This window comes from Asparagus officinalis, chromosome 1, assembly GCF_001876935.1.
Source record: "Asparagus officinalis chromosome 1, Aspof.V1, whole genome shotgun sequence".
Taxonomy (NCBI): domain Eukaryota; kingdom Viridiplantae; phylum Streptophyta; class Magnoliopsida; order Asparagales; family Asparagaceae; genus Asparagus; species Asparagus officinalis.
This window is the reverse complement of record NC_033794.1, coordinates 81,892,149-81,964,237: the sequence shown is the minus strand read 5'-3', so window position 1 is coordinate 81,964,237 and position 72,089 is coordinate 81,892,149. Positions and strand designations below refer to the sequence as shown.

General features: G+C 39.0%; 2 protein-coding genes and 1 long non-coding RNA gene across 4 annotated transcripts; all 3 read left to right on the top strand.

Moving 5' to 3' along the window:
• On the top strand, window positions 9,522–11,306 carry LOC109826700 (UDP-glycosyltransferase 73C6-like). The gene has a single exon (XM_020393721.1). It carries the CDS (start codon window positions 9,650–9,652, stop codon window positions 11,141–11,143), a length of 1,494 nt encoding a protein of 497 aa, XP_020249310.1. The 5' UTR covers window positions 9,522–9,649; the 3' UTR covers window positions 11,144–11,306.
• On the top strand, window positions 42,161–53,711 carry LOC109843006. 2 transcript variants are annotated; one of them, XM_020411930.1, is made up of 6 exons: window positions 42,161–42,338; window positions 49,424–49,575; window positions 51,070–51,179; window positions 51,262–51,347; window positions 52,951–53,058; window positions 53,300–53,711. In XM_020411930.1, exons 1-6 carry the CDS (start codon window positions 42,229–42,231, stop codon window positions 53,421–53,423), a joined length of 690 nt encoding a protein of 229 aa, XP_020267519.1. In that variant the 5' UTR covers window positions 42,161–42,228; the 3' UTR covers window positions 53,424–53,711. The 2 variants fall into 2 exon arrangements, with proteins under 2 accessions (XP_020267519.1, XP_020267529.1); XM_020411940.1 differs by lacking the exon at window positions 52,951–53,058.
• Window positions 65,675–66,313, top strand: LOC109843000. The gene is made up of 2 exons (XR_002247480.1): window positions 65,675–65,868; window positions 66,019–66,313. It is a non-coding gene; the product is annotated as an uncharacterized LOC109843000 (long non-coding RNA).

Genomic DNA, 72,089 nt, shown 5'->3' with positions numbered 1-72,089 from the left:
TGTGCACATATTATATGAAATATGGTCATATTTCTACTCATTGTAGGATTAAAAATGACATTGATCATTATGAGTTAATGTGGGTATCCAATGGTACCAAAAATACTAACACTCAAGGACCCAAAGCTTGGGTATCTAAAGGTTCTACAACTTGTTTGCATGTAGGGAACGTCTTACACAAGACGTAAGGAGTTGTAGTACCTTGATAGTGGTTACTTTCATCACATGACGGGCAATAAAAAATTATTTGCAACCCTATCAAGGATTGAAGGAGGCAATGTCTCCTTTTGTGGTGGTGAGAAAGATAAAATTATAGGTATTGGCAATATTGGTAATGTACCTTCTCCCATAATTGAGGATGTTTATTTTGTTAAAGGACTAAATCACAATCTCCTTAGCATTAGTCAATTAAGTGACAAAGGATTTTACATTTCTTTTAAACTGGATAAATGTATTGTTAGTATGAATAATAAAATTATTTTTGTTGCTTTTAGAAGATCTAATGTTTATATTTTTGAGATGAATGAGCTAATAGATCAAGATGTTAAGTGCCTTGTCGCGGTGGATGGAGATTCTTGAATTTGGCATAAGAGACTTGGATATGCTAACATGAAGCTTATATCTAAGTTATCCAAGAAGAATTTAGTAAGAGGGTTATCAAATCTATCTTATATAAATGATTCTACTTGTGAGGAATGCGCCAAGGGTAAATAAACAAAAACTTCCTTCAAATCCATAAATGAGGGATGATGATGGGATTGACGAAGTAATGGAGCTCTTCCAACTAAATGATAAATCCTCAATGAACGCACAAATTTATGGGAAGAACATAAATGAACAAACTCAAGAAGAACTCCCCAAGGCTTGGAAGTTTGCACCGGATCGCCCTAACGATATGACAGCACTCCTACGTAAGAATGAAAGAATGATGGAAAAGGAGAGCACATCTAATGGTAGTGAGAGTGTACTAGCTTTTGAAGGTTCTAATCGAGGGAGGAGTACGGGGAATTGTGACAGTTATCGAGGAAGGTCAAAATCTCGGGCCTGAGACGACAACGAAAAGGAGTGCTATTATTATGGAGAGAAGGGTCACATTCAGTTCAGATATTCCCAGATGCGTGATAATTTGAAGAGTATTAGACAGATGAAGCTTCAAGAAAATGGGAAGAAGATGGACTCCTCAGTGGTTGTGTGTGATGAAGATGTGGTTTTATTCATACAGAGTGCAAGTACTGATGCGAGTAACATTTGGGTGTTAGATTTGCAGCTTCTATGTACGTTTGCAATAACAAAAATTATTTTAACACATTGAAGTCAGATGAAGAATTTGACGACGTGATTGTTGGAAACAACGAGAAGATGAAGGTTGAAGGTGTTGGAAGTGTTCGCCTCAAGCTTCACAATGGGAATGTTAGAATTCTTCATCATGTGAGATATGTGCTGGTATGTGGTGCTAATTTAATTTCGTTGGGTGAGATGGCATCACGTGGGTACAAGTATGTGGGTGAAGAAGAGTGGTGCAATGTGTATAGAGATGGCGATTTGATTTTGCGAGGGAGGAAGAAAGCAATCATATTTGCTATTTAAATGGGTGATCCGTTAATGGTGCAGATTACTCTTCTCAGACTCTTGTCCATAAGGGAGATGTGAAGAACAAGAAAAAGAGAGTGAGTTTTTCTGAAGTCGTTGAGACACTTGGAGATTTTTCGTCGAGGGAGGATATGTTGGGTATCTACTCAAAATCCAAGTTAGGATAGAGTTTTTAATTCTTTGTATAACTTCATGAGAATTAGATAAGGTTAGGGATCTATCATAATTAAGAGTTAGGGTTCTATCATGGTTAGAAGTTTAAATCTTATTCTAATTAGGAAGTTAGGCTAGAGATTGGGTTTTGGTTTCTCTATATATATCCTCCAATTGTTAGAGGAAAAAGAAGTAGGAGAAGAAGAAGTATAGAGAGAAAGAGTGAGAGAGGGTTTGGCAGTCTTTGTCTGTGCAAAAAATTATAATTTGAAGGTGATAGTGGATTGATTTTGATCACGTGGGTTTTACTTGTTGAGGGTTTTCTACGTTAAATCTTGTGTGATTTTATTTGCTGCGTTTGGTGGTTTTTTGGGGTTTTTGCGAGATCTAAAAATCCCTACATCCATCTCATACTAATTGCTTCGGGGACCAATGCATTCACCACCGTTGCCATTCTTTTTGAACCTGCCATCACGACTGATCCACGATGCAAGTTGCTATGATAAATTCAACCTTTTTGGAGCCCACACATCCAGTGCAACCTGCCCAACGCTGAAGATTACAGGACAATAACGTATCCTTCTAAGCTTTGATAATGGCCACAGGTCATACATTAGCAAGACTCCAAACAACGTGGACACTTGCTAAGAACTACCGAGCAAGGAAAGCCTCCAACTTCGAGGGCAAACCTTTAATAAGCAAAACAAATGGCAGCTAATAGTCTTGGTAGTTTTATCAATGTCCTTGTCCTCTTGGATTTTTATTGTTGTCCTAATTGTCCCATCGATTTGATTCCGTTTGGCTTAGATCTGAAAGCAATTTGTCTGAGTGAACCTCATTTAATTGGTTGTAATTTTAGAGCAATTTGTCCTAAAAAGGGGTATAAAACAAAAATCATGTGCTATTGACCATATATTATTCGTGGATCAAGTGGTTCACAAATTAATGATTTTCCGACCTTCATAAGACTAAATAGGCATCCTGATCGATTAGTTAAGTTCCGGAAAAAGATCTACCCTGTTCATCCTGATTTACATACATATCTTAACAAATATATATTTCTGGACTCGTAATCATCTTTAGACTTTTAGTTATATTGTCGAGAAATCGTATGTTATACAACCACTTGATGGTTAAGTAAGTAATTAGAGCGATTACGAGTCTGACTTGAAAAGATCTTTAGATTCAAAACTGAGCTAGAACAGGACGGCTATTCTCTAAGCCCTCCGAAATAAAAGCAGACGTACACGCTTCGTTCCCATGGAAGTCGCTTCTGATAGATTTCAGTATGCGCAAACTCCAAAGCACAAGAGATCATCCTGCTTATTCCGAGAGCGACTACGAGTCGTTAGCAAAACTAACAACATGGCAATGGGCAAATTTGCTTGGAGAACAAATGGCAGTTCTCATCCTGCAGATCTTATCAATTTCCTCATCCTTATCTGTCACTGTCGTATCCACTGTCTCATCGATGTGACTCCGTGGCAACGGAGATATTAAAGCGTTTTATGGGTCAATAAATCTATCTTCACCCTAGTATGTTCGATGTCGATAGGAACCATTGAGGAAACATTCGGACCCTACGCCTAAACGATTGTGACTAAGAGTTGCTTGAATAAGACGCAAAGATTTTTCTGAGTTACTAATCAACACGGGCCCAGATTCCCTACGATCTTGATTGAAGAGAATTCTCACAATTAACTGTGTTAGAGAGTAAGCTGGAAAAGTTTAAATCTCAGGGAGTTCTCTCAAAATGAGCCAATCCAAGAGGGTTACCTGGATTTTACCACAAAATAAAGCTCAATATCACATATGCTTCTATACAAATAAATGAAATAATTAGTAGAAATTGTCAAAATCACGTCCTTCTATGAATACAGACCTATCTTCCATGTTTTTATAATATATATTACGATTTTTGAGAAACTGGTCAGATATTGAAAACCAATTTTTGGGCATGGGCGACTTTCATATACATGGTTTCCACCCTCATCGATGGATACCGATTTATCCATGAGCAGCCGTCTTTGCTGAACATACATGGCCTCATACAATGTAAATGATGTAAGAGCATGCATCATCCTTCAACTAACAAATGATATATATATAGAGCAACTTAAGTTGACATAAATGAATGGCTAGGAAGTTTGGTGGACATCAACTTAAGTTGATAGGAGTCTTTCTCTCTCTCTCTCTCGATATATATATATATATATATATATATATATATCAGCTTGTGTGTGTTGTGTCTTGATAGCACTTATATTCCTTCAATAGCCCTTCTTATTGGAAAAGGAACATTACTCATTTTATCATTTCTACCGGAACTAGTTCGCAGTCCAACAAAGTCTTAATGAGAAGGCAAAGACGTCATCTTTTAAGTTTTTAGTTAAACCTAGAACTTTTCTTAACCTATACCAACACTTGTACAAGTGATCCAGACTTCAATGGCCTACGAGTCTCTAAATTGTTATGAATAGTTTTGTTCGTAAATCAGGATGTGCTACCTTAATTTGTTACTAAACTGCGTGTCCAACAACCCAGCTTTGAAAACTGATTCGTTAGGATATTGTTTATACTTTGTAGCAAATGAATGTAGTACACTGTCAATACTTTGAGAAATAAACCTTCAAATTTATATTAGCTGCTCTAAGTGATGGGCCCTCTATCTTTGCTGTTGATAATAGTGTATTGTAGTGGGTTTTAGTCCCACATTGCTTGGGAGAACAAACCTCACACTCCTCTACTTGTATAAATATATGTGCACACTCAATATTCAATTCAAGGGAAATTTACCCAAGATTCTCTCTCTCTCTCTTACTTTAACATGGTATCAGAGCTAGGGCTATTTCCCTTTCAATAAAATTTTTAACGCTTTTGCGTTCTTTTGCCAAATCTTGGCCTTATTGCTTTGCAGCCGTTTAATGTTTTATTTTTTTTATTTTTATTTTTAATTATTTGGCGTTCATCTGCCAGATATTTTGGCCTTGTCGTTTTGCGGCCTCTTAACGCGTTTCGCGTTCTCGTTTAACCTTCGGGTTCTATTTTAAACCTTCGGGTTTCATTCTAACCTTCGGGTTCTATTTTAAACCTTCGGGTTTCATTCTAACCTTCGGGTTCTATTTTAAACCTTCGGGTTTCATTCTAACCTTCGGGTTCTATTTTAACGGCATTGTCGTTTCAAGACCGTCTCTCGGTCTCAAATTAACGGCATCGTCGTTTCAAGCCGTCTCTCGGCCTCAAACGAACGACATTAGTAACAGCATCTCGACATCTTAACGTCTCAAGATTGCTGTTATGGCTCCTTCAGAGAAGATTCCCAAACCACCTTTGCCCCTCAATGATCAAAGTGACTGGGCAGGGTGGTCCACCATTGTCACCAATGCCTTGCGTGGCGCTGGTTTGCTTGATCATCTCACCAGTACGGGACCAGTTCCACCGTCCATCAGCACTGTTGCTTCATCCAGTACTATTGCCTCTGGCAGTGGTGATGTCGATCTTCAGACTGCTCGTGCTCTCTATGTCAAGGAGAGTTCAGAGTGGCAATTGCAGGAATTTCGTGTTATGGATTATCTCACTCGCTGTGTTGGCTCTGGTCTCACTGTCGAGATTGGCTCGCTTCCCTCTGCTCAGGCCATGTGGACTCGTCTCACTGAGCGTTTCACTGAGTGCTCGGGTGCACGGGAGGCATATCTTCTGCAACGCATTTCTCTACAACGCAAAGGTAGTTCATCTCTGCAGTCCCATTTTGGACAAATGCAAGCTTTTTGGACAGAGTTACGCTCCATGCTTCCTGGACGTAATTCCACATATGAAGACTGGCTAGCCTGGTACGAACGGCATGAGGTGCATCAATTGTTTCAGTCCCTTCCTGAATATTCAACTATGGCTGATCAACTACTTCACCAGCCTCAATTTCCGACTTTGGCCTCAGTTATGGGAGCTCTCACTGCTTATGAGACCCGGCAGCAGACAGCACGACTCAATTTGTCAACAGACACTCCTACCTCTTCACTCGAGACTGTTTTGTCTGTACCTGTCACTGCTCCTGTTATGAATTATACTTCTCCACAGGCTCCCTCTCCACAGGCTCGATCTAAGCTCTCTTGCAAATATTGTAAGAAGGAAGGACACCGCATTGAGACATGCTTCAAGCTTCATCCTGAGTTACGTTCCTCAGGTACTGGACGTGGTCGGCGACCCCCTCAGTCTCAACCCTCTCGTACACCAGGATTGTTGGCCAATGCTATACCTTCTACTACTTCAGACTCTACTATTCAAGCTATTGAAAGTCTTCGCCGTCAACTTGATGCTTTTCAACATATCACCTCTACATCCGCCGCACAACTCTCTGGTATGCATTTTGCTGGTTCTTCAGCTAATCCTTCAGTCTCTGGTATGAATGATCTCTGGATTTTTGACTCTGGTTGTTCCTTTCATATGACTTGTAATGCCTCACTTTTATCCTCTGTCTTTACTTCATCCTCTCTTCCTCCTATCTACACAGCTGCTGGACAACCATTGTCCATTACTCAGTATGGCTCTATTACCCCACAAAATGATCCATCTGGTCGTCTAACACTTGGTCCCGTCTATGTGGCTCCACAATTGTGCTTGAATTTAATTTCTATTAGCTCTTTATGCATGGCGGGCCTGTTTGTCTCATTTTCTTCTGATACTTGTATTGTGCAGGATCCACAGACGGGCAAGACGGTTGGGGCGGGTCGTAGGAGGCACAAACTGTATTTTCTGGAATATCTTCACCTTCCAGAGTCCATACGTCCACGTTCTCTTGTTGCTTCTCTTTGTTCGTCAAAACCCTCTACCTCGCTTCCTGCCAATTTATGGCATAGACGACTTGGTCATGTGTGTAATAAAAGGCTGGAGAGTCTTATTCAGTCTGGAGTACTTGGTCCTGTATCATCTAGTTCTAGTATTGAGTCATGTGCTGGTTGCAAATTGGCTAAATTCACTGCTTTACCATTTAAAATGAGTACATCTGTATCCACTTCCTTATTTGATTTAGTACATTCTGATATTTGGGGGCCAGCTCCTTTGCCTTCTTCATCTGGCTACTTATATTATGTTAGTTTTATCGACGATTTCTCTCGTTTTACATGGGTTTACCTACTTAAGAATCGCTCTGACGTACTTACTGCTTATCAAGCCTTCACTGCTATGATTTTCACTCAATGGCAATCTCGTATTAAAGTTTTTCGTTCTGATTGTGCCAAAGAGTACCTATCCTCTGCCATGCGCTCTATCATGTCCTCTCATGGGACTATCTTTCAACAGTCATGTCCCTACACTCATGAGCAAAATGGTGTTGCTGAACGCAAACATCGTCATATCCTCGATACTGCCCGATCAATGCTCATTTCTTACTCTGTTCCTCGTCGTTTCTGGGCTGAGGCTATTCTCACCGCGACTCATGCCATTAATATCACTCCATCTAGCTCTCTTTCCGGTGCTACTCCTTATAGTCGTGTTTATACTCATCCTCCCCGTTATGATCTAGTTCGCGTTTTTGGTTGTCGATGTTTTGTTTTTCTGCCATCTCACGAACGTGATAAATTGTCTCCCAGAGCAGTTTCTTGTGTTTATTTAGGAATTAGTTCAGAACATCGAGGTTATCGTTGTTATGATCCCGCAACTCGTCGAGTTCATATATCTCGTCATGTTCAGTTCGAAGAGGATTCTCCATATTATTCTACTTCTGATGACTTTAATTTCCTCCACTCTACCGATCATGCTTCCCCGTCCACTGCATCACCCACTTCTTCACCTCAATTTTCCTTTCGAGATCTCCCTGACATCTCTCCCTCTCCTTCTGTTGACTCTTCCTCACCTGAGTCTTCTCTTACACCATCTAATCCATATCCTGTGGACACAACTCTCACTCCAGAAAATACTGTTGATCTTCATGCACCTGCGCCAGCATCTCCCCCGCCTGAGGTTCCTCTTGCTCTTCGTCGAGGCAAACGCCCACATGTCATGCCTGCCCGGTATGCTTCTGTTACTTCTTATTCACCTATCTTTCATAACTTTCTTGCTGCCATTCATACTATTGTTGAGCCAAAGTCCTTCCAAGAGGCAGTTCAAATTCCAGAGTGGCGACAAGCTATGGCTGAGGAATTTCAAGCATTTCAGCAAACTCATACCTGGGATATTGTTCCCTGTCCTCCTGGGATCTCTCTTGTTGGCAGTAAATGGGTTTATAAGGTCAAGTTTCGTCCTGATGGCACCATTGAACGTCGAAAAGCTCGTTTAGTGGCTAGAGGTTTTACTCAGCAACAAGGTATTGATTATGAGGAGACCTTTGCTCCTGTTGCTCAGATGCCCACTGTGCGTACTCTCCTTGCGGTCGCTGCTGCTCATCGTTGGCCCTTATACCAGATGGATGTCAAAAATGCTTTTCTTCATGGCTCTTTATCAGAGACCGTATATATGCAACCGCCTCCAGGGTCAAATATTCCTCCGGGACATGTATGTCTCCTTCGTCGTGCTGTTTATGGTCTCAAACAGGCACCCCGCGCTTGGTTTGAGTGTTTTCGCGATGTTGTGCTCAAAGCGGGCTTTATAGAAAGTCATCAAGATGCTTCTCTGTTTGTTCGCACTACATCGCGTGGCAGGGTTTTATTACTCATCTATGTAGATGATATGATCATTACAGGTGATGATATGACAGGTATACAATACGCAAAATCTCAGTTGCAACAACAGTTCCACATGAAGGATCTTGGATCTCTTCGGTATTTCCTTGGTCTAGAAATTTCTCAAGGCCCGCGGGGTGTATTACTGTCTCAACAGAAGTATCTCTCAGATATTCTAAATCAAGCTGAGTTAACTGATAATACAACTGTCGATACTCCACTCCAGCAGAATGTCAAACTTTGCTCTACTGACGGTGAGCCTCTATCTGATCCTACCCGATATCGACATCTTGTTGGTCAGTTGGTCTATTTGTGCATCTCTCGACCAGATATCTCTCATGCTGTTGGTATTGTCAGTCAATTTGTTAGTGCCCCACGTTCTGTACACTATGCTGTCTTATTACGGATTCTTCGGTACCTCCGGGGTACTAGCACTCGCTCACTTTTGTTTCCTGCTACATCTAAGTTAGAGCTTTGTGCATATTCTGATGCTGATTGGGCTGGTGATCCAACTACCAGAAAGTCTACCACAGGTTATTGTATATTTCTTGGTGATTCCCTTATTTCCTGGCGAAGTAAGAAACAAGATGTTATTGCTCTTTCCAGTACTGAGGCAGAGTATCGTGCAATGTCCACAACAGCTAAAGAGATTATTCATCTTCGTCGCCTTCTCAGTGATTTCGGTATTTCTGTTACGACTCCTACTCCTCTCTACTGTGATAATAAGAGTGCCATCCAGATTGCTAATAATCCAGTATTTCATGAAAGGACCAAACATATTGAGATCGACGCTCATTTTGTCCGTCACCAAGTTATCAAGGACAAGACAATTCTACTTCCTCATGTTTCATCCGCTGACGAGCTTGCAGATTTCTTCACAAAGGCCTTACCTGTTCATCGGTTCCAGTTTCTTGTACGCAAACTCACTTTGTTTGATCCAACATGAGTTTGAAGGGGGCTGTTGATAATAGTGTATTGTAGTGGGTTTTAGTCCCACATTGCTTGGGAGAACAAACCTCACACTCCTCTACTTGTATAAATATATGTGCACACTCAATATTCAATTCAAGGGAAATTTACCCAAGATTCTCTCTCTCTCTCTTACTTTAACAGTTAATTTACACTACAAACTCAATCCTTGATCTAAACATGACCAACAACTCATCCTCCAATGATTCCGACGACCCAAAGCCTATATATATACAACTCCTCAATTGTTGATTTACACTGCACACTCAATCCTTGATCTCAACATGACCAACAACTCATCCTCCAATGATTCCGACGACCAAAAGCCTCACTTTGTATTAGTCCCCCTCCCAGCCCCAGGGCACATAATTCCCATGGTCGACATGGCTCACCTCCTCGCCGACCATGGCGCCCTCGTCACCCTCATCACTACTCCCGTTAATGCGTCTCGCCTTCAGACCGTCATCGATCGCATTGCTGAATTAAGAATCTCGATTCGATTCCTTTCCCTTCCGTTCCCATCCACCGAGGTCGGCCTCCCCGAAGGGTGCGAGAATCTTGATGACGTTCCCTCGAACAAACTTCTCAGCAACTTCCTGCAGGCCTGCGCATTGTTACGCGAGCCCCTGCTGCATCATTTTCAACGTCACGAAGATCCTCATCCAGACTGCATCGTGTCGGATGCAGGACATATATGGACGCACAAGCTAGCACGAGAGCTTGGCATTCCCAGATTCACATTCAATGGCTTTGGCTGCTTCGCGCTCGTCTGTCGACATATCTTTCATTTTGACAGGATCATTGAAAACATGAAGGATGATGTTGATACTTTCGTTCTGCCAGGATTGCCTCATAGACTCGAGATGACAAGGTCTCATTCACCTGTGAATTTTACTGGTCCGGGTTTTGAAGAATTCAGGAAGGAGTTGATGGACATTGAGTTGGCAGCCGAGGGCGTGTTGGTTAACAGTTTCGACAATTTAGAGGATCCATACGTCCAGTGCCTCCAAAAAGCGAGAGGGACCAAAGTTTGGACGGTTGGGCCAATGTCATTGTACAATAAGAATGTCTCCGATATGGTTTTCAGAGGCAACAAGGGTTCTACCGATGAGAACCGGTGTCTATCCTGGCTTGATTCGATGAAACCACATTCTGTCATCTATGTGAGCTTTGGCAGTCTCGCTCGTACTTCTCCATCGCAACTCATTGAGATTGGTTTAGGGTTAGAGGCTTCGAACTGTCCGTTCATTTGGGTGATAAAAGCTGGTAGCAAATCTTCCGAGATTGAAGAATGGCTATCTCAAGGCTTTGAAGAGCGGACGAGCATGAGGGCGCTCATAATTCGTGGATGGGCACCACAGCTGATGATATTATCACATCCTGCAATTGGAGGATTCATGACGCATTGTGGATGGAATTCGACGTTAGAGTCTGCATGTGCAGGCGTGCCAATGATTACTTGGCCGCACTTTGCAGAGCAGTTTCTTAATGAGAAACTGATTGTGGAAATACTGAGAATTGGAATAACCATTGGAGTGAAGGCTCCCGTTAAGTGGGGGACAGAGCAGGATGAAGATCTGGTGGGGAGAGATCATGTAAAGGAGACGGTGAGCAGGTTGATGGTTGAAGGGGAAGAACGAAGAATTATGAGAGAGATGGTGAAAGAGCTCGGGAAGAAGGCGAAGAAGAGCATGGAAGAAGGAGGATCATCTTATGGGAACATGGATCTCTTGGTTCAACAAATACGAAGTAAAATGATGATGAAGAAAGAACAGTAGTATAAAAGGAAATAAGCACTAAAACTTTTGACTTTGATCACACACATCTTTATATCTTTCTTCTGTTTGAAAATGATTCTATGCACTGTTTTCTAAAGAGAACTTTGTTGTATATCAGTATATGCAAAGGAAAGTATTTATATTTGTACATGAATTTGTCGAAGAGCAGAAGAAAGAATCTCAACAATATTCATTATTGATGTTTACAGAGAAGGAACAAAATCTACGTATGCTCTCCATGAAGTTACTCTTTCTACAGTCAGTGATGTTCACAGAAGACTAAAATGTGCAGGGTAAAATCTCTTTTGAAATTCTACTCCGAATCAAGCAATATAACTAAAGAGAACTGGGAAACAGAAATTTCTTCACAGGTATTAGACTACTAGATTGAGTATACCTGCTTTAGTAAAGAGAAAGGTGTTAAGAATTTTATGGAGATTAATTTGCGGAATTAAATACTAAATAAATAGTTGCACCAATAAAAATACCATACGCAAGCAAACAACAAGATTTAATATGGTTCGGTAAATCGTGTCTACGTCCACGGGGCAACCAAAGACAAATATTTCACTATGAATCAAAAGTACAATCCTTCCAAGTTACACCTTAACTTGAGGATTAAATCACAAGAGAAAGATACAGTGTTACCTCTAGGGCATTAAAATCCTAAAACCTGTCTCATCAAAAATCTCCAATACCCACGGAGAAACCAACACCGTACTCTTGACGGCGTTGTCGTTCTGAAAACAACGACTCTTGAATCACTGCAATCGGACAACCGAGCTATCTAGAATCTGAACTTTCTCTCTCTCCCCTCTTTTTCTCTCTCGGGTTCCTGTAGCACCAAAAATTGATTATAGGGTTCTCATTAATAGAATTCCTTTATAAAGGAATTTTATTTTCAAGTCCTCCAAATCTATTCCTATTACAAATAGATACTCCAAATCCTCATCTAGATAGAATTTAATTCATGTGGACCTCATGTGGGCCTTATCTTGGGATGGACCCGCAACAATCTCCCCCTCCAGTTCAATGAGGGGGTATACCAATCTATAACTCCTTAACGGGAGTTCATGCCGGCCAATCGCCGACACTGTTAGACCCTAGAGGGGGGTGATTAGGGTCTTATGCTAATCTAATCCGATTAAATACCAATTAAAAATTAATTAATAAGTTATCCTAGCAAGTATGAAATAAAACAACTATATATAAGCTAGGATAAGCAATATGAACAACAAAGAGATATATCCTATGATATATGCAAGGATATAAAACTAACACAAGGGGTAAACAATTTAACTACAAATGTGATAGGGCAAAATGATCAATAAGCAATACACAATGACGATGTAAGATATGAACATGAAAACAAGTGCGCCAATGCAATCACAAACAAAGGATATGTTTACGAGGTTCGGTCCCCACGACCTACGTCCCCGCTCCTCACCTCGAGGAGATCTCCACTATCACAACCGGGTTTTCTACGTTCACCCGAACAACGTTTACACATCACAATACAATCACTATGCAATCACACCTCACACACTAAGTGTTGGTCCTAGCCCGTGTCCTCTTCCTCAAGTGCTCGGTTACAACCTCTCCCTAGGCACGTCAACCGACGCCACTCCTCTTGGATTCGACCCCATCTCTCACCACACACTTCTCTCGGTGTACAAGTGTATTACAAGTGAATCCTCACAATTAAGCACAATATAAATCAATTTGATTGTTCTCTAAACAAGGTGAGAACTCAATTAAGCACAACTCTTAGTCACAAACCCACAACCCCAAATTATACTATGAATGTAAATACAATAAGCTCAATAGGTTGTGTGTGAACAAAGAGATAAAACAATATAAACTCAATATGAAATCTAGCTTATGAAATTAAGAACAAACTTATAAAATGCTAGAATTGAGTTTAAGGAAACTTCTCTATAGATGACAAGAGAGAGGGAGAAGAATGAATGCTCAAACACCAAGGATGATCTCCACTTGCTCTTGTGAAATTTGCTCCACAAACCAAACTCTTCGGGTGGAAATTTCGGTCGACCGATGGTAAATTTCGGTCGACCGGCGGAAATTTCGGTCGACCGACGGTACTGAAGCAGGTATATCCGATTTTATAAAATCGGTTAAAAATAGTAAAACAGCTCCCAAAATTATTCAATTTTGAGGAAAGGTTCTAGACATGTATAAAAACATATTAGAGAAAGAATTTCGGAAAAATAATTTTCCAGTTGAGAGAAATAAATGTTTTAACACAGAAATACAGTTTCTGAAAATCTGCTGTGATACACGATTTTGTAAAATCAATTAGGCATAGTAAATCAACTCCAAAAATAGTAAAACTTTGTGGGAAGTTTCTAAATATGTAGATAAACATGTCAGAGAAAGTATTTTTCAGATATCACTTCTCATTTGTGAAAACTCATCAGTTTTGTAAAACATGCACGAACATGTGCACGAACGAAAACGTGAATTTGTAAATTCCTTTAAACATAACAAATCAATTCCAAACTTGATGAAACTTTGAGAAATGTTTGCAAATGATATTTTGAACATGTTACAAAAAGAATTTTCCAATTTGCATTTCCCAATTGTGAAATCTCATTATTTTGCAAAAGTATTCAAAACATGAAAAACCCAAAACCATGCATGTATATATATAACTATATATATACATAGAAACCAAATACGTGTGTGTATATGATATTGAACCTAAAACTAATTTACCCAAGCTTGATTGGTCTTCAATAAGCTTGACTTGGTAATCTCGCGGATGAAGCTTGAACTTGGATCTTGAACTTTGAATAGCAAGGCTTCACCGACATTCCGCCAACCTCCTTTTGATATGATCGTGTAGGCTTAATCCATCAAACCCTCCAACAACGTTGTTTGTCTATAATAAATACGAAAACACAAATACTAGACAAACAACATTAGTGGTAAATTGTTTGTTAAACATCATCAAAACAAGAAGGCCAACAATCTCCCCCTTTTTGATGATGACAAACAATTTACAAAAAGTATATATGCATGAAAGGAAATGAACATACGATGTATAATATATCATGCATATAAACAAGAAAGAATATACTCACAATATTTCTCCCCCTTTGACAACATCAAAAAGGGGACAAAAGAATAAGAGAGCGAAAGCTCCCCCTATCAATAAGCACGGGTGAGTATCAAACATAAAAAGATATAGGGATTGCTCCCCCTATCAAAATGCCATATAGAATATGTGAAATGAAGATCATGGCAAACATATGTGAGCAAGCATAGATGAAAAATATGCTAAACACCACTCACATACAAAAGGACAATGAGAACACATATAAATATGTTAATATGAAAGAAGTGTCTCATTAGCACAAAAAAAATATAAAAACCATATAAAAGAATAGATTTATGAAATCAAAAGAAGAGGAACATGAGAATCATGCAAAAAGTTTTCAAATGAAAACAAATCAACCAATTGAAATCATAAATCAAAGTTTAAATCATGAAACCAAATCATCATTGATTTTCAAAAATCAAGAGAGGCAACTCTATCTAGCTCTTGAGCTAGTATTAACCCATATGAATATTTTAGCATCCGGTAAACATGATTTGGGAATAAAGGTTAGAGTCCTGTTGTTAAGGTTAGTGCTCTGTTGTCAAGCTTATGTATTGGTTGTTAAGGTTAGATTTCTGTTGTTAAACTTATGGAATGGTAGCTAACATTAGCTCCTTGTTGTAATGCTTAGCTCTCTGTTGTTAGGCTTATGGATTAAGAAGATCACGGGGTCGTATTGTTGATGTTATGGTTTTGTTATGAAAGATCATGGACTGGCTGTCAAGGTTATGTGCTGGTTGTCATGCTTATGGATTGGTTGCTAAGGTTAGCGCCCTATTGTTAAGGTTATGGGTTGGTTGCTAAGGTTAGAGTCCTGTTGTTAAGGTTAGTGCTCTGTTGTCAAGCTTATGTATTGGTTGTTAAGGTTAGATTTCTGTTGTTAAACTTATGGAATGGTAGCTAACATTAGCTCCTTGTTGTAATGCTTAGCTCTCTGTTGTTAGGCTTATGGATTAAGAAGATCACGGGGTCGTATTGTTGATGTTATGGTTTTGTTATGAAAGATCATGGACTGGCTGTCAAGGTTATGTGCTGGTTGTCATGCTTATGGATTGGTTGCTAAGGTTAGCGCCCTATTGTTAAGGTTATGGGTTGGTTGCTAAGGTTAGAGTCCTGTTGTTAAGGTTAGTGCTCTGTTGTCAAGCTTATGTATTGGTTGTTAAGGTTAGATTTCTGTTGTTAAACTTATGGAATGGTAGCTAACATTAGCTCCTTGTTGTAATGCTTAGCTCTCTGTTGTTAGGCTTATGGATTAAGAAGATCACGGGGTCGTATTGTTGATGTTATGGTTTTGTTATGAAAGATCATGGACTGGCTGTCAAGGTTATGTGCTGGTTGTCATGCTTATGGATTGGTTGCTAAGGTTAGCGCCCTATTGTTAAGGTTATGGGTTGGTTGCTAAGGTTAGAGTCCTGTTGTTAAGGTTAGTGCTCTGTTGTCAAGCTTATGTATTGGTTGTTAAGGTTAGATTTCTGTTGTTAAACTTATGGAATGGTAGCTAACATTAGCTCCTTGTTGTAATGCTTAGCTCTCTGTTGTTAGGCTTATGGATTAAGAAGATCACGGGGTCGTATTGTTGATGTTATGGTTTTGTTATGAAAGATCATGGACTGGCTGTCAAGGTTATGTGCTGGTTGTCATGCTTATGGATTGGTTGCTAAGGTTAGCGCCCTATTGTTAAGGTTATGGGTTGGTTGCTAAGGTTAGAGTCCTGTTGTTAAGGTTAGTGCTCTGTTGTCAAGCTTATGTATTGGTTGTTAAGGTTAGATTTCTGTTGTTAAACTTATGGAATGGTAGCTAACATTAGCTCCTTGTTGTAATGCTTAGCTCTCTGTTGTTAGGCTTATGGATTAAGAAGATCACGGGGTCGTATTGTTGATGTTATGGTTTTGTTATGAAAGATCATGGACTGGCTGTCAAGGTTATGTGCTGGTTGTCATGCTTATGGATTGGTTGCTAAGGTTAGCGCCCTATTGTTAAGGTTATGGGTTGGTTGCTAAGGTTAGAGTCCTGTTGTTAAGGTTAGTGCTCTGTTGTCAAGCTTATGTATTGGTTGTTAAGGTTAGATTTCTGTTGTTAAACTTATGGAATGGTAGCTAACATTAGCTCCTTGTTGTAATGCTTAGCTCTCTGTTGTTAGGCTTATGGATTAAGAAGATCACGGGGTCGTATTGTTGATGTTATGGTTTTGTTATGAAAGATCATGGACTGGCTGTCAAGGTTATGTGCTGGTTGTCATGCTTATGGATTGGTTGCTAAGGTTAGCGCCCTATTGTTAAGGTTATGGGTTGGTTGCTAAGGTTAGAGTCCTGTTGTTAAGGTTAGTGCTCTGTTGTCAAGCTTATGTATTGGTTGTTAAGGTTAGATTTCTGTTGTTAAACTTATGGAATGGTAGCTAACATTAGCTCCTTGTTGTAATGCTTAGCTCTCTGTTGTTAGGCTTATGGATTAAGAAGATCACGGGGTCGTATTGTTGATGTTATGGTTTTGTTATGAAAGATCATGGACTGGCTGTCAAGGTTATGTGCTGGTTGTCATGCTTATGGATTGGTTGCTAAGGTTAGCGCCCTATTGTTAAGGTTATGGGTTGGTTGCTAAGGTTAGAGTCCTGTTGTTAAGGTTAGTGCTCTGTTGTCAAGCTTATGTATTGGTTGTTAAGGTTAGATTTCTGTTGTTAAACTTATGGAATGGTAGCTAACATTAGCTCCTTGTTGTAATGCTTAGCTCTCTGTTGTTAGGCTTATGGATTAAGAAGATCACGGGGTCGTATTGTTGATGTTATGGTTTTGTTATGAAAGATCATGGACTGGCTGTCAAGGTTATGTGCTGGTTGTCATGCTTATGGATTGGTTGCTAAGGTTAGCGCCCTATTGTTAAGGTTATGGGTTGGTTGCTAAGGTTAGAGTCCTGTTGTTAAGGTTAGTGCTCTGTTGTCAAGCTTATGTATTGGTTGTTAAGGTTAGATTTCTGTTGTTAAACTTATGGAATGGTAGCTAACATTAGCTCCTTGTTGTAATGCTTAGCTCTCTGTTGTTAGGCTTATGGATTAAGAAGATCACGGGGTCGTATTGTTGATGTTATGGTTTTGTTATGAAAGATCATGGACTGGCTGTCAAGGTTATGTGCTGGTTGTCATGCTTATGGATTGGTTGCTAAGGTTAGCGCCCTATTGTTAAGGTTATGGGTTGGTTGCTAAGGTTAGAGTCCTGTTGTTAAGGTTAGTGCTCTGTTGTCAAGCTTATGTATTGGTTGTTAAGGTTAGATTTCTGTTGTTAAACTTATGGAATGGTAGCTAACATTAGCTCCTTGTTGTAATGCTTAGCTCTCTGTTGTTAGGCTTATGGATTAAGAAGATCACGGGGTCGTATTGTTGATGTTATGGTTTTGTTATGAAAGATCATGGACTGGCTGTCAAGGTTATGTGCTGGTTGTCATGCTTATGGATTGGTTGCTAAGGTTAGCGCCCTATTGTTAAGGTTATGGGTTGGTTGCTAAGGTTAGAGTCCTGTTGTTAAGGTTAGTGCTCTGTTGTCAAGCTTATGTATTGGTTGTTAAGGTTAGATTTCTGTTGTTAAACTTATGGAATGGTAGCTAACATTAGCTCCTTGTTGTAATGCTTAGCTCTCTGTTGTTAGGCTTATGGATTAAGAAGATCACGGGGTCGTATTGTTGATGTTATGGTTTTGTTATGAAAGATCATGGACTGGCTGTCAAGGTTATGTGCTGGTTGTCATGCTTATGGATTGGTTGCTAAGGTTAGCGCCCTATTGTTAAGGTTATGGGTTGGTTGCTAAGGTTAGAGTCCTGTTGTTAAGGTTAGTGCTCTGTTGTCAAGCTTATGTATTGGTTGTTAAGGTTAGATTTCTGTTGTTAAACTTATGGAATGGTAGCTAACATTAGCTCCTTGTTGTAATGCTTAGCTCTCTGTTGTTAGGCTTATGGATTAAGAAGATCACGGGGTCGTATTGTTGATGTTATGGTTTTGTTATGAAAGATCATGGACTGGCTGTCAAGGTTATGTGCTGGTTGTCATGCTTATGGATTGGTTGCTAAGGTTAGCGCCCTATTGTTAAGGTTATGGGTTGGTTGCTAAGGTTAGAGTCCTGTTGTTAAGGTTAGTGCTCTGTTGTCAAGCTTATGTATTGGTTGTTAAGGTTAGATTTCTGTTGTTAAACTTATGGAATGGTAGCTAACATTAGCTCCTTGTTGTAATGCTTAGCTCTCTGTTGTTAGGCTTATGGATTAAGAAGATCACGGGGTCGTATTGTTGATGTTATGGTTTTGTTATGAAAGATCATGGACTGGCTGTCAAGGTTATGTGCTGGTTGTCATGCTTATGGATTGGTTGCTAAGGTTAGCGCCCTATTGTTAAGGTTATGGGTTGGTTGCTAAGGTTAGAGTCCTGTTGTTAAGGTTAGTGCTCTGTTGTCAAGCTTATGTATTGGTTGTTAAGGTTAGATTTCTGTTGTTAAACTTATGGAATGGTAGCTAACATTAGCTCCTTGTTGTAATGCTTAGCTCTCTGTTGTTAGGCTTATGGATTAAGAAGATCACGGGGTCGTATTGTTGATGTTATGGTTTTGTTATGAAAGATCATGGACTGGCTGTCAAGGTTATGTGCTGGTTGTCATGCTTATGGATTGGTTGCTAAGGTTAGCGCCCTATTGTTAAGGTTATGGGTTGGTTGCTAAGGTTAGAGTCCTGTTGTTAAGGTTAGTGCTCTGTTGTCAAGCTTATGTATTGGTTGTTAAGGTTAGATTTCTGTTGTTAAACTTATGGAATGGTAGCTAACATTAGCTCCTTGTTGTAATGCTTAGCTCTCTGTTGTTAGGCTTATGGATTAAGAAGATCACGGGGTCGTATTGTTGATGTTATGGTTTTGTTATGAAAGATCATGGACTGGCTGTCAAGGTTATGTGCTGGTTGTCATGCTTATGGATTGGTTGCTAAGGTTAGCGCCCTATTGTTAAGGTTATGGGTTGGTTGCTAAGGTTAGAGTCCTGTTGTTAAGGTTAGTGCTCTGTTGTCAAGCTTATGTATTGGTTGTTAAGGTTAGATTTCTGTTGTTAAACTTATGGAATGGTAGCTAACATTAGCTCCTTGTTGTAATGCTTAGCTCTCTGTTGTTAGGCTTATGGATTAAGAAGATCACGGGGTCGTATTGTTGATGTTATGGTTTTGTTATGAAAGATCATGGACTGGCTGTCAAGGTTATGTGCTGGTTGTCATGCTTATGGATTGGTTGCTAAGGTTAGCGCCCTATTGTTAAGGTTATGGGTTGGTTGCTAAGGTTAGAGTCCTGTTGTTAAGGTTAGTGCTCTGTTGTCAAGCTTATGTATTGGTTGTTAAGGTTAGATTTCTGTTGTTAAACTTATGGAATGGTAGCTAACATTAGCTCCTTGTTGTAATGCTTAGCTCTCTGTTGTTAGGCTTATGGATTAAGAAGATCACGGGGTCGTATTGTTGATGTTATGGTTTTGTTATGAAAGATCATGGACTGGCTGTCAAGGTTATGTGCTGGTTGTCATGCTTATGGATTGGTTGCTAAGGTTAGCGCCCTATTGTTAAGGTTATGGGTTGGTTGCTAAGGTTAGAGTCCTGTTGTTAAGGTTAGTGCTCTGTTGTCAAGCTTATGTATTGGTTGTTAAGGTTAGATTTCTGTTGTTAAACTTATGGAATGGTAGCTAACATTAGCTCCTTGTTGTAATGCTTAGCTCTCTGTTGTTAGGCTTATGGATTAAGAAGATCACGGGGTCGTATTGTTGATGTTATGGTTTTGTTATGAAAGATCATGGACTGGCTGTCAAGGTTATGTGCTGGTTGTCATGCTTATGGATTGGTTGCTAAGGTTAGCGCCCTATTGTTAAGGTTATGGGTTGGTTGCTAAGGTTAGAGTCCTGTTGTTAAGGTTAGTGCTCTGTTGTCAAGCTTATGTATTGGTTGTTAAGGTTAGATTTCTGTTGTTAAACTTATGGAATGGTAGCTAACATTAGCTCCTTGTTGTAATGCTTAGCTCTCTGTTGTTAGGCTTATGGATTAAGAAGATCACGGGGTCGTATTGTTGATGTTATGGTTTTGTTATGAAAGATCATGGACTGGCTGTCAAGGTTATGTGCTGGTTGTCATGCTTATGGATTGGTTGCTAAGGTTAGCGCCCTATTGTTAAGGTTATGGGTTGGTTGCTAAGGTTAGAGTCCTGTTGTTAAGGTTAGTGCTCTGTTGTCAAGCTTATGTATTGGTTGTTAAGGTTAGATTTCTGTTGTTAAACTTATGGAATGGTAGCTAACATTAGCTCCTTGTTGTAATGCTTAGCTCTCTGTTGTTAGGCTTATGGATTAAGAAGATCACGGGGTCGTATTGTTGATGTTATGGTTTTGTTATGAAAGATCATGGACTGGCTGTCAAGGTTATGTGCTGGTTGTCATGCTTATGGATTGGTTGCTAAGGTTAGCGCCCTATTGTTAAGGTTATGGGTTGGTTGCTAAGGTTAGAGTCCTGTTGTTAAGGTTAGTGCTCTGTTGTCAAGCTTATGTATTGGTTGTTAAGGTTAGATTTCTGTTGTTAAACTTATGGAATGGTAGCTAACATTAGCTCCTTGTTGTAATGCTTAGCTCTCTGTTGTTAGGCTTATGGATTAAGAAGATCACGGGGTCGTATTGTTGATGTTATGGTTTTGTTATGAAAGATCATGGACTGGCTGTCAAGGTTATGTGCTGGTTGTCATGCTTATGGATTGGTTGCTAAGGTTAGCGCCCTATTGTTAAGGTTATGGGTTGGTTGCTAAGGTTAGAGTCCTGTTGTTAAGGTTAGTGCTCTGTTGTCAAGCTTATGTATTGGTTGTTAAGGTTAGATTTCTGTTGTTAAACTTATGGAATGGTAGCTAACATTAGCTCCTTGTTGTAATGCTTAGCTCTCTGTTGTTAGGCTTATGGATTAAGAAGATCACGGGGTCGTATTGTTGATGTTATGGTTTTGTTATGAAAGATCATGGACTGGCTGTCAAGGTTATGTGCTGGTTGTCATGCTTATGGATTGGTTGCTAAGGTTAGCGCCCTATTGTTAAGGTTATGGGTTGGTTGCTAAGGTTAGAGTCCTGTTGTTAAGGTTAGTGCTCTGTTGTCAAGCTTATGTATTGGTTGTTAAGGTTAGATTTCTGTTGTTAAACTTATGGAATGGTAGCTAACATTAGCTCCTTGTTGTAATGCTTAGCTCTCTGTTGTTAGGCTTATGGATTAAGAAGATCACGGGGTCGTATTGTTGATGTTATGGTTTTGTTATGAAAGATCATGGACTGGCTGTCAAGGTTATGTGCTGGTTGTCATGCTTATGGATTGGTTGCTAAGGTTAGCGCCCTATTGTTAAGGTTATGGGTTGGTTGCTAAGGTTAGAGTCCTGTTGTTAAGGTTAGTGCTCTGTTGTCAAGCTTATGTATTGGTTGTTAAGGTTAGATTTCTGTTGTTAAACTTATGGAATGGTAGCTAACATTAGCTCCTTGTTGTAATGCTTAGCTCTCTGTTGTTAGGCTTATGGATTAAGAAGATCACGGGGTCGTATTGTTGATGTTATGGTTTTGTTATGAAAGATCATGGACTGGCTGTCAAGGTTATGTGCTGGTTGTCATGCTTATGGATTGGTTGCTAAGGTTAGCGCCCTATTGTTAAGGTTATGGGTTGGTTGCTAAGGTTAGAGTCCTGTTGTTAAGGTTAGTGCTCTGTTGTCAAGCTTATGTATTGGTTGTTAAGGTTAGATTTCTGTTGTTAAACTTATGGAATGGTAGCTAACATTAGCTCCTTGTTGTAATGCTTAGCTCTCTGTTGTTAGGCTTATGGATTAAGAAGATCACGGGGTCGTATTGTTGATGTTATGGTTTTGTTATGAAAGATCATGGACTGGCTGTCAAGGTTATGTGCTGGTTGTCATGCTTATGGATTGGTTGCTAAGGTTAGCGCCCTATTGTTAAGGTTATGGGTTGGTTGCTAAGGTTAGAGTCCTGTTGTTAAGGTTAGTGCTCTGTTGTCAAGCTTATGTATTGGTTGTTAAGGTTAGATTTCTGTTGTTAAACTTATGGAATGGTAGCTAACATTAGCTCCTTGTTGTAATGCTTAGCTCTCTGTTGTTAGGCTTATGGATTAAGAAGATCACGGGGTCGTCGTATTGTTGATGTTATGGTTTTGTTATTAAAGATCATGGACTGGCTGTCAAGGTTATGTGCTGGTTGTCATGCTTATGGATTGGTTGCTAAGGTTAGCGCCCTATTGTTAAGGTTATGGGTTGGTTGCTAAGGTTAGAGTCCTGTTGTTAAGGTTAGTGCTCTGTTGTCAAGCTTATGTATTGGTTGTTAAGGTTAGATTTCTGTTGTTAAACTTATGGAATGGTAGCTAACATTAGCTCCTTGTTGTAACGCTTAGCTCTCTGGTGATGTTATGGTTTTGTTATTAAAGATCATGGACTGGCTGTCAAGGTTATGTGCTGGTTGTCATGCTTATGGATTGGTTGCTAAGGTTAGCGCCCTATTGTTAAGGTTATGGGTTGGTTGCTAAGGTTAGAGTCCTGTTGTTAAGGTTAGTGCTCTGTTGTCAAGCTTATGTATTGGTTGTTAAGGTTAGATTTCTGTTGTTAAACTTATGGAATGGTAGCTAACATTAGCTCCTTGTTGTAATGCTTAGCTCTCTGTTGTTAGGCTTATGGATTAAGAAGATCACGGGGTCGTATTGTTGATGTTATGGTTTTGTTATGAAAGATCATGGACTGGCTGTCAAGGTTATGTGCTGGTTGTCATGCTTATGGATTGGTTGCTAAGGTTAGCGCCCTATTGTTAAGGTTATGGGTTGGTTGCTAAGGTTGATCTCTAAAGCAGTTAGTGGGTTTCTAGCTGTATTAAATGCTTCCATAGTAGATTATGTTTCCAAGACAGCCAGTATTATCATCTGTCTCCTCGTTATTCCCAGCCACCACGCTTTAATTAACCCTCATCCCTTCCCCTGTATCCATGACAAGACCTTTCGACGAAGCCATCAATCTTCACATCACCGCCATTTTCTCCCCATCCCAGCCCCATTAACAACTACACGACCTTCGTTTCGAAACCAGAAGGATCATGTCTCACGATGATAGCGCGTGTATACATTGCCATGGCTCGGGGCATATCTCCCGGGATTGTCCTCATGGTCTTGTAGCAAACAGGGACCCACGATTTCTCCCCGTTCCAGATAACGTCGCCCGCAACATTCAGGAGCTTAGCTCATTCGCTCTCCTCACTATTGAGGTGGGTCTGCCATCTTTGGACGAGCTCAGAGAGATGCTAGGGTATCGCTTCGACGTCTGGGATTGGACCTATGAGATCAAGCTGGTATCTATAAATAGGTTCATGGTTAAATTCCCCTCTGATGAGCTACTAGATCAAGCCGTCCAGCTCAGTCCTGTAAATCTTGGGTCCTTCGTGGGCAGATTCAGGCTTTGGCGGGAGGACCTCAGGCTAAGAGCATTGCCGTACCCCATGTTTAGGTGGATCCGCCTCTTCAATCTCCCCTACCACCTCTGGGAGTTGGAGTTCCTCCAATCACTGTTCGAGGGCATCGGCCAATGCGTGTACTGCTCCGCTGACGTCACCACGAAGACAAACTTCAGAGACTGCAGGGTGCTGCTAGAGATTAGGGAATATTCGGATATCCCTAAGAGGATTAGGTTTCGTTACACCTCTCCCATGGACCGTCGTCTGATGGAAGGTTTCGTCGTCACTCAGCTTGTGGGTGGAGACCGTGAGCAGCAGGCAAACAATGAGCAAGGTCCCAACGACATGTCCGTTGACCAACCTCAAAGCCAGCAACCGCAGCCTTCCCGCGCCGACCCGGAATTGATTGAAGTGTCTTGGGACGGCAGGCAAATGACGGTGGAGAAAGAGCTCTGGCAACGATTTCTCCGGGCCCAAGGTGTTGGGCCGTCTACCCTTCCTCGCGATAGGGGTTCCTACCACGATCGCGCTTCGAGCAAGGGGAGCGGGGGAGGAGCAGTCGGCCCCTAGGTTGTCTTTTATTGTAAATTACCAAATGTTTTGCTGAACTTGATGATGATACGCTCTATTAACTACCTATTAATATGTTTCTGCTAATATAGTGTGTTGTTAAGCTTTTGTGTTTGTTGATGAGTTTACGGTTTTGTTATTGAACTCATGGATTTGTTGTTAATGTTATCCCTTGGGGATCTAGCATATCGTAAACTATTGGCGGACAAATGCAGAAATCTTTTCGAATTTAGTTTGGTTGCATTTGAAGCACAAGTTAGCAGAATCTTGCGATGTTGTTAAGCTTTGCTGTTTGTTGTTGAGGTTACGGTTTTGTTGTTGAACTCATGGGTTTGCTGTTAATGTTATCCCTTGATATCAACCTTATAATAGTTACTTGTACATTGCTATTAACAACAAAGAATTGTAATATATCATTCACAGATCAACCTTATATTGTTTATATTTACCTTTTAATATTTACATGTATATTGTTAGTAACACCAAAGAAATGTAATATATCATTTACAAAAAATCTACATCTCAACGTCATCATCGTCAAGTTTTCCCACCTCTTTTTTCCTCTTCCTGCCTTCAATCAGTAAGTACGCTGCTAGCTTCGCACGAACCACCCATGTGTTATGCTCTTCGGGCGTGACGTGCAGGACATCTCTACCTTCGGTAATCGCTTGTACGAACTGGTAGACATAGATCCCACAGTCATACCTGCACACAACCACAAGGAAGCATTGAGACCATTGTTGCTTTCAATCAAAACATAACAACAAATTCGTAACCTTAACAACCAGTTTCCAACAATGAATACCAACAAGGGTTCCGGCAAACTTACGATCCCTTTTGCTCCTCGCATGGAACTTTGATTGGGTCGAATACGCTGCGCAATTGGTTCTCATTGAAGCCAGCTTTAATGTAGTTGAAGGCTTTGACGATATTGAGCACAGGGTCCCAATGTCCAGATCTCTCCTTCAAGGAGTCGTAATGCCTGGCAATATCATTTTCGACATCAAACTCCAGAAGATGCCAATGATCGCCCTGGACAATGGGAACTAAGAGGTTAGTACACCCTTCATCGACCAAGCGTTTGATGTAGATATCATGCAGCTCTTGGTAATCTGGTTTCAGCACATGTATCTGGTGCTGCAATAAAGAATTAACCCGATCAGGTTCCTTTTAACATAGATTATGTGCTGATAGTTAGGAGTACGCCACGCCAGACATAAACTTACACTAAACCAAACAGGGACTACGCCGAATTTTATACTGGACGATGCTCTCTGATTTTCACGAACTAAATCAAGCAGCGTATCAACAAGCTATCATAAGTTGGCAACAAGTAATTAATAATAGTATTGTTAAATATGCTAATGAATAAATACCAATCGAAAATCTTACTGAATCATCCAGTCGCCCACCGCGTAATATATTGAGGATCTCAAGCCGGGTAATAGACCCTGCTGATCCCTCGTACACTTTAATAAAACTGCAAACAGGGAAAAAAACAAAAATAATAGTTAGCAACTAACAATTAGCAGCAAGAACAAATCAAAAACTATAACGAAAAACCCTTAACCTAAACAACAAATCAATAACCATAACAAAAAACCCGTAACCATAACAACAAACACGTAACCTTAACATCAAATACGTATCCTTAACAACTACCACATAACCTGCACAACAAATCAATAACTATAACAAAAAAACCCTTAACCTAAACAACAAATCAATAACCATAACAAAAAAACCCGTAACCATAACAACAAACCCGCAAACTAAACAACAAACGTAAATACTTGAGATGTGAGGTAAATACTTACTTGTTACATCTACAAATGCAAAAATGGTTAAGAGCTTTTTGCTCCTCTTCCGTCAGTAGCGCGGCAACGTCTGCTGACACCTTATAGTTATGTACAAATGTGTCCTTGTCGCCCAAAAACTTGATGATGAAGCCATCTGGAAAGGGAATCCCCTCGTTCAGCTTATCTCTGTACATTTCTTCTTCTGAACTCATAGGGGAACTCATGTGTTTTTCCCAGATAGAGTGGGGGTCACTTTGTAGCCGAGCAGGAGCCAACTCTGCATTGTTTTCCTGCACCTGCGCTTCCTCCTCCCCACCCACTTCTATTATAGCCTTGTCCCCTATGTTGTCTTTTTCTTTCTTCTTCTTCCCTTCAGTGTAAGGGGTGACTACCCACTTGGAAGGCTTCACCGATCTTTTGCATCTCTTCCGTTTAGGGGGTGCAGCAGCGGCCATCTTCCCGCGTGCCCCCGTTGCACCCCTCTTTCTCTTATTCAAAACCTTTGAAAACACAATAGGAGCATCTTCGTCATCAGTTGATGTCTCTTCTGCTGGTGGAGGGGCATTCTCTGATTGCTTTATTTCCATCCTAGTGTCCTCCCGCAGAGTGTCTGATTCCAAACAACCCATTCGAAGTATAAATATTAAGAAAACATAGCCCCTTCTATCTAAACTTAACAATTTCATAGTAAACCTAACAACTGATGCCTAAACACATGGTGAAAAAGTTGCTAACCTATACAAGTTTGCGTCTCCCCATCACCTGCAGAAGGGACTTCAACCGCCGGCGTTATTTCCCTTCCAGTGCCCTCGCGTTGAGTGCCTGTTTCTGATAATATTCAGAGTATAAACAATAAAAAGCTTAACAACCAATACGTAGACATAACAACCAATCTCTAACATATAGTACAAAAGCAAGCTAACCTGTACAAGTTAGTAGCTCCTTCGCTGGCGGGGACACCTTCTCTCCCTCGTTTATTTCTGCCTCAAGGGCCTTGTCAACAGCAGATGCCTCTGGTGGAGGTAATTCTCCTGGCGGAGCATCTTCACTCTCCTTGTGGATATCAGAAAACAATGGTTGTGGAGAGGCCCTCCCTGTTGGAGGGGCCTCGCTCTCCTTATTAGCTTCATCAAATAATAATGATTTATTGACATCCCCATCGTACTGTACATCAATGCCACCCACGGTGCCTGGAGTGTCTGATTCAAAAAATAAACACAAATGAGCTTAGGTACTTCATTGTCAAAAAAAACATAGCATCAGTTACATAACCTTAAAACTAACCAAGATACTTAACAATCAATCTCCAACCTTGGCAATAAATCCCTGACCTTAACATTAGATACGTAAAGTTAACAATACATTCTTAACCTTAACAATAAATCCCTAACCTTAACATTAGATCAGTAAAGTTAACAATACATTCTTAACCTTAACAATAAATCCATATACTTATCAATCAATTTTTAACTATAACACGCAAACGTAATTGCAAGCCACATCTAACCTGTACAAGTTTGCGGCTCCATCAATGGGCTGGACACCAATCCTGTAGGGCTCTTATCCTTGTATACAGAGAGGGTTCCGGATCGTGCTTCGCTTAGTTCCTCTCTCAGTCTTCTATTTTGAGCAGACAGCTTAGCCACCTTCACAGAAAGAGCACTTATCTTTACACGGTCTGCAGCAATCATACCCTTGAATTTATTCTCGTTCTCGCGGCGTAATGATTCGTTCATTGCCGCGATGCTCTTCCAGTAGATAACTTGCTGAGGCCAATCCATTTGCTCAACTGCATCATTTGGCTGCTCGGCGTCTTCATCAATATCCTGTGGCATCACATATGCAACGGACAGGTAGAGTACTATTAAAAGGATTAATTAATTCAAAAACAAATAAAATCCACGATTGCTAAGTTCTTACAAGTGCATCAATTGGGATGTCGTCATCTTCTTCTCTCCTCTTCTTCTTGTGAAGAAGGTCTATTGGGCCACGAGCCCTGCCGGCGTCTACTGCAGCCGGACCCTTAATCCTCCTCTTCTCTCTCTCTCTCCTCTTCTCTTTCTCTATCCCCTGCTCCTTCCCCCAAAAACCTCCCTCGATTCTTTGAAGTTGTCCATGTTGCTGTGGAAGCTTTATCGTAGCTTTGCTTGCTTTCGCAACAACAGTGGCCAATCTCAAAGAACCAGCAACGTGCCCAAGTCTCACCCAATTTGTCAGGGGAGGCCTCACCGTACAACCAAGTGCTGGCTTCTTGATGCCGGTGAGTTCATAATACCACAACTGCACATTAGAGATATAAAAACTTAACAAACACCTTCATCCGTAACAATTAATAAAGTAACCCTAACAATAAAAACGTAACCTTAACAACCAAACCGTAATATTAACAACCAAACCGTAACCTTGACAACGAAACTGTAACATTAACAACTAAACCCTAACCTTCACAATCAGTAAAAAACATGATTACTTACACAAACTAGAGGGGTACACCCTTGCAGATATAATGTCGTCTTCCCTGGCTCAGGACCCTTCAGTGCCCTCTCTATCGCGTCAGATGTCTCACTGAATATATAGGTCCCCCAAGCAGTGTTGTTGACCTGTTCGATGCTGTCGACGTACTTGAATAAATGCCTAGGAACGCCGGAAACACTGCTTGGACACCAAATCATGCTCAGCTGATAGAGGATCTGTAGCAGGACAAAGTCCTTCACATCTCGGCGATCAGAAGATAGTACCAGCTTCAAGAGCAGGTCCTCCACATTGCGTCTGGTGGGGCCTCCTTTGGGGGGAGCTATACTGCTGGAACCCCCCGTCTCGGGTTTGTCAAAGAACCTGGACCAAATCCTATTTTTCCTGTCCCGATTGTGGTCAACATGAAGCCCCTCATTGGAGAACCATGTATGCTCCATTACCCACTCAAGGTTGAATGAGCATGGGATCTCTTCTCCATCATTCCTATCGGTGAAGACGAATTTTTTGCTCTTCTTGTCCCACTGACTCAAAATGTGCTCAAAGGTGGGAAGATCGACGCCAGGTGGGCCAAATTGGACGTAGTGTCTGAATACACTATCTTCGTAGGCCGCAAAATGCCTTGGCCCCATACGCGTCACCAAATTCTGCATGAAGTCGTGATAGGCACCGAAGCTGGCGGTGGGCCGCAACGTAATAGCTGGCTTTGCCCTTTTTCTACAAAACAAAAACACAAGACGAGAGCATTTTTGAGTATAATCAGTAAACATAACAGCTATGCTGTAAACTTTGCGGGTAAACCAACAACCTTAACAGCAACCACATAACCTTAACAACAAAAACCTAACCTTAACAACCAAAGCCTAACCTCAACAACTAAACAACAACCTTAACAATAAAGGCAGTAACCAACAACCTTAACAACAACCCCACAACCTTATCAACCAAAACCTAACCTTAACAACCAAAGCCTAACCTCTACAAATAAACAACAACCTCAGCAATAAAAGCATAGACCTTGCATGTTAACAGTAACCTCAACAGCTAACAGACACCGTAATTTTGGACCTTCCCACCAGACTAAGAGCATTATCAATCAAACCGTAACCTTAACAACATAAAACTTGCGGTAAAAATTACCTTTTGGGTGCTGCCACGTGCTTCTCTTCTTCTCCTCTCTGTAGACCAAGGAGCGCTCTAGTGGCATCGTTGGACGCGCCGGTGGTGCCGGTGCTGCCCTCTAGACCTTCGCGTGGGCCTACACTTAAATTTTGAGGCGGGCTTCTGGGATGAGAATGGCTGGTTGCGATGTCCTCTAGAACATCACCAATCGCAGCCCGAGCTTCAGATTCAGCCCGCACTGCAGTTGTCTGGGCTCTTTCTGAGATTTCGAACCGCTGGGCGTAATCGCTTTCGCTGTGGTCGGCATTGAGGTTGGCTTTGGGGGTTGAATCGCCGGCCATTTTGATCCCTTTGCTTTGATTCGGTTTGAGTTGGGGTCGGTTGATTTAGGGCTAGGGTTTTGAATTGGGTTTCTGGAGTCGGTTTGCTTGCAGAAGAGAGAGATGACAGGGTACGGACGAGGAGGTAACTCATAACGGGGAATTTTAAACGTAAGGGTATTTTGGGCATTTCGAGCGGGGTTTAAACGGCGTTACGCCTGGGGATTGGTTTTGGGGGCTGGAAGAAAATCGGGGGCGGTTTTGGGGGTAAAAGGAACGTTGAAAAGGTCTTGGGGGGGCAGAGCATGTTTTGGGTTGTTTTGGGGGCTGGAAACAATTTTCCCTAATTATTATCTCTCTATAATTATGATTATATGTTATGCATATTTTATTCTTTTCTATTTTGATTTTAAGATAAACAACAACTGCCTATAAAATGTTAGGTAATTGACATTAACCATTTTCTCTATTTATAGAGATTCTTGTGAGCTGAGCTGCTGAGGGGTTCAACAAGACAATATTCGTAATGTTCGGGCCAACTCAATTCAGCGCATGCACGCGCCAGACCCCATACTTGACCCGCACACACGGACCACTCACATTCACTAACACACAAACAAACATGTGCACACCCTTATCTAACATCTTTGTTAATATAACCGTTATGTTATTTAAACCGATTGAAATATATTTAATTAGTCAATATGGGACTAACATTTACATACTGGTAATTAGTACAAATTTTGATCTATAGAATCCAACTATATAAACAATATATATGTCCGGAGAACATTTACAACTAAATCCTTTATTTCCTCGTTTATATCAACAAAAAATGATCAGGATCCATCATCGAAAAAGATTAAAAAGAATAACAGATATTTATTATATAGTACATTTTGAGTACCACAGAAATGCAATCTACAGAATGGAATGCAATTATTGGAAGATATATGTCATATATCTATTATATCTATTTAGGCTTCGTTTGGATGTCATGACGTTTTCCTTATGTTTTGTAAAAAAACATCATGGTGTTATGTTTTTCCCTTACAATGTTTTCAAAACACCATGTTAAGTATTTTTGGTCAATAGTACTAGTTTGACCCATTACAACTTTAATATTAAACATATTATTAATATGTTATATATTAATTATAATAAAATGTGCTGTAGCCCCTTAAAATGTGTCCAGACCCCAAAAGCAGAAATTTCATGTGCTGCAGCCCCTTTAACTTTCCCCCATTTGGTTCAACCCCTTAAAATGTGATATTTTGTGTTGCAGCCCATTTTTAGCAATTATTACTTGCCAACTAAGCTAAAATTCCCATAATAACCTTATTCCCTCTCCTCAATCCCTCAAACCCAGCTCTCTCTCCTTTTTAGCAATTCATGGTTCTTGGGCTCTTGTGTTAGTTCTAACTCACCGTGTGTTGGTTCTAACTCACCGCGTGTTAGTTCTAATTCTAATTCATGACTCTTGGGTCCTTGTGTTAGTTCTAACTCACCGCATGTTAATTCTAGTTCTAAATCATGGTTCTTGGGCCCTTGTGTTAGTTCTAACTCAATGCGTGTTAGTTTTAACTCACAATGTGTCAGTTCTAGTTCTAATTCATGGCTCTTGGACCATTGTGTTAGTTCTAACTCACCGCGTGTTAGTTCTAACCAACTGTATGTTAGTTCTAGTTCTAATTCATAGCTCTTGGACCCTTGTGTTAGTTATAACTCACCGCGTGTTAGATCTAACTCACCATGTGTTAGTTTTAACTCACCGCGTGTTAGTTCTAGTTCTAATTCATGACTCTTGGTCCCTTGTGTTAGTTCTAACTCATCATGTGTTAGTTCTAACTCACAACGTGTTAGTTCTAACTCACCGCGTATTAGTTCTAGTTCTAATTCGTGGCACTTGAGCCATTGTGTTAGTTCTAACTCATCACATGTTAGTTCTAACTCACCGCGTGTTAGTTCTAGTTCTAATTCATGACTCTTGGGCCCTTGTGTTAGTTCTAACTCACCGCGTGTTAGTTAGAACTAACACGAGGGCTCAAGAGCCATGATTTAGAACTAGAACTAACACACGGTGAGTTAGAACTAACACGCTGTGAGTTAGAACTAACACAAGGGCCCAATAGCCATGAATTAGAACTAGAACTAACACGCAGTAAGTTAGAACTAACACAAGGGCCCAAGATCCATGAATTAGAGCTAGAACTAATATGCGGTAAATTAGAACTAACATAAGAGCCCAAGAGTCATGAATTAGAATTAGAAATAACACGCAGTGAGTTAGAACTAACACGCAGTGGGAGTTAAGATAAAATGCCAAATATTCAGAGGGTCATCTGCAACAACAAAACTAGAGAGGAAGGTCTAACAACCATACACAAGAGTCTATCCGCAGTTACAAGAAACAAAAAAAATGAGAGTAAAGATATGTAAGATAAATATAACTGATAGTAACAATTACATCAAGCTAGAAAGAATATGTCAATATGCTATTAAGCTATACAAGCATCGTTACATCCAAAACAAAAACAAAAAAAGAAATGCAAAGTAAGAAACCAAAGGAATAAAAAGCATCCCCTGGATAGCTTTGCTAACACGACAAAATGGACATGTTAGGACACTAACACAACTTCACCAATCACAAGGGAATGCCATATCAAGATCAAAAAAGAAAGAACCGGTTCTTATGTGTGGTAAATGATATCTTCAGCTAGATTCAAAAGCAGCAGCAGTCAGGGTCAGTCCAACAAGCAAAAGGAAGATTGCAGCTCATTGTAGGCATCGAAAATTGCCTATAGGTCTCCACGAATAGCTCAGTGTTAAGGAACGACAATGAACGTCACTATCTGGTTCACAGGAGTTCGATTGACGTCGGTGAATGCTTGAAGTGAATCGACGAACTACGTGAGCTGACAGAATTTCGGAATAACGAAGGCACAGGCTAATCGAGAGCCCCGCGATGTTTACAAAAAGAACAACGCCTTTCGTGTCTCGTTCGTTCTACAGATAATCCAACCATCGGGGCTGATAGAACTCTTCGTCAGAATTCCAACGCAATTCGAATCACTAAAATCCGAGTTCGGACGAAGAATTTACAGCGGGGTGTCCTAGATTTTTGGGGACGCCCCAGGGGTGTGTCCTAGATTTTTGGGGATGCCCCAGGAATGTCCTAGATTTTTGGGGACACCCCAGGGATGTCCTAGATTTTTGGGGACGCCCCAGGGGTGTCCTAGATTTTTGGGGACGCCCCAGGGGTGTCCTAGATTTTTGGGGACACTCCAGGGGTGTCCTAGATTTTTGGGGACACCCTAGGGGTGTCGCCTATAAATAGAAGTCTTAGGCCTCACTTTTGGGCATCTGGATTTTTTTGGAGAATTGGCGAAGCCCTGCTGGAGTGAAGAGTGATCGAGCACTTCAACACAAGAGAGTTCTTCATCAGATCTACATCACCTGCATCCGTTCCTTAGCATTACCCCTCGTCGGTAATCCTAAGAAGAGCAAATATCTCGCTTTATCCGAGATAGGCGCTCCAAGTTTCTAGATCTCCTCGCGGATCGACGAAGCTCTGCCCGATTTTTCTGGATCAGATCTGATTGCCAGGTAGTCCACGGATATCGACGTCCCCGTCACAGGCTAAAGACCCACGCAAGCAAGAGACGATAAACGGATCTTGTGTTTATTTTCAAGAAAGTTGTAATTTTTATTTTCGTTATTTGAATTCATTTGTAACGTTTGAAGTTTTAATGAAATCAATGATGAAGGCAACTTTTGACGAAAACACTCATGTGCATTTAAAGCCATGGTAAACCGATAAGATTATGACGAGGATTAGAGCGACGAGGATGCCAACAACAACCATTTTTATCTTCATGTTCTGAAACCACATCTTTCTCCTCATCTTGTTCCATGCTGCCTGAAGTCTCGTGCCTGCAAACCTTCATTTGAGGAACCTCACCAGCAAAGTTTGAGCTTAGCACCGTCTTAAATTGACCAAATTTTGAAATATAGAGATCCATACCTAGGAGTGGAGGTTCTCAGTTTTGTCAACAAGGAGCTCAATTTTCTCACCACGATCAAGAACCTGGAGAAGGCAAGAGCCATTATTAGAACTAGAACTAACACACGGTGAGTTAGAACTAACACGCGTTGAGTTAGAATTAACACAAGAGGTCAAGAGTCATGAATTAGAACTAGAACTAACACGCGGTGAGTTAGAACTAACAACCTTTTATAGGATGGGATCTAATGTATATTTGATGAGTCCTAAAAAGAAACCGGTAATTTAAGTCCCAATGAAAAAGCCTATGAACTTCATAATAGGAATTCCAAAAATGCTTATGTATAAAGGACTTATGGAAAGCTACGACAATATGAAAAAAAACTCAAACCGGATCAGTAGTATAAAAGTCAGCATAATCTATAAAATAAACACAAGGAGATAATTTCCAGAAAGAAAGACCAACACTAGTCAAAATCGGAATGCAGCTTTAGATGAAGGCAAGTTTCCAAAATGCAAATAACTATGAGTCTATGACCCAATGTCAATTTGTTTATTAAACAATAATAATGAAACACAAAAAAGTTTACCTGCATCGACAAAATGCAACAGTGTCCTTGAACAAGAGGCTGACATTGAGGGAGCATCATGTATGTAAAATTTCCATAAAGGACGTCACTCTGTAATTATGAGGGTGAGGCGGAGAGTGACAGCAACGAACTCCTACAAATTAATATTTTTTAATTACTTTAGAGGGTTATATAAGGAGGGGGAGGAGAGCTTAGGAACGTAGAGTAAGGGAAAGAAAGAGAAGGAGAGAGAAAGAAGAGAGAGAGAGGAGAGAGGGAGAGAGAGAGAAATAGAGGGAGAAAATAGAGAGAGAGAGAGAGAGAGAGAGAGAGAGAGAGAGAGAGAGAGAGAGATAGGGATGGGTTTGAGGGATTGAGGAGAGGGGATAAAGTTATTTTGGGGATTTTAGCTTAGTTGGCATGTAATAATTGCTAAAAAGAGGTTGTAGCACAAAACATGATATTTTAAGGGGCTCAACCACATGGGAGAAAGTTGAAGGGACTGCATCATATGAAGTTTCTGCTTTTAGGGCTTGGACACATTTTTCCCTAAATAAAATGTTATAATATTTAGTTTATATTATTATAGTATTATAAGTATTAAATATAATGTAACGTAATATTGTATTTTGTATTACAGTATTATGTTGTACTTTAATGAGTTATATTATATTATAATTATTGTTGTATATTATTTTCAACTAATTATGTATTTAATTATTTTGGCATATCAATTTGTTATTATCATATATTATATAATATTTTCATAATAATACTATTATTAATATAATACTATACTATTATTAATATAATATGATATTATTAATAATGTTAATATTATATTATTACTAGTATGTTATTAATAAATTAATATATTATAAATATTTTAATATTATATAATATATTATAGTTTTTAATATGTTAGAGTTTATTAATAATACTTTAATAATATATTAATAATTTATAATATAAATAAATATTATTATATTATGAATATATTATATTTACATTAACATTTGTTAGCAATAAATTATTTTATTATTAAAATTTATTCTACTTTATAATAAATTATATTATTTAATGTATAATATATTAATATTTTATATATTATATTACATTTACTAATGTGATAAATTATTATAATAATGTTATTATATTTATATTTTATTATTAAATATGTTACTATTATATAATATTTTATAATTATTAACTTATTACAATTTATTTATTAAAAATTATAGCAATTATATTATTATATAGTATATTATTATGTCATTATTATATTATTACTTATTATCAATAAATTATTATTTTTATTTTTATTTTTATTAATTAATTTATATTTTATTATTATTTATTATTATATAATACGTTATTAGCATATTACATACTAGCATTTAATATGTTATTATATTATTATATAAGATATTTTATTTATTATATTTTAATAAATATTACTATTATATTAGATTAACTATAATATAGTGTAGTATAGTATAATAAGCATGTTGATAATAACTATATATTATAGGCGTAAAAAAATGCTGAAAGATATCCAAATACAGCTTAAGAGGAGATCGTCCAAAGATCAAAAGAACACAAGAAATAAGTGTTGGTTGTCTCGCACATCCAGACAATGTTTGCTGTCTAGGACGCCCAGACAGTGTTTGTTGTCTGCACAAGAAATAAGTGTTGGTTGTCTCGCACATCCAGACAATGTTTGCTGTCTGGGACGCCCAGACAGTGTTTGCTGTCTTGCACGCCCAGACAGTGTTTGCTGTCTCGCACGCCCAGACAGTGTTTGCTGTCTGGGACGCCCAGACAGTGTTTGCTGTCTTGCACATTCAGACAGTGTTTGTTGTCTCGCACGTCCAGACAGTGTTTGCTATCTGGGACGCCCAGACAGTGTTTGCTGTCTGGGACGCCCAGACAGTGTTTGCTGTCTCGCACGCCCAGACAATGTTTGCTATCTGGGACGTCCAGATAGTGTTTGCTGTCTCGCACGCCCAGATAGTGTTTGCTGTCTCGCACGCCCAGACAGTGTTTGTTGTCTCGCACGCGAGACAGTCCTGAGGAGTTCAGAAACCGCCAAGACACGTGGCCATTCACTGTTAAAGAACGTGGGAGACAGTTACAAACTGAAAAGAGGCCCACTAACCTCATAGAAAATATGGTATTTAAGTGGTGGGATGGCAGTTACAAAAGGGGGGAGCATTTTTAGAGAAATTCCAAGGACAGAGAGCAGAGAGACTTTGGGAGAATTTCAAGGGTTCATCTCCTTCCAACAATTAGGAGGTTCCTTAAGATCGAAGCTTTGACTTGATCTTGAGAAGAGTGTTCATCTTACTTCGATAAGATATTCACTAAAACTATTCTTGCTTCTAAACAAATGAAGAATCCCCAAAGCCTTCACGATTCAATCAGAATTCGTGATTCGGTGGTCCACGGGCTAACGCACCCCCGGCATAGGCAAAGATCCTGCGCAAGCAGTGATCCAAACAACGATCATGCGTTTGTTTCTAAGGAGCTTGTAATTTGATTTTTGTTGTAAAGAATAGTTTTACAAAGTACGAAGCTCACTCATTTGTATTCATCATTGTAATCGATAAATAGTTATAATGAATCTACAAAAAAACATGTTCCTGACGCAAACATATATTAACTATATTTAATATATTATGTTAAATATTATATAAACACCTTCTCAAACTTAAAACCAAAACACCAACTTAAAACACCTAAAATGTGTGTTTGAAATAAGTATTGTGTTTTTGGTTTGAGGATGATTTAGCTCAAAAAGCATCATGGTTTTCAAATCCATGGTGTTTTGTTTTTGTCAAAAATACCATGGAAACAAGTAAAACATAATGGTATCCAAACAGAGCCTCAGATATCTGTGATTAATTTACATTTTAGTGCAACCTTCGCTACCAGGGGTGGGACCTCCTATTTAAGATATGGGGTTCCCTATTGGCTTCTCATTTGATTTTTTTTCTCTCTAGAAGACACTAGTAGAAAACTGCGCATTCTAGACGGATTATCCTAGACGAAATTTTTCTGTCTAAAATGCAAGCATTCTAGACGGAATGTATCCGTCTAGGATGTTCCGTTTAGAATATTGTTATCCTAGACGGAATTTCCGTCTTGGATAGTATTCTAGACGGATTATTATAGTTATTTTTGTGTTTAAATTTGTTTGTGTTTATAGGATTTGGAGCAGAGGGCATTGATAGGTTCCAAAGAGATAAAGCAAGCACTCTTTAGGAATGCAGACTATGGGGGAGATGCTTGTGAAGAGAATTTCTAAATTGGGGGTGGATTAGTTGTACTGTTAAGAGGGGAAAAAAATAACTTTTAGAGTGAATAATAACTTCAATGTTGTAATTGTTTGTTTTAATAACATATTTTCTATTTTTTATACAATTATTCTTATCTTTGAATGAATATTTTTGTGTTCATATTATGCTTTCTTAATAAATTTATGTGATACATATGAATGTGATTGAATTTGGAAGTAAAAACTTAAATGGTATATGGAATAGATTTTAATATATTAAAAAAATAAAATAAAAACATCACAGACGGAGATGCTAGATGGAATTTCCGTCTGGATCCTAGACGGAATTTCCGTCTAGGATCGATGCCCAAAACATCCTAGACGGAATTTCCGTCTAGGATGCCCGAAACATCCTAGATGGTTATTTTATGCTATGAGCGCCCACTGCATGGTTGATACACTTCATAAGGATCATACTTTAAGTTAAGCATGAACATTAGATCAGTCACTACATGTGTAATTCCTGGCATTCAACATGTTTAAAACTTAATTTTGGTAGAACATATTTAACCATGTATTATGATATAAAATAAACCAATTTAATATGTGTACTACGTGCAATATTATAAGCTTTGTATATACCTTGCGAAAAATACGTTACCCCCTCAATATTAATCAGTGGTAACTGGTAAGGATATATATCCATTATAAGATGAGTAGATGAAGTGATAAACTGCTAAAGTTTTTTCTTTTTTCTTTTTTTGGCCCCTCGCGTAAGTATCATACTATAATAATCATATTAAAACTATTTTATACTCTTAGGAAAAAAATTAAAAAATTTAATCAAACTCTAATTGAACGCCTACTTTTTCTAGAACTAATTATAAGAAGGTACCTCCTCAAATGATGTAAGCCTCATAAACTACTACTCTCAAATGTAGTTAACCTTTGCAAGCACAAAAAAGTACACTTTCTAATTTTCTATTTTATAAATATAATAAAGCATTGCTATGCGCTAACTGTCAAAGCTACAACTTCCTAATTAATTTGACACTTTCTGAATTAGATGCTAAAAGAGAGTGTGAGCTGGGATCGCGCCAATCAAGGGACTCAGAGTTGATTGTCTGTTCCCGATTGCTTTTGTCAGCTCTTCGAGCATAAAATAATTACCCAAATGTCTCAGCTAAATAAACTAACACAAAACAATGACTTAAAATGGGTAAAAAGGAAGCGTTGGCCTTGCTCGAGAGAGATTCTACAGCTCTGCCTTAGTTGTTTTGGGGGCTTTTGCCGTCCAAAAATGTACCTGCAGGGGCTGCATGCTTCCTACTTTTATCTCACTAGCCTGATTCATTCAATTGCATGCGCATTCATAGACAATTGAGTAGTTTAATTTTTTTTAATATTCATGCAGCTGGCTCATTAACTTTGAACTGTAATACGACCTTCTACGTACTGCTCCAAAAATCCAAAGTTATGATAATAATTTCAGAGCTCTGGTTTTATACTCTGATATGTACCTTATCCCAATTGAGCGTGCCGTTTACAAGCAAATTAAAGGTTGAACTACTTTAAGCAGCACAGTGTTATTTTTTATTTAAAAAAAAGAACAAACGATCTAGGCTATTTTATAACGCATTTCTAAAATTCATTTAGTTACGATATCAATGCGGAGTGCCCTTTTTATGCATAGTAAAAAGAGGACAGCATTTTAAGCAACAATATATAAATTTGTAATTTCTTTTTTGAGTGCACGTATAGAGTGCTATTTTCATGGACGTAAATCCCGGCAGTGTATATACTTTAATCAGTTTAAATGGGTGTGGGGTAGAATTTGAACATAGATTTCTCTAATTAATGCACGTATCATTTTTAGTGTCATTCGGGAAAAAACACCGAATGAAGACCGTGGGTTTGCAATCTCATGTACGATAATGAAAACGTAGAATACGACAATTGGAAGGTAGAAGATCACATCCATCCATTAATCCTTCGATCTCCGACATCCATCGAGAATCTACGGATCTCCCCGGGCCACCCGGCTGTCCTGCGGCACGACACACATATACCAACTTGATAACGTATACAATATTATACTAGAGCCGAAGTACAAATACGACAAATAAATATTCCCTCAAATCTTGTCCTGGACACACTATACGTACGAGAAATAGCGATACGAAACAAAGATTCATTGAACCCGTGTGCTTTTTTTAGCACGTGCGATGCCCGTACTTGCTCACGGACAGAAGCCTCGGAGAGTAGGTGCGAACAAAACCCACATGCTTCGCCCACTGACCAGCCTTGGTTTAAAATTATTAAGATTATCGGTGATGTGTTTGAGGCATCTTGTTCTAACTTTGTGTTTGTGACACTTGGAGAGGAGATGAAATTAAATAAAATGGATATATATAGTGTATTTTTATGTGATGATTCTTTTGGTGCCCCCCTCCCCTCCTATATAATTGGTTGCTTTTGGATAGCTGCCACCTCAGCAGTCTGTAGACCGTGATGCCATGACACCCGCACGGTTGACGAGGGCAATCACGGGGGTTAGAGCAAAGGGGGAGTAAGTGCTGGGGAAATGATTGGTGGAGAATATATATAATTAGCATTTGCATGTATATAGCTGTAAAAGGATTTAAGATTAGTACAAGTATAATTAATCTTCATCATGGTATGGATATATTTGTATATTTAGTTGTCTTTGACAAAGTTTAGTTCGTTTCTTTTTCTAATTTTGGCCGAGTCCATGCATTATTATTTCACTTTACGTGCGATAGCCAGTACATGGAGCATAGTTGCTGAGTACTTTGTATACAGACAGAAGACTAACGCTCCTGTTTAAGAGACCAATTTCAGATATCGATGACATATCATATTTGATAAGGCCAATTTTAATACTCTAGGCTGTATTTATGTATATTACTACCCGGGTATACTCTTTTTGATAATTTCATGATAAGTCTTAAACTTGCATAAAAATGTATGTTAACTGAATTAAGTTTTACTTTAATTAATTAATAAATAGTCATACAAAAAAAAAGCTGAAGAATCATTTATATTTAATTAAGAAAATTTATAAAAATCAATTTATATTCATTTCAACCCGTAAAAAAATAGTTACATCTTTTCCAAGTTATACGTTATAATATCCTTTTTGTGTGAAGCTTGTTTCGTTTACTTTGTACAAATATTTTTAGTTTTTTTCCCGAAATTTTTATTATGATTCTAAGTACAACAGATATAAATTTGGGTATATTGTACGCATCAACGCATGGACACACATATTGAATTGCGAGAATTGACACACATATTGAATTGCCAGAAGTCCGAGTGTGCTTGACAAATCTTACAAAATTAGAGCAACGGTCAATCATGACCTAGTTTTATTTTAAACTAGATCAATTGTAAGCCAAGGAGGGGTTGGTTCACAAAAGAACTAGTTTAAGGTTAAACCTAGTCTCTCATTTTGAGGAACAATCTGTTTTGGCAGTCTCATAGAATGTTTGATGAGAAACTTGTTTAGGAAAAAAACTGGGTCAAATCTGTCCCTTCCCCCCAAGCTAGAAAAAGAGTCTAAAATTGACTCTTTTCTTATTCACCCCTCCACTGAATCAAATTAGAATCAATTTATCTCAAAACTGGAACATTATCAGTCCCGCCGAGTTTCGAGGAGTTTGTCAAACAAGCGTTTAGATGCTAAGGGGCTGTTTGGATGCCTTTAGGAAACTAGAGTATTTATGACACAAAATAGAAAGTGGTTATCCACCTCACCACTTTCTATTCAAGTGTTTACATTGTTTGTTGAGGAATCTTTGTGAATCCTAAAATAATAATATTATATTGTTTGGATAGTATAATGTAAACTAGAGTATTTATGACACAAAATGGAAAGTGGTTATCCACCTCACCACTTTCTACAAGGTTTTGATTTTTTTTATTATGTTTTTGGAGACATTTATGACATTGTGTCAGATTTCTAACAAAATCACTCCTAATTTTGGTGATTTTGCTTTCAGTGACATCTCATCAAAATGTGTAAGCTTTTCATGTAAAAGAGAATTTAAACAAACAATGTAAAGTGATAAAAGCTGACATTGGGACCTACTTTTTTACATTTTCCATCCTTTTACATGGTAAAAACATACAACCAAACAGCCCCTAAGCACGGTCTCAAGGTGAAAGAAAGGAAGCCTATAGTTCTTGTTCATATTGGGCCATAAAAGCCAATTGTACTGTGCTGTAGGGTTACATAATGCACCCATTTAAGGCCCATAGTGAGAGGCCCCAGGCCCCCAGCATTGGGCGTAGGACCGAAAATTAAAATTAAAACCCTAGCGTCTCACTTTCCTCCTCCCCGCGCAGGAAGCGATTCTCAATGGAAGGGCTGAGGGTCGTCGACGCGAATCTAACGGTATACATTCACCCATCAAAAGCCAGAAATTCTCGTCATGCCATCCTCCGTCAACTCAGTTCTCTTCTCTTCACGTTAGTTAATTTGTACATTTTAAATTTTTATGAATATTTATCTGTAGCGATGCTCGATTTCTTATTATTTCACTTAACATATGTTATTTAAATTTTGGTGACTGCTTTAGGGATTTCGTATATAGGCGTACAATTTATTGTGATTAAAGAAGCCCTAAATGCGTCCATTGAAGCCAATTTTGATGAGGAGTTTCTAAGCCAACCCACCACTTGAGCTAAATTTCATCATTAATTAAGATTTTGAGATCCGCTATGGTGGATTAGGGTTTGGATACTTTTGTTGAATCTACTACGAGGCTGACTACTAAAAAATTTCAAGTGTTGGTCAAACAATGCATATGCTAAAAGCTCGGAGTCACTGTCAGGTGCTGCAGCTCAAGAGCATTGAATCGGCTAAGTGCAGGTTCAGTTTGAAGCACATGGACTGATATGCAACTGATACACAAATAGTTGGACTTGAATGCAAAAGGAAGAGAACATAAAGATCACACACTGTAATAAATAGTTACAATCAACTGTATGTAACTAAATGTCCATATTCTGTTACATTCTGTTACAGTTAGTTCAGCACTGCTGCTGTGCACGTGCACAGACTGAAATATCAATTACAGGATGTATAAATACAGTGTCGTACAAGGAATACGATATGAAATGAATAATCAGTTCTCTTCCTCTCTTGATACATCTTATCTCTGTCTCATATCTCTATCTTTCTCTTCTTCTTTCAATTTCTCTTCTAATTCTTCTTCTTGAGATCTGCCATGGCCAGAAATAACAGCATCAGAGGCAGTAGAAGTACTCGTGCCTCACAATTGGTATCAGAGCATTTAGGAGAAGGAATTGCTGATGAAGGATTCCTGGGCAATGATGAGGAAACAAGGGCTGAAGAAATGACTGCAAATGAGAGAATTCTCAGAGTAGAAGATGCAATTCAACAACAAAAGGCAATTCTTCAACAACAAGGCTCTATCAACCAGCAAACATCTACAAGATTGGAGGAGAATTCAGCAAAATTGGATGGCTTAGCTTCTCAGATGGAAATCTTAATCCAAGAACTCAAGAACTCAAAGGGGAATAACCAAGGAATCTTGGGATCAGGACCTAGGGAGGATCGCAGAACTCAAGGTTCAGGATCACAAGATGACAGGGAGATTTCCAGGCAAAGAGAGGGAACTAACCAAGGAATCTTAGGATCAGGACCTAGGGAAGATCGCAGAATTCAAGGTTCAGGATCACAGGATGACAGAGATATTTTCAGGCAAAGGGTTTAAGAATCCAGCAAGAAAAGCTTTGATCAAGGATACAACCTCCAGGATCAAAGAGAATCTATTTTCCAAGAGGATTTTCAGCTAACTCACAGTTTTGGTAATCTCTCAACTCAGAAGAATTCGTTCTTTAACAATCAAAAACTAGTTCAACCAAAGTCTTTGCGCTTGGATTTCCCTTCCTTTTCTGGAATTGAAGATGTAATATCATGGCTAGATCAGACTGAACAAATATTTGATTATTATGATATTCAAACTCATGAATGGGTCAAAGTCTGTTCGTTCTATTTGAGGAGTGAAGCTCTACAATGGTACAGGTGGTTTGCTAGGAACATTGAGAATTTTAACCATTGGGATGTGTTTAAAGAAGAATTAATTACTAGGTTTGGTCCAAATGAACTCTCACGACCATATGATGCTTTCTCTTCTTTAAGGTAAACCGCTACAGTTAGAGATTATCTGGGCAAATTTGAACAAGCTTTAAGCCTATTGAATGATCAACCTTCTAGGAGACACATTTTTGAAAAATTTATTGGTGGTCTTAAAGAAGAATTGAGGTATGAAGTGGCGGCTGCAAGACCTAGTTCTTTGAGGGAAGCTGTCTCTTTGGCAAAATTATTTGAAGAAAAGCAAAAAAATGATAGGAAGTCTAAAGGTAATTGGAATGTGTACAATCACGGAGGACACACAGCCAACACACATCACCCTGTACCTGTTAAAGAAAATCTTCATCCAACTACTCAGTTCAAGAAAATGTCTCCTGAGGAAATACAACGAAAGAGAAGTCAAAATTTGTGTTTCACCTGTGATGAAAAGTGGCATAGGGGGCGTAATTGTAAAGGAAAGCAACTTTATATATTAGATGGGGTCATAGATGAACAGTTGGAAGAAAATGAAGAGGACTGTGGTGCAGTAGGGGAAGGAATTATGGCCGAGGAAAGGGATGGAAACTGGATGCAAGGAGCTCCTTCTATATCAATTCAAACATTAAATGGGATCAATGCTGCTCATACCATAAGAGTGATGGGTCATTATAAGAATCAAGCTGTCAGTATCCTTATAGATTCTGGGTCTACTCATAATTTTATCAATGATAAGTTAGTGAAGAGGCTGGGGTTGAATGTAGTAGAATCTAAGGAGTTCAATGTTCTGGTGGCCAATGGTGAGTTGATTAGAGGAGCTGGAATCTGTCAGAGAGTCATGTTGGATTGCCAAGGAGTGCAAATACTGACTAATTTACTGGTTATGCCAATGGGAGGAAGCCAAATTGTATTAGGGGCAGACTGGATGAGAACCTTGGAGGATATTACCTTGAACTTTAAGAAACTACAGGTCACCTTTATCAGTGAAGGAGTAAAAAGAACTTTACAGGGAATAATTCCTGATAAGCTACAGTTAGTTAATGAAAAGACTATTGACAAGTCTTTTAGAGAGCAAGAGGAAGGATTTCTGATTCAATTATGCAGTGTGACTCTACAGGAGCCTGGGAAACTGGATGTTACTGGAGATTTACCTAGTGATATGCAGCAGTTAATACAAGAGTTTCAAGGTGTATTTCAAGAATTACCTCAACTACCACCTCAGAGAGACATAGACCACAGAATTCCTTTGGAAGAGGGAACTAAACCAGTTTGCATTCGACCATACAGACATGCTCATTTTTTGAAAGATGAAATTGAGAAACAAGTGGAGGAAATGCTGGACAAAGGAATCATAAGAACCAGCAACAGTCCATTCTCTTCTCCAGTGGTGATGGTTAAGAAAAATGATTGGAGTTGGAGGATGTGCATTGACTACAGAACTCTCAACAAATCTACAATTAAGAACAAGTTTCCTATTCCTATGATTGATGAGTTGTTAGATGAGTTGAATGGTGCAAATTTTTTCACTAAACTGGATTTGAAATCAGGTTATCATCAAATTAGAATGTATGAAGGGGACATACCAAAGACTGCATTCAGAACACACAGTGGACACTTTGGGTTTATGGTTATGCCTTTTGGTCTCACAAATGCCCCTTCAACCTTTCAAGCACTCATGAACACTGTATTTAAGGAGTTATTGAGGAAATCTGTCTTAGTCTTCTTTGATGATATTCTGGTGTATAGTAAAGAATGGAAGGAGCATTTGGTGCACTTGAGACAAGTATTCCAGATTCTGAAGACTCATCAGTTAGTGGCTAAGCTCTCTAAATGCAGCTTTGGACAGCAACAAGTAGAATATCTAGGGCACATTGTATCACAGGAAGGGGTCAATGTGGATCCTAACAAAATTAAGTCTATTATTGAATGGCCTGTGCCAAAACCCCTGAAGGGACTGAGAGGTTTTCTTGGATTGGCAGGGTACTACAGGAAATTTATTATAGGGTTTGGTATGATGGCCAGACCATTGACACAACTCTTGAAGAAAGGAGCCTTTGTGTGGAATACTAGTGCTGAGGAAGCCTTCAGTGAATTGAAAAAAGCACTCACAACACCACCAGTCCTAGCTCTACCAGATTTTAGTCAAACATTTGTAATTGAATGTGATGCCTCTGGCTATGGAATTGGGGCAGTATTAATGCAACAGGACAGACCCATTTCTTATTTCAGTTTGGCCTTGAAAGGAAGCAACACTGCATTGTCCACATATGAGAGAGAACTTTTGGCCATTATCCTTTCTACCAAGAAATGACAGCAATATCTTTTGGACAGGTCTTTTGTAATCAGGACTGACCACCATAGCCTCAAATACCTGCTGGAGCAAAGGATTCATACTGGGATACAAAATAAATGGCTTGCCAAGTTGCATGGGTTTGATTATAGAGTTGAATACAAGCCTGGGAAATTAAATAGAGCAGCAGATGGATTATCCAGAATTACTGAAAATGAAGAGGAAAGGCCAGACTGTTCTGTACATGTTTCAGCTGTGACAACACTTAGTAATGATTGGTTGAAGGATATTCAACTCATGTATTCTACAGACCAATTCTTCCAAGACTTGGATGCAAAGATGTCTCAGGGAAAGCTGGATACTGACAAGTACTGTAAGAAACAGGGAATGTATTTTTACAAAGGCAGACTTTTAATAAGTCCCACTACTCATAACATCAAAAACTCTTTATTAAGTGAGCACCATGACAGTCCCATGGCAGGACATTCTGGGATCACTAGGACCTTGCATAGACTAAGAAGAGCTTTCTATTGGAAGGGGATTAAAAAAGATGTACAGCATTATATACAATCTTGTGACACATGCCAGAGAGCAAAAGGTGAGAATGTAGCCTCTCCAGGGCTGTTACAACCTTTACCTGTGCCTAATTATGTGTGGGAGGACATATCCATGGATTTCATCACACACTTGCCAACAAGTGAGAATAAAACTGCTATCTATGTTGTGGTTGACAGATTGTCTAAGTATGCACACTTCTTTGCCCTTTCATGTCCATTCACAGCACAATCAGTGGCACAGGTGTTTTTTGAAGGGGTTTTTAAGTTGCATGGCATACCAAAATCAATAGTCAGTGACAGGGATTCTCTATTCACTAGTCTTTTTTGGAGAGAGTTGTTTAAACTGCAGGGCAGTAAACTCAAATTCAGTTCAGCTTACCATCCACAAACTGATGGCCAAACTGAAATTACCAACAAGAGTTTGGAGACCTATCTCAGATGTTTTTGCTGTCATAAACCACAAGAGTGGACTAAATGGTTAGCTCTCGCTGAGTTTTGGTATAACACAGGTTGGAAGAGCTCAACTTTGGCCACTCCTTTTGAAGTGGTATATGGGAGACAACCTCCTTCTTTACTATCTTATATCCCTAAAAGTTGTAAAGTGGAGGCTGTTGATGAAGCTCTGTTTTCCAGAGATATTACCTTGCAACTCCTTAGAGACAGTTTGAAGAAAGCAGCTGAGCAAATGAAGAAATATGCTGACAACCATCGCAGTTACAGAAGTTTTGTTGTGGGAGACTGGGTTTTTCTCAAATTACAACCTTACAGGCAACTGAGTGTATCCTCTTGCAAAACCCACAAACTTTCTCCTAGATACTATGGCCATTACCAGATTTTGGATAAAATTGGTGAAGTTGCATATAAATTGGCATTGCCTCCTCAGTCTAAAATCCATCCTGTTTTTCATGTATCTCAGCTGAAGAAAAGGATTGGAAATGAGGTGCTACTTCAAGATGATCCTCCTTCTTACATGACTGAAATAATTGATGAACCTGAACAGATTATTGACAGGAGGACAGTGATTAAAGGAAGACACTTGATTCCCCAGATTCTAGTCAAATGGAAACAACATCCAGTTGAGGATTCTACTTGGGAGTCTTACTGGGAATTAGTCAAGAGATTTTCAACTTTTGACCTTGAGACAAGGTTAAATTTAAGGGGTGGGAAGTTGTCAGGTGCTGCAGCTCAAGAGCATTGAATCGGCTAAGTGCATGTTCAGTTTGAAGCACATGGACTGATATGCAACTGATACACAAATAGTTGGACTTGAATGCAAAAGGAAGAGAACATAAAGATCACACACTGTAATAAATAGTTACAATCAACTGTATGTAACTAAATGTCCATATTCTGTTACATTCTGTTCAGCACTGCTGCTGTGCACGTGCACAGACTGAAATATCAATTACAGGATGTATAAATACAGTGTCGTACAAGGAATACGATATGAAATGAATAATCAGTTCTCTTCCTCTCTTGATACATCTTATCTCTGTCTCATATCTCTATCTTTCTCATCTTCTTTCAATTTCTCTTCTAATTCTTCTTCTTGAGATCTGCCATGGCCAGAAATAACAGCATCAGAGGCAGTAGAAGTACTCGTGCCTCACAGTCACATTGAGATTAATACGCGAGATATTATCTTTCGGCCAGACTAACATCCGTGTTCCCTAGGCGAGAGCATTATCAGCTATGCTTTCTCAGCTCAGTTATTTGTAATCGATCTACTCCACATGCTTTCGATATTACTACAAAGTATGCCGAGATTGAAACATCTAAAAGTTTATCATGAAAATAAGACATCTCATTCATGTATGTGTGGTAATAGATTCTCCTTTATGTAGCTAGTGTTGTCGTTCTCGCCCAAACCAACAAACATGTATGCATGCACAACCCTCAGTGCAACCTCTCCCTTGTTTTCGCCGTAGCTCTTAATGAAACAACCAAATATAATACTTTAAAGAGTCAATCCTAAGTGCCTTAAAAATAAGCTTTAGCGTGATAACAAATTTACATCCATAACATGACAATGCAACTACCAAAAGTGACCAAATTACTTGTTCTAACACTCATGATGTCATCACAATCCTTCTTCATCAGTGGCATCAACCATATTCAAGATCGATATCATAACATAGTTGGCATATGGTTTCCCACAAGGAAGAAGCTATACAAGCATTAAGCATAAGTCTAGACCCCAAAATACAACTCTGATAATTGCATCAATAACGTAAGAGGCTTACTAAAATGTAGGGAAGAAGGAGAAAAGTTATCTTGTGCAAGTAGCCTTCTCCTTGTCATGACACAGATGTAAATGGTGCCACTGATCCATGACGTCCTGTACCATGTTGCCTATCATTGCAGGGGGCTTTTTGCTCCTCTCAAGTTATGATCCAATCTAGAGTCTGCTGGATCCTTTACCTGTAGAAAATTTATATATGAGCTATTTTTCATTTGAAGGGTTCATCAGTTCTTATGTGCTTACTGTAATTTACTTGGAGTGCTGCTGTAAGTAGCAGAGATTATGTAGTCTAAAGTGTGATGAAAAAGATAATTTAAATGAATTGAATAACCTTGTTCATTTATGAATCTTAAATTTGTCTTCTTGCAGATATAGTGAGGTCTTTGATGGTGTTATCTTGGCTTTTGAAGTGGATATTAAGAGTACATGTTGTAAGATTCTTCCAAGACTAATCCCAAATTTTGGGGCGGAACTGAAAGCTAATTTGTTACTCTTTTCTCCAATGCTGAACATGCTTGTAGGTATATTGCCTTTGATGGTTCTTTTTTCAGGTTCTTAATGATGTTGACTAATGACGCATCTCTACTCAATCTGTCTAAGTTTTCTTTCATAGCCTGATCCTCTTCCTTCTCTTTTCTAAGGAAGAAGTTACTTCTTTTACTTTTATCACATCATCTTCTAACTACTTCCATATAATCATGTGATTGTTAGTTTTATTTAAAGCTATCCTTGTTTGTATTTCTTCGGTGCTACATTGGAAACAACATTGGTCAACATCAAGATCATATTACTTTCTTGATCACTGTAAACAAGTTCTATTTTCCTCTGGTTACAGTCTTAGAAAAGAATTGTTCGTGTTATTACTCTGATGCTTCCCGGATTCTTTTTGTTTCATTACTCACTTATTGTCCATAGACTATTTAACAAATCCCTTTTGAAGTTAGATAATAAATTTAATGCCTTAATTACCAAACAACAAAGAGGAGGAACAGATTTCTTTATAAATGGGTGGCAGACATGACCAAAGCATGAGCAAACATATCCTAGCGAAATTCTGCAGTTTAACATTTTCAAGTAGAATTCAATACCTCAGATAGTACCCCATTGTAAAAGGCACTCGAGGCGGCTTCTTAAACAGTGGGCTTATGTTATGTTCACACTAAGCGGTGTGCCTATGTTATATTCATACAGATATGTAATACGGGCAGGATAAGGTGTGCTACAGTTACATGATACGACAAATTTAGAGAATAATTCATCAATGCATCTTGGATATGGCACTTGTTAAAATTTGTGCTAATTTGAATTGTTGTTATTTGTACCATGGATCCCTAAGTCTGTGAATCAATAGTTACCTGAATGTGAACAATTATATAAATGCATGTGGAAAATCAAGACAATGGGTCTCAAGCTTGTGATCATCCTATCAAATTAAATAAATCTGAATGCAATGTTAACTGTGTATAATCCTATGGCTTTCCTCATGTATATTTGTCCCTAGCTTTCGTCCAAATAATTCCTCAATATTCCAGATCCTTTCTGGATTCTGAACTTGCCAAATTATTCCCAAATGGCTGACTTCTGACCGTGCTTAAAAGCCAGAGTCTTTTTTAGTAGAAAGAGCAAGGTTTAATCAGAAGGGGTAGTGGATCATTGATTTGAAGGTGATAGCCATTCACGAAACAGTCTGCCGTCTGCTTCTTCACCCTTTGGAAAATAATTGCAGGGGCAGCTGGTAGACCTCTGTATAATCTGATTAAATAAATACTGTATTATATGAAAACCTATGGATGCATTTCATCTTTAAACTGTATAGGATACCCTATCAGACTATAGATTGAACTTTTTATGTTTGAAAATAAAGATATATTTGTTGCCAGTTAATGAAGAGTGCTTGTTATCCTTGAGCCATTTTCTTTATTGAATTGACCGCACAGTATGTTTTTCTAGACTTCTAGTATATCAGTTTTATGTAACATAGCTCGTCATGATTAAACAATGTGTTGTTACTTCAGAAGGAAAGGTCGTGAAGCTGGGAAAGGAATCCATTCATGCTATTGTACTGGGATTTTCTTCAGCATCCATTATGTCAGAAGATATACGGAAGGAGCTCAAATTTAATATAGTGAGAATTTGTTGGTCCTTCCAACATTTTGAGTTACAGATCAGTAATTAGTGACTTTCAGCATTCCATGTTCCCCTTGCAGAAGCATGGTGAAGAGGTTTTTTCTAGTACATCTCACAAAAGACATGTGATTAAGGTCGGAAGTATTGTTCGATTCTCAGTCAAAAGGTGAGCTGTCAAAACTAAGAATTGTGTTCGCTTATTTGTGTCAATTGCTTTCTCTATCTCTCTGTTTTTAACGAATACTGTTTAATTTTATAAAGTTCTGTTGTATCAGAACCTTTTCAATGTACCTCACAGTAGTCAAGCACCTAATATTGGACCGTAAAAAAAATTAAACATCTGTGCTCAAATGGGGGGGGGAACTTTTTGCACTTTGGTCTGTTCAAATTCTCATAGTAAACTTTTACGGATCAGTAAAATTTTCTTGATGAGTCAAAATGGATCATATAATTGAAGCGGTAAGATTCTTGATTGTTCAGTAATTAAAACTATAAACAAGTGTATCGGGTTTAGTTGCAAATTGCAATCCTAGTTCACATTAATCTGTAAGAAAAGGAAACAGCAAGTTAAATATGATACCTTTTACCTGAAGTTTTCTTTGCATGTCAATTCGATGTTTTACTTTGTTGCATCTAAGAAAATTATTTGGGATGGGTAATTCTATCAAACTACTTATTACTTCTCTATTCATTATATATATCTTAGGGTTTTCTTGATATTAGTCCCTTAAATCTTTAATGTTCGGAAAGTAGTCCCTTAAATCATTGAATTTGCTATTAGGTTCTCCAATTCTTATACCTTGTTACTGCTACTCTTGACCGAAGGGATTAATTTGAAACAACTTACAAGAATTGGAAGGGCTAATTTGGAAACAACTTACAAGAATTGTAGGGCCCAAAGCAAATTTCAACAATTTGAGGGTCCAATACTAAATATTAAAGATTTAAGGGACTAATATTTAAAAACCCTATAATATTGATTTGACAAATTAAGCCACTGAGCCAGGTTGTTCAATATAGTTTAATTAAAAGGGACAACTTACTTTTTGGTTGGTTGGTTGGTTGCCAGTGAGATATGAATTTATTTATGCACACCACTTTGATCGGCATAAGTGATGCAACTACTGGAGATATCGTAGAAATTGAGCATGATGATATTGGCTTGTTATTTAGAAGTTGACCATTGAACTATCACATTGTTGCTTTTCTGCTGTTATAGTGGTATCTACCTCGTCTTACATGTTGAGTCAAAAGACATGATGCTCATCTTTATTGAGAGCTGACCCTTTTCTTGTCAGGAAGATGTAATTTATGAAAGTTCCAATCAAAATGTTAGCTGACCTTCATATGCATGATTAATCAACATGGTGCTGATTACGTAAGAGGCCTATAACTGGTCCTCTTTTTATCTAGAAGACCCTCAGTGGTGTGATTGTTTCTTAAAGATCTAAGGTATTCATATAGAGTTGCAATTCGAGCCATTTTTACTACTTAATGTATTAGTGACTCGTCATGTCATGCAAGTTTTAGTTGGGTGAACATTATCCTACTAATTTCTAATTTCCTTTTGCTTTTATTCCGTGATCCATTATAAAAGGATAACTTATGATTTTTATAAACAAAAGAAAAGGTTACATAGTACATACCAAAAAAAGTGTATTTGCAACATAGTTTTGGTTACATTACTGTTCATACGTTGTGGTATTCTTACAACGTGCATTCACTAATACTAGCAGCGTTCCTCAACTTAATTTTCTTTTGGCATGTAGTTTTGATAAAGAACTACTCCACATTAGTGGATCTTTAATCCCGCCAGACACTGGATGCGTTCCTTGGTTAGCCAAACATGGCATATATGATGCATCACATATTGACAGGTTTTGAGTCTATTGCTTTGCTCATCCAACTTCCTTTTGTTGCTCATTTGAACAAGGAATCAAATCATAGAATGCTTTTGCTATTTCCAGTGAAATAATTTCAAACCAAAAAGCCTGGAGCTAACTTAGAAATGCACAAATGGAAGTATTCTGTATAATGTGCGCGCTAGTTTTTAGTCTGTTTTGATTATCTTCAATTGGGTTCACCAAATGTTGTACTTATTTTAAAGGAATTTTGTAGGCATCAGAAGAGACACAGAGAAGGGAATTCTGAAAAGGATTTGCTACAGGATTCAGACTTGAAGGGCAACCATTACTTTGAACGGTTGAACCACCCACAAAAGTCTAGAAAGCGAACTGAGTAGTTAATTTTATATTAAGTGGAATTATGCGAGGAATTTGTTGCATTGTAGTAAATTCTTCATTGTGATCAGTCTTGATTTAAATCTTCTTCCTTCAAGTATTAACTGCTGAATCAAAGATTTCAGTGGAATTGATGGCTAACATGACTAACACTGTAGGCTTATATCAGAACTCTCACTGCTTCAGCAGAAATGAATCGGCTATGATATAAGCAGCTGCAGCTGTATTGTCATTCATTTCTTTTTCTAACTGTTATTAGAGCACAGAGAGTGCCTAGTTTCAGCTTCTCATTTGGAAAATTGTTTCATCATTGCTTAAAGTAGAATGCATAATTGTCTTGCTATGCTTTTGAAGCTTCAAGTTCATCTTCTATTTTGATTTTTTAACAGACCTTGATGATTTGGAACGCGGCGAGGCTTGTAGAGGTAACCTATTCTTTGGTGGTTTTGATCCTGTTATATCAGTGTTAGCTATTCACCGTGTAAAACTATAGGATTCATGACTTGAGTTTTTGTTTGTGTGTTCTGTTTGAGATTAACCTCTCTCTTTTTTTCTGGGGTAAACCCCAAGGATTTTGAGAAAAACAAAAAATTCAAAATCACACTAAAGACCAAATAACTGTTGCATGAAACCCCAATATCTTTTATGCAAGTTGCACCAAACACCCAACAACATTCAAAATGCCTTTTTATGTTGTTTTTTGGTTTAATTGATGGGGGTTTCTGCAAAATATGGAAACTTATTCGCTTTTGGGCAATTCCAAAAGGTTATTGAGGATTTAGTGTGATTTTGAAAGTTACTGGGGGTTTAATGCAAAACACCAAAAAGTTCAACCCTAAAAACCTATTTTGACGCAAATTCAGCACCAATTCTTCCTCCAACCCAACGCCAAACTAAGCGTCATTTTAAAAGAGTGCTACAGTGTTACGTCAGGAATGACGCAACACTGTAGATATGAAGATTTTGGTTTTTCCCAAGTTTGTCCTTATAGTTTGTTATAACAAATCAAATATTTCAACCATATCCCATCTTATAGTTTGTAAATAGAAGGAATATTCTTTTTGATGTAAAATTTGGTGTAATGATTGGAGATAAAATAATGATTTGGTATAAAAACTACATCATTTTGGGTTTTTGGGTTGGAGATGCTCTTTAGGGGTTTAGCGTAATTTAACCTTTGTTTTTAAGTGTGTGTAACTCTCATCTCTCTCCTTCTTTGGGTTTAGTGTAATTTACCTTTTTTTTAAGGGTTTAGTGTAATTTACCTTTTTTTTTACCTTATAGAGTTACGTCCATTGCACATCTGGTTTTGGGATGTTGCTGCTTTGAAGCAATCGTTTGCACCTATCTTTAAGTTATTCTCTGTCCACATGCCCCTTCAGTTTCTTCCTGTTCCTGTACTCAATATCATTATTTGTTGACCAATTCTTTTTGGATCCATAATGCAAAGGATCAACCATGAACCAAATTGACACGTGTCATTTTTCTTCGAATTTGAGTAAAAAGATCAATGCTTTAGGGCCTGTTTGTTTGAGGGTGTTTTTTTGGAAAACCCGGTTTTTGGAACAAAAAGTAACATTTGTGTGGTTTTAGAAATCCAAAAACTGCGTTTGTTTCATTTTTTTAAGAAATGATTTCCTAAAACCTTGTCAAATAGTGTTTTTTTTGGAACGGCGAAATCCTGTCTAAAAGTTCGGAAATGGGTATTTTTTGGAAATGAAAGGGCCAGCTCAGCTTTTTAGCCTCTCCGTTTTTCTCGTCACGTACAAAACCGTCCTTAGGGCTCACCGCTTCTCGTTACCCCCGCCTCTCCATTTCCCTCTTCTACTTCCCGTCGTTTCACAAAAAAAATCAACCAATTTTTGCTCAATCGCGAGCATATTTGTGTGTAATGTTGATCCCCCTGTTGATTTCCTCCTTGTCGAACCCTAGCTATTGAGTTCGAGATGAAATTTCTTATTGTTTGGAGGTTTACAAAGGCTTCTGCAGTGTGATTTTGGGGGTTTTCAGGTAGCTTGCCGGCGTAGTTCTTGCGATGCGGTTTGCTCTTAGATCAGTGACCTCGGTTCACCCCCCTCACCCTATTCTGCAGTTCTAACGTCTTGATTTCTGGTATAGGTTTTCCTACTTAAGTAATCACCTAAAGGCCCTTCGGATCTGCTCGAAAACATAGCAAAGGTATAATCTTTTAAAACTTTGTGATACTTGATTGCGTTTGATGTTTGGTTATATTCAAACAATACTAAATTTTTTTTATCTGCTAGTTGAAGACGTTAGTATTATGCTGATGTATGTTTACTGCTATACGTTGAGATAATTTCTGTTAAAATCTGATATTTAACAATATTTTCTCTATAATTTTATTTATAATTGGTTAGCTATAGAGATGACTTTGCGTTTAAGCTTTTGCATGTGTTTAAAAATGTTTATTTAACTGTTGTAGATGGATGAGATGGATGCTGATACACTAATGAGGATGTCAAGTAATGCCACTATGTCTGCCATCGTTACTGTGTTGACTTGTTTAATGAGAATTCGTGCTAGAAAAAAAACTATCACTTGTCATCATAGGGAGGGAAAACAGAAAAAGATAGAATCTAGAAATGCCCACATCAACCGTGTATTTTTGGGCTATAGTCAAAGCTGTAGGGATTATGTTAGAATGAGGCCGCAGGCATTCGAAAATCTGGTTAGAATAATGAGAGTCACGGGCCTACTGCAGGATTCACGTGGTGTTAAAGTGTAGGCTGTCTAAAAATCACAATAGATAGTTGATCCCCCATCAAACACTGATGATGGAAGTTATAATCTGACGACTTCCAGAAGGCTTCAATTTGAGGACTTTCACGTAGAAGGTTACAATCTGACGACCTTCACAACAACTAATGAAAGCTCTAATTCAACAGCATTCACAATCAACATCGGGAGTTACAATCTGACGACTCTCATATTTTCAAGGAGCCAAGACGGAGATTACAAGAGGACGATCTGTGCAAAGCTCTGGTAAAAGAGACTACAAATTGACGGTCTCTTCATATTAGAATGCAGATATCTCTCAAACCGTAAGGAATTTGGCGAAACGGAGGAAGCGAACCGAAGCCTTTGGCTTGGTTCGGATGGCCCCGTCTCGTCGAGATAGCCGATTTTCATATATAATTCGTCTAATTCCGACTTACGGTTTGAAAGTTATGACATGTTCTTCGTAGCAAGTTATGCTCTGAAGTCCGTCTGCAAGACTGGACTTCGTCAGAACGTTGGACTTAGCATGAAGCTCGCCAAGCCCGCCTAAGGTTCGCCTCTGCATTACAGAGTCAAAGCGCACAGGTCGAACCAGCGTTATAACCTCAAAACGCAGAGTTGATCTCTAAAACAGCACGAACTGTGCGTTTTCAGCCTAAAACAGGCTCAACTCTGCGTTTTCAACATCAAAACGCAGAGTTAATCTCTAAAACAGCACGAACCGTGCGTTTTCAGCCTAAAACAGGCTTAACTCTGCGTTTTCAACATCAAAACGCAGAGTTAATCTCTAAAACAGCACGAACTGTGCGTTTTCAGCCTAAAACAGGCTTAACTCTGCGTTTTCAACATCAAAACGCAGAGTTAATCTCTAAAACAGCATGAACTGTGCGTTTTCAGCCTAAAACAGGCTCAACCCTGCGTTTTCAACATCAAAACGCAGAGTTAATCTCTAAAACAGCACGAACTGTGCGTTTTCAGAACCTTGCGTTTTCAACTCCCAGCAAGTGCCTAACTCTGCGTCTCATCAATAAGACGCAGAGTTAAGGCCCAGAACGCTGTTTTCAGCGTTTTGACTCGTTCAAAACACTAACAGAACGGTTTCAAAACCGTTTATCCCACGTTCTGAGGGATTTTCGCCCCACTTAGGAGTGGATTAAGGGGGTAGTTACCACCCTAAATCCCCTATAAATAGGGAAAAACTCAACTGAGTTTGGGGCTTTTTCTCTGGGGCTCTTGGATCCTTTTCTTGCGGAGGGAGCAAAGGAGAGATCTTTGGCTAACTTTGGAGGGGAATTGTTAGAGTTTTGGAGACCAGCAACAGGAGCTTCTTCCTTGGCTTGTTAACCGAACTTTCGGTTTAAATCAACTCTTCCATAGAGTTTCAAACTCGTTCAGAGTTATCAACTCGATCAGAGTTCAAAACTTGCTCTGCAAGTTCTTCTAAAACTCGCTCTGAGTTATCAACTCGTTAAGAGTTATTTTCAAACTTGCCACGCAAGTTCTCCACAGCGTCAAATCGTGAGGAGAAGACCACGTTCCAGTGAATCAAGACGTTCGGATCGTCAACGAGAAGCAAACTCGACGCGAGCATTCGAGGGAGGCATCTCATCGCCACCGTGAAGAACCCAGTTTTAAATAAAGGGGAGAATCAAATTCATTCTCCTCTCTTTTGTAATCGGAATCCAAATTGTAATTGATTTTGAGAGGAATACAAGTCAAATTTTCTTTCACTGTCTTTTTACTGCAAATTTCCAACAAACAAAAGATGGCGACTCCGCTGGGGACAAGCTTCTCTGACGAAGAAGTGGTGGTGCAATCCGACGTTCATCTCACTGGAACGACCGTTGAAACTCTGATTATCGAGTTTGATCAAGCCAAATACGAGGAGGCCCTCTCCTCCGGATCCCTTAGCCCCAAGGCTATACGTAAGATCCACACAGTTTTCGAGGAGACTAAAACTCCAGTTGTAGCCAATAGCTGGATGGGAGGGATCTGCAAACGATTATAGAGTGTTACAAGATGCACTTTCACGACCTCAGCCTCATGGGCTGAGGGTCTACGATGGTAATTAATTATTAATGACTAAATTTAATATTCAATTATAATCTACATAAATATAGCTATTTACTACAATGTGTTGTTTATAATTGTAGGCAAATATTATTTGTGTGATGCGGGTTACACAACGATGCCTGGCTTCATCTCCCCTTATCGTGGAGTACGTTACCATTTAAATAAGCACAAGGGTAGGCCGATAAATAACAGAAGAGAGTTATTCAATTTACGACATTCATCACTAAGGTCCAAAATTGAGTCGATCTTTGGATTATTGAAGAATCGTTTCAAAATCCTCACAGCAAAGCCTCATTATCCTTTTCCTACCCAAGTTGATATAGTTTTGGCTTGTTCTATACTTCATAACTATATTGCTACAGTTGATCCGGGCGATGACTTATTGAATAAGGACATTCATATTGAGGACGATGATGGCGAGATAGATGATGAGGGTGATGACGAGAATGTTGTCGACTTTACCCAGAATATGACACAAAGAGAGGAAAGGGATTCAAGGAATGAATGGAAAGAGAAGAGGGACGAAATTGCAAGTGCTATGTGGGTAGATTATTGTAATAGGTATCAGGGTGGTGACACAAACGAGAGTGGCTTGTAATTTACAATATATTTCACATGAAATGCTGCTTTAACCTTACTTTGTTCGCTGCACTTATTATTGTATTTGTCTATTTTCAATCTAGTTTTGGCTTGATTTAATACTTGCATTATATGACTTTGGTGTAACAGGAGCATTATTCTTTACAATATGGCTGATTCTGGTGATGTTAGCAAAGGTAATGACAACGAAGCTACCCCTTCCCCTAAAACCCCTAGAGTTCCCCCTTCACACATGAACATGAACTTCATTTCATTCCCTCATGTACCTTTTTCTGCTCCCTCTCCTTCATATCCACCTTACTCCCATTATGACAATAATTTCCCATGTATGACTCAACCCCCCATGTCATTTACGAATATGCTTAATAGCCACCCAATTATGCATGCAACCCCTAGCCCACATCACAGTGGTACCCACTCTATAGAGATCCCTTCACAGAAGCGGTCTATTGAAGTTGATGTCGAGGCAATATCACCTTTGAAAAAAAAAGCCTTTGCCAAAAAAAAATAATAATCAAAATCAACAATTGTAGACAAGGCTCAAAACACTAGGGGCGTTCCTAACATGTATTGGAATGCAAGGCATGATGATGTTCTTATCCCTCTTCTTGCTCAGTTGGCAAGAGATGGTCTAAAGGTTGATAAGAACTTTAAGATGCATGCATACAAGGTAGCTGCTGATGAAGTCAACAAGCAATGTGGAACTGAATTTACTAAAGAAAATGTGATGAACCATATGAAGAGCTTGAAGTCTAAGTTCTTTGATATGCGTACTGTAATGAACATGAGTGGTGCCGGATATGATCCGACGACAAAAATCGTCATCATGGATCCAGAGTCATTTGATATGTGGACGAAGGTATCATGATATTTTGCATATGAGCCTTGCTTTTTTAACTTGCCATCTTTAACTGTATCTTGCTTGCCTTCTTAACTTGCCTTACTTTTTTATACAGGACAATAAGTATAGTTCTGCAAAATTGAAGGACTACTTGAACACGCCTCTCATTCATTATGATGATTTGTGTGTCATTGTCGGTGATGACCAAGCTAGGGGGAATTTAAGCAAAGATATGTGTAAGAAACTAGGCTCTAGTTGGCCTCCAGAATTTTCTGAACAGTTTGTAAATCTCGATGAAAATGATAATGATGAGGGCCACACCTCACATTTTGAGCATGCGGTACCAAGTGGTGAACAGACATACACCCAGGCACAAAATGTGAAGTCCTCTAGTGGAGTAACCTCCACTTCCAATGTGAAAACTCAATCAAAAAAGAAGAGTGGCGATTCACTAACGCGTGATCTCATCGAGTCCATGTCTTACTCAATCCAGAACCAACATATTTTACATTGGAGTGAGAGCATGGCCAAGGCTTTATTGGCACATGAGCCTAATTTCTCTGAGACAATACTTGATAAGGTTCTGGATTTTTAGGCTTGCATTTGCACTTCACTTCATACAGTTCATTTGCTTGTTTGTTGTCATATTGTACCTCCATCTTCAGCACCGCTGCAAATTTCCTCTGTTTCCTGCAAAGAATTTTTTTTTTTGAAAGCTAAACAGGGGCTGAAATTTCATGTCTCTCCGTTGGCCACTCCCGGTTGCATTTATAGTGGAAAATGACACTGTTACCTAGCCGTTGTTACCGTTGCAATGCACAAATAAGGGGTAATCATACCACAGGTATGTGTACACAGTTTTTGGGGTTGAAATCCTATTCTATGGCTTTGAATCAAACACAAAAGAGCTCAGGAAATGCTTTCTCTCATGGTGCTTTTCCGATTTTTTAAGGGTGAAACAAACTTCAGTTTTGGATACCATTTCCTATTATTTATTTTATCCTTCCATATCAAACAAAAGTTTTGGATTCCTTTGATATCCTAAAATTTTTACAGAATAAGTTTCTTGTGTGGAAATCCTTTTCCATAATTTTTTGGAAATGAACCAAACAACCCCTTAAAGGAAAGAATTTGGTTATAAGGAGAGAGATTAGAGTGAGTGGGACCCTGCGTTTCCCATTCTTCGAATAAGAATTCTAAAGACAGGTATTACTCGGATACCAAATGCACCCTCTCCACATTGGGCTAAAAACACATAAATTTGGGCTCGGATGTCCAATTTTAATTGATCGCATATTATTGAAGAAGATTCAAAGTGCGAAAGCAGTACCGAGTTCAATTCAAGCTTGAAGGATTATAAATTGTTTCTGAAAACAGAAAGCATTATCTGCAACTTATCCTATGTTTCATATGGTTGCTGCTCTTGCCAAATCAGGGAGAATAGGATTCTTTCAGCCTTCAATATAATCTGCTCACATCGGGATCTTCTCTCTAGACTAATCACGTTGTACAATAATCTCTGGCATAATAAATGTTGTAGTCTAGAGAGAGAGAGAGAGAGAGAGAGAGAGAGAGAGAGAGAGAGCAAAATTGTCTTGTGATAACAAGCGAGCGAGCGAGAGGCATAAATATCTGGGCGCGATTTTGCTCTCAAGTAGCCTCCACCATCCGTTTAAAAGGATGAGAAAGCGCTACATCATCATCCGCCGAAAGTAGTAAGAGAGAGAGAGAGAGATCCAAAGAGACAATTACTTAACAAATTAGAAATAACATTATACATGCAATAAAAATTTCCTAATTAACTGTCCCATTATTCTTTCTCTGAATGGCTCGTACAGTGTTGTGTAAAATTTATACTCGCGTTTAACTTGATTGGTATAAAATTCAGTTCGAGTCACGTCTTACAAATTAGAATAGATGTCTCAGATACTAGAATAGTCTGTATTTTGAAGGAAAAACTTATTAATTATTGCTTCTCCTATTAGAATTTTCTTTAAAAGGGAAACATAAACATTTATAGGCGCATTTTCAAATAATCTAAAAATTCATGCCTGAAATTATGGCGGCTCCACATTTGCGGGATTCCCTCTGTTGGTTGGTTCCCTTTTTTTAATGAGCAGAGACATACAATCAGCCTTATTTTTGGTGGATCCACACATCATAAAGTACCTATATTCAAAGGAATATATCCAGTCAACTGAAAACGTTGACCCAAGAGCTACTAAAGAGTTTTAGAAAGTAATCCTTTTAACTAACTCGTCACTGATCTAGCCATCATACATGTCAAATTAATAAACAAATAACAAAAAGAAAACAATACATAGTATAACAGAACTTTCTAATTTATTTATTTTATAAAAAAGGGATTAATATAATATACTTCTTTTTTTTCTTAATTAATTTTAGACGTCTTTAGTTTCATGCTAATTAAGAAGAAAAACCAATAAAATTCAATACTCAATGAAATATCAAGGCCTAAATATTAAAAAAAACTTTAACTTTGGTCAATTATCAGAAAATCCCACTTAACTTTCAAAATACCATAACCCCCACCCCCCACCACCCCCCCCCCCCCCCCCCACACACACACACAAACCAAAAAAAACAAATTAGGGGTTTTTTTGACTAAATATGAAAGTTAAAGGGGTTTTTTTTGATAAAATCTAAAAGTTAATGGGGGGTTTTGTGGTAATGCTTATACTTAAGGGGGAATTTTCTGATATATTGAAAGTTAAGAGGTGTTTTCCGATAATCGTCCAAAGTTTAGGGGGTTTTCTTATAATTACCCTAATATCAATGCCTAGTCTGAATGCGAACCTAGGTTGAGTTGGTCTCGGGTTCATCTGCATCATACTTCACACGATTCTATTATGAATTAGACTTATGCTCTTAAATTATGTTTGGCAATTTCATAATAGAATCGTGTGTTTCGACTAAATTTTGCTTAACTAGGGATTAATAGAAAAAACTAGTTTAAAGCCTAAGCATAGGGGCGTGTTTGGCCAACTGATTAAACTAGTTTTAGCTGAGAGAAATTTTGCCCAATAGTCTAGTGATACAGGAGATACAAGACGAGATGACTGAAATACGAGACGAGACGACTAAACAGATGGACGAGACGAGACCCCGAGACGAGACGACTAAACAGATGGACGAGACGAGACTCGACTCAAACCAGACGAGACGACAACAAACCAGGCGAATCGAGATGACGACTCGAGGCGAAGCAACCCAGCCGAGACGAACAGACAACTCGAGGAGACGATAGACGACAGGACGAGTCGACACCTGCGAGTCGACACGAAAGGTGGGACTACTCTACATACTCAGTCGACACACCCCAGTCAACACGAGGGGCGGTGTTAGTCGACACATCCCAGTCGACACGAGGGGCGGTGTTAGTCGACACATGTAAGTCGACACGAAAGGCGTTACTACTCGCCATGTCTCGTGTCGATTCGGAAACAAATTAGGAAAGTTTCATATTTTTGGTTATTTCCTTTTAATTTCAGACTTTCTTTTTTATTAGGGTTAGGATAGAATTAGTTGGCTATAAATATTAGTTCCTTTTATAAATCAAGATTTATCTTTTCAATTATTAAAATCAAGAGAATTTTCTCCACTGTTTCTTTCCAAAGTTTGAAAAATTAGGGCTTGAGGATTCAAACTTGTTTCTTACCTGCTATTGTCCCTCTTAGTTTGAAATGGAACTGGTTTGCTATAACCCTAAAAAAGCATTGGAAAAGGGAAAAGAAAGGCACCAACTAAGACCAGACCAATTTCATTTAAAAAGTAATCAAACTAGGTTCAACTCAAAACCAAGAAACTAGTTCATTCTAATCTATGCTAATAAGTGTTGTTATGGTAATTTACCATCTGAGGATGAAAATGTCAAGAAAATGTCTCCATAAGCTTAAAGAGAAATGGTCCAAACAATCTCAGAGGCCCAGAAGCCCAGCCAATGTCAAGTCTCTTGGTCAGACGAGCAGACAAGCCTTCTTTTCGACCAAGGGTCATCATGACGACTCGAAGTACGGGTTTAGTCGCCCCTTCGCAATCAAGACGACTCCTCGAGCAGATGACTCGGCCACACACCCAACCCAAAGCTTACTCGACTATCGGGTCGACAAATCATAATGATGGCTCGAAGGCTAACCCGCCTCGACTAAAGGGACAAGATCCAACCAGGCTCACTTCAGATGTCAATCGACACAACAGTATTGACCAGTCCCATCAAAATCTTCATTCTGACAAAACTTGTGTCCAAGCCGCTTATTCTGCTTACAGGTCACTTCCCAAAGATTACCATGATGCTTCCTGTACACACATGACTTCTCCTCCAACCGCCAGCCGTCCTCGCCATTTGGAGAGAGGACGGCTAAACAACCAACCTATTCTATGTCCTGCCTCTTCTGACAAATCCAGGGTACTGAGAAGTCATTTCTCTCATGTACTTGAGTGACCTCCCTTCCAATCGTCAGCCGATATCTGGAAGGAGAAGGGTAACTCAGCAGCTCTACTGCTCACCTCTCAGCCGCCTCCTGTGTATAGTCAAAGCCGATGGTCAACCTCTCAGCGACAAAGGACTATAAAAGGAGGAGAAAAGAGGAATGCAGGGGGTAAGTGACTTTTGCTTGGCGATTTCTTCTTCATAAAAAACCACGAACCTACCTGGGTTAAGAAAGAACTAAAAAACTCTCAAAATAGTACGCTCCAAGGACCTCAATGGCCCGAGGACCTTCCCCCAAATCTCACTCAAGCTCCACAGGTGACTTCACCATCGGAGGTACCACGGGGGAAACTAGCCACGTACTCCTACAATTCTTACATGTGCAGGTCATCAGCTCACCCTGCATGCTCAGAATCGGGAGTAAAGTCAGAGGAGGAGTCGGCCCCAACATTCATCCTCTCCCTTCTCCTCGGTGCCGTCAGGATCGAAGTTGCATCCTACGGCGGAAAGCCCCCATCGACTGTTTGCTCACGAGCATCAATAGTTTGGCGCCCACCGTAAGGCCCACTTTCTTCTCTGAGAAGAAATGCCTAATTCTAAGCAGGGGGCCTGATCTTGTTCATTCTTGAATAAGTTTTTAGGGGAACTTCTTCTTCACAGAAAAAACTCTAAATCAATCTTTGCTAAAAAGAACTAAAAAACTCTCAAAAGAGTATGCTCCAAGGACCTCAATGGCCCAATGACCATCCCGCAAACCCCACTCAAGCTCTCATATTGACTTGACCGTCGGAGGTACCATGGGGGAAACGGTCTCCGCCCTCCCAACGGTTTGTCATTGTCTGTACAGAAAGATCAGGAATTCCAGTCGAAGGATCGGGCGTAAAGTCGGAGGGGGAGTCGGCCTCAACATCAATCTTCCTCATTCTCCTCAGCGTCGTCAGGATCGAAACTGCATTCTATGGGGAGACCCCTCATCGACTGTTTGTCAACAAGCATCAACAAGTGTAGTCCAAAACTAAATCATGTTAGTTTTTTACTTACCAGAGTGACTTTAGAGTCTTGTTTGGCAAACTACTAAAACAGTATTAGGTTCAAACCTGATTTAATTTTAATATTTTTTATAATTGATAAAAAATAGGCCAAAGCTGACACAATTTTTTTTAGTTTATTTTGAAAGTCATTTAACGAGGCTAGAATTGAAAAGACTGTAAATAATGTGGGGGAAAAAAAAAGCTTCCTTCCAAACATCAAAATCTCAAATCACAGAGCCAGACACGCCTTTTAAAATGCTGAGGTCGACCAACGGCGTCGAGCCCAGGCAGTTGCACGTTTCGAAGAAAAGTATCACAGATTTTTAAACAACTGGGACACGTGTCGCGTACTCAGTGGATCCTTGGCCCGAAGGCTAGCATAGCGACGCTCCGGCTAAGTTGGCGCTCGTGGTCCCCACATATGGCAGGCTGTGGAACGCAAAGAATCTCCACTTCGGAACCCAAATCGCAATTAAATCCGCTTCAAAATTTCCAAGCCAATATAAAAGCGATGACCAGGGCGAGGAAATTTAATAACAAAGTCCCCGCGGCATTTTTGAAGGTGTATAGGTCGCGGCCCGAGATCTCGCCGGCGAGACATTTCCACGAGAATTTGAAACTGAAGGATGAAGAAGGCCGGCGTCATCGCTGTCTCCGTTGCTGCCGCCTCTTCGGCGGCGCTTCATTCCAAGCTCCCGTCTGATTCTCACGAGGTATTTTACATAGAATTCGATCACTATTCTTAGACTATTACCGATTTTGGAAGTTCTTGAATTTTCAATTACACAGTATTTTTACCAAATTTGGAATTTTTAGCTTTGGAAGTGAAGGTTAGTTTTGTCTTTTTTTTAATGGATTTTTAGGGTTCAAAGAGGAAAGAAATGGGATCTGGATCGAGGGAGGGAGGCGAGGTCGAGAAATTCGCACCGAGATTCGACGGGTTGAGATTCATCGAGACGCTTGTGACGGCGCACAGATGAGACGACGGCAGTTGGTTCTTGGCGTTAAGTTGGAGTTTGATTTTTGACATTCAGACATAATTTGATGTGGGGATTAAAAACTTCAGCTTTTTTCTTTTTTTGTGATTGCGAATTGGTTTTTCTGGAAATTGTGAAATACGAGAGGTTTGGTAATTGAATATTTTGGATGTTTTCTCTATGCGTTGAATTTTTCAGCTTTTTTTTGGGTTATTTGCATTTACACACCTTATATCATGGGTTTCTTTAAAAATACCCTCTGAATCTCAGTGTTTGCAGACTTACCCCTCAAATCATCAAATTTAAAAAAATTACCTCAAATCAATTAATCAACTTTGAAAAGCTATTTTATAATCATAATGTAAAAATTATTGACAGTGCGGTCAAACTTTTATCGCACCAAGTTTGATTTGTTAATATTAGAGGCAATTTTTAACAAAGTTATTTAAGGGGTAGTTTTCTAAATACTAGAATTTTGTGTTTATTTTTGTATATACCCATTATTTAAGGGGTATGTCTCGTAACAAGCCATTTGTTTGGGAGATGTTTGGTGAAATATTTTTGTGGATGTCCCTTATATTTTCGCAAGACGTTGGCAGAAATTATTAATTTTGTAAGAAAAAGATAGTGAGGCCCACACACAATACTTGTTATTGCAGTGAAAACTCTAAATTCCTCGGTTTGTGGACCCGTGATTTGATACTAGTGCCCTTCTGTCAGTAGCCTTTATTATATTTTCTATGCGACGTAAAACTTGTGAAGGATGAATCTTATTACCGAGCGGTAGGATATTCCTAACATGGGACAGTTTTGGTATTTGATTAATTAATGAGTGATTACGATTTGTATTTGAATGTAAAGTCTGAAAGATTGTAATTTATGAGGATATACCGAATGTTAAATTAGAATGAATCATTATATCCACGAGTTAAAAACAATAGAATGATTAAAACCCACATTCACATCTAGTATTTCTAACTGAAAAACAAAACGTCGAAAATACTATTCATGCCAAACAAATTATTATTTTTACTCTGGCACGTTTCAGGATATTAAACACGGTTCATACTACATTAAAACCATATAAATATTGTTCATACTACAATGTAAATTTTATCTTTTTTGGCTCTTTATCAACTGTTTAAGCTAAAGTAACATTTTTTAACCATGAAAATATTGTTCATATATTCTTCTTCTTTTTGTTCTTGCAAATGTTAAATTTAACTTTTATCAGACATTTCACAAATATAGATCTTTTTCTGCTCTATTACAAAAATTTGATAAAACTTGCTAATTGGTGTATTATTTTGTTTAACTGTTTTGAAAATTCACCCCTTAAACAGTAGTAAAAAAAATCATCGCTGAAATTTTTATAAATAATTTTTTTTGAAGCAGAAAACAGGGTGAGATATCATGTTCAAAAATATATTGATATAGAAAAAGAGTCTAGAATATACAAAACCAAAAACTGGCTAAGCCACAAAAAGTGAGGATAGGAACCGAAAAAGATGTTATCGGAGGGAAGCGGACCCTAGTCGTCACTCTCCAAATAACAGCTGCAAAGCTTCCTAACCTACCATAGATCACTAATAAACTACAAAAAGAAGGCCATGTATTTGGTTTTCGTAGTTGGTGACTGTTCTAAACATTGGTGGGTTACAACCAAGTCCCGTTGGTTTGAAGTCCTAGAAGTCATCAGCAAGTGGAGGAAGTGTATTGGCAGAAAGGTGATCCGTTGTTCTGATTTTGGTAGGGGGTCCTTTTTTTCATTTGTGCCGAGCTCACGGTAGTTTGAGATACTTCATTGGAGAGGAAACATTAGGGCGACAAGATGAGATGATAGTTTTTATGGGTCGTTCCTCGCTGGAGGAGGATCAACGTTTGATGTCGAGCATTGGATTTGGTGTTCGGGCTTCGACATGTTTGGGTCATCTTAGTCATAGGTTGCCGACTACTGTGTTTGGAGGTTTTGGATCTGGTAGAGCTGTTTCAGATTTTGGGTTGCGTCGGATGTTTGGTTGCCCAGTATTTGGTCACATCGAGGATGTGGGATTTGATCTGATTGCACATTTGGGATTCAGAGGATCGTTTGGTTATCAGTTGGGAGACTCTGATTTTGTTCTGAGAAGGTATGTCATATTTAACTCTCGGCAGGTAGAGAATGTTGATCAGATCATTGGGATATCACAGCGGGTGGAGGGTGATGCTACTCCTCATTGGGTAAAGATTACTCTACATACTCCAGATCATACTACATCGTTTGGGATTCCAGCTGAGGTTACACAGTTTGAGGATCATTTAGATTTAGATACATATGATGAGTTGGTTGATTCGAGTGTAGCTGGTGGACATAGTTTGGATTTGGATATGGCCGTTGATTCACCTCAGGTGGAGGTGTTTGGTTTGTTTCACTTTAGGGCCATCGGGAGAGCTATCAGCCACAGATTTGTTGGTGAAGAGTTGAGAACCCTTCTATTGGATTAAGGGTCTTTGGAGTCCATTTGGTAAAACTATGTGAAGGCTTGATTCCTTGGGAAAGAGGATACGTAGGCAGTCATTTATGATGCAGCCAGTTTGGTGAGTTGATACCGACATTTGGAGTTTGTTCGCATTCTTGTTTGGGTTCTCGACTTGTTATGGATTGAGTCCGTTGTCATGGATTTGTTCAACTTCGTACTGGACGCAATAAGTGAGATGTTTGGTTGGTATTGGTGTCGGCTCGGTTTTGGGAAGACTTCGTGAAGAATTGTTGGATAGCAGGTTCCTAATATGTTTCCTAATTTATTTTGGTAACAGATTATTAGGATTCCTAATCTGTTTTGTTTTTTGTTTTAGAATTCCTATTATGTTTTTGGTTTTAGGATTTCTATATTTATGGAACGATTGGAAGAGATAATAGAGCAGCGAAGGGGATATTTGGAGCACAGAAAAAAGGTATTTTCTAAGGTATTGGTTAGGGTGTTTATTTGGTGAGAATGAGAGATTTGTTGGTGAGATTAATTAGTGAGTTCGAGTGATTGGTTATTCTTCTCTCGTGCTTACAACTTGTTTGGTGAGCAAGCACGCTTCCGCATAGGCTCACGACAATTGGTATCAGAGCACAACAATCCGCGCACAACGGACAACGGCCCTATGAATACGCTGAGATTTTCTGCTGCTTGAAGCACATATCCAGAATAATATGAAACGAGCAACATTAGAGGCAATGGACAGAGGAGAAATAGGAGAATTGTTGAAAATGAGGTTGTTTCGACTGCTACAAATACACCAACAAAGACATGGGAATAAAAACCTCTATAACTTCCTTTGGTTAGGGTTGTCCAGGAATACGTCCTTCTCTGAAATCATTGTAGATACCTCTTTTGGCCAATTTCTGAGATTTGATGAAGGGAAGAGGATGCACCATACCTCAGAAGAGAAAGAGCATGAAAAGAATAGATGGTCATGGGTTTCCCTCTCCTGGTTGCATAGAGTACAAGAAGGATCACCTCCCCAGCTCTTATTGATCAAGTTATCTTTGGTTTGGAGTTTCTTCTTGCTCAGAATCCAAAGAAAAATTTTGACTTTTAATGGCACAGGGGAATACCAGATAAAGTTATGAAGAGGGGAGATAGTGCCTCCATTATTGAGAAGAGAGTAAAAGGATTTCATAGTGAAGGTGTTTGATGAGTTAACAAGCTATTGAACAGAGTCGGGAATGTTTAGAGAGGTCGTGAATTGAACAATATATTGAAGGAGGTTAGCTTTGTCCATTCTGTCTACTTCTGTTATACCTCTTCTAAGAATAGGATTTCATCTCCAAAGATATTGATGCAGAACACCCTGGTAGGAAACAAAACTAGTAGGGGAGAAAACCAGTCTAAAAGCCTTAGGAAAAATACTGCATAGAGAGTTGTCTCCAGACCATTTATTAGTCCAAAATTTGCAAGTCTTGCCAGAACCGATAACCCATCTATAACAAAGTTAAAAAAGGGTTGATGAATAGAGTGTAAATCATGGATGAACCTGGAAGCATACCTCCTAGGAGGGTTGGATATAGGATTAGAATCATTTGAAGAGTAGATAGAGAAGATCACTTTACTGATAAGGCTTTTCCTTATCTAAAGTTTTCCAAATCCACTTAAAGAGGAGAGTTTGATTGAAATTGTGCATGTCAATAATCCCAAGACCACTTGCACGTTTGTCTTTATAGACATTTTCCCACTTGACCAGGTTTTTACCTCTACGGTACTGAGGGTTACCGCCCCAAATAAAGTTCTCTTGATTTGATCGGTGGCTTCGATGACCCAACAAAGAAGTTTGAAGAATGACATATAATATAATGGAATGGAGTAAAGAACATAATTTATAAGAGTGAGCCTACCTCTAATGGATAAGGATCTATATTTCCAAAGAGCAAGTTTAGAGGAGGAGTTAAGTAAAGGTTGGCATTCTCTTCTAGAGAGAGAGCCCCTCTTTAGCGGGAGACCAAGATAGATGAAGAGGAGAGCTCCAATTGGGCAGTTAAAAACTTTAGCAAGCTGAGAACCTTTATGGTGAAATTTGCCAAGGTAGAAGAGGTTAGACTTAGAATAGTTGACATTGAGACCAGAGATGTTGGCAAAAATTCTGAGGATGTTATTTAGGACATCTGCATCATGATTGTTAGCTCTGCAAAAATTATGAATGTCGTCAGCAAACTGAAGACTGGTGAGTTTACCTTGATTGAAAGAGACTATACACCTCTTCGAAACGCGCGTCGCCACCTGTCTTGTGAAATCGCCTTTTCGCCTTAACTGTTGCCTATTCGAATTCATCCCGCCTGTTTGGTTCAAAAGTCGCTGCTGTGGAATTCATTATAACTTTGTTTTATTACAACAAATTCGAAAGAATAATCTTTTTATAAGACTTTTTCTACACAACAAAACAAAAATTACAACTCTTGAGAAACAAACACGAAAATCGTCTATCAATTCTCGTTTTCATGGGACTTTGCCTGTGCCGGGAACGCTTTGGTTCGTGGACCGCCGATTCACAGATCGTGAAGAGGGGGCTTATGATTCTAACTTCGTTATCGAAGTAGAAATTGAAACGATATCTTATCGAAGTAAGATAGTCGTTCTTCTTAAAATCAAGTCGAAGCTTAATTTCAAGGCGTTGCAAGAAAAGAACTCAAATCTCTGCTCTCTCTGCTCTGGAATGCTCTAACAAATGCTCGATCCTCGTCAGAAGTGACCCTAGGGGGGTATTTATAGCCTCAAGGGTCAATAACTGCAAAAACTTAACAATCGAAGAAGTCAGTACGGCGAGACAGTGTTTACTGTCTCGCTGGGCGAGACAGCGTTTGCTGTCTCGACCCGCGAGACAGTAAATTTGCTGTCTCGCTCAGCGAGACAGTAAATGCTGTCTCGGAAAATGGCAGTTTCTCGCTGTAACTGTTCTTCCACGTTTCAAACTCCGTTATTTTGGCAGTTATCCACGTGATTTTCGCCCATGATGTTTCCCACGTCCCTTGGCAGTTAATGGACACGTGTAGGGCAGTTACAAATGTAGTTTTGACTATTTCAACACTGTCTCGCTGGCGAGACAGCAAAGACTGTCTCGCTGGCGAGACAGCAAAGACTGTCTCGCTGGCGAGACAGTTCATACTTGTTTTGATTTTTCCAAAACAGTATGAAATCCTTTCTTGTGAATTTTTGAGTGATCTTCTCTATGCTTGGGATATCTATTAGCATTTTTTGACGCCTACAGATACCCCCTCCAAAGTATTCCAGACTCATTCTTTTATAGAGGAGCATGGGATACTTTGGATAAGATAGATTTTACTTACGATCCCTTCAATGCTTGGCTGAATAGATCGTATGAAAGGACTTGTAAATGGCTTCAATGTTTAACCTCTTCTGCTGTTAGTCTATCCAGTTCTTCGTAGAATAGCTAACGTTCTCCCGGCGTCGCGTTTATCGCTTGACCGTTGTCGA

What these genes read in the sequence shown, in the direction of transcription:
- LOC109826700 (XM_020393721.1), top strand. Translation starts at nt 9,650, where the DNA reads ATGACCAACAACTCATCCTCCAATGATTCCGACGACCAAAAGCCTCAC.
- LOC109843006 (XM_020411930.1), top strand. Translation starts at nt 42,229, where the DNA reads ATGGAAGGGCTGAGGGTCGTCGACGCGAATCTAACGGTATACATTCAC. An exon ending in CTCAGTTCTCTTCTCTTCAC is followed by an intron (nt 42,339 to 49,423) that starts GTTAGTTAATTT and finishes GTCTTCTTGCAG; the next exon opens with ATATAGTGAGGTCTTTGATG. An exon ending in GATGCATCACATATTGACAG is followed by an intron (nt 53,059 to 53,299) that starts GTTTTGAGTCTA and finishes GGAATTTTGTAG; the next exon opens with GCATCAGAAGAGACACAGAG.